This window comes from Rhinoraja longicauda, chromosome 40 (genome assembly GCF_053455715.1).
Source record: "Rhinoraja longicauda isolate Sanriku21f chromosome 40, sRhiLon1.1, whole genome shotgun sequence".
Taxonomy (NCBI): domain Eukaryota; kingdom Metazoa; phylum Chordata; class Chondrichthyes; order Rajiformes; family Arhynchobatidae; genus Rhinoraja; species Rhinoraja longicauda.
In genome coordinates, this window is record NC_135992.1 from 4182732 (window position 1) to 4236445 (window position 53714).

At 48.1% G+C, this 53714-nt stretch overlaps 2 protein-coding genes across 3 annotated transcripts; one reads left to right on the plus strand and one right to left on the minus strand.

Moving 5' to 3' along the window:
* Positions 1 to 4717: 4717 nt before the first annotated feature.
* Positions 4718 to 38050, minus strand: naga (N-acetylgalactosaminidase, alpha). Of its 2 annotated transcripts, none has more exons than XM_078430335.1 (9): positions 37973 to 38050; positions 33062 to 33240; positions 30924 to 31098; positions 24383 to 24560; positions 20641 to 20735; positions 18102 to 18263; positions 13420 to 13617; positions 8395 to 8538; positions 4718 to 5560 (listed from the first exon to the last, which is right to left on the minus strand). In XM_078430335.1, the coding sequence occupies exons 2-9, from the start codon at positions 33214 to 33216 to the stop codon at positions 5402 to 5404; spliced, it is 1266 nt and encodes a 421-aa protein (XP_078286461.1). In that variant the 5' UTR covers positions 33217 to 33240; positions 37973 to 38050; the 3' UTR covers positions 4718 to 5401. The 2 variants fall into 2 exon arrangements, with proteins under 2 accessions (XP_078286461.1, XP_078286460.1); XM_078430334.1 differs by having other exon boundaries at positions 33062 to 33285; positions 37973 to 38038.
* Positions 38051 to 42724: 4674 nt separating this feature from the next.
* smdt1a (single-pass membrane protein with aspartate-rich tail 1a) lies at positions 42725 to 53451 on the plus strand. The gene is made up of 3 exons (XM_078430642.1): positions 42725 to 42924; positions 48187 to 48330; positions 51412 to 53451. The coding sequence occupies exons 1-2, from the start codon at positions 42763 to 42765 to the stop codon at positions 48322 to 48324; spliced, it is 300 nt and encodes a 99-aa protein (XP_078286768.1). The 5' UTR covers positions 42725 to 42762; the 3' UTR covers positions 48325 to 48330; positions 51412 to 53451.
* Positions 53452 to 53714: the final 263 nt, after the last annotated feature.

Genomic DNA, 53714 nt, shown 5'->3' on the forward strand with positions numbered 1-53714 from the left:
GAGAGAGACACAAAATGCTTGCTGGTGTAACTCAGCGAGGACAGGCAGCATCTCCAGAGAGAAGGACCATAGACAATAGGTGCAGGAGGAGGCCATTCGGCCCTTCGAGCCAGCACCGCCATTCAATGTGATCATGGCTGATCATTCTCAATCAGTACCCCGTTCCTGCCTTCCTCCCCATACCCGTATCGGGTTGAGACTCTTCTTCAGGCTGGAAAGCTGCCCAAGTGAAATATAAAGGTGCTGTTCCTCTAATTTGTGCTGGGCCTCACTGACAATGGAGGACAGAAAGGTCAGTGTGGGAAAGTGAGGGGGAAGTTAAAGTGTTTTGTTGTTCTCGTTAGGAGCCTCGTTGCTACAGTTATAGGTTGACTCTGGCGAAGGTGTACACAAGAAGATAAAGTAGGAGCAGACCCCTCAGCCCCTCTGCCATCCAGTGGGATGGGGCTCCAATGTCAGGAGCCACGACCGCCCCGACGTGGCAACGTCAACAGCCTGACCGTGGGAGAAGACGGCAGGGGAAGAGAAAAGACATTCTGGCCTTCCATCACAGTGAGGAGGGGACTGGAGGAGACTTTTTTTTTGTTTTATGTTGGTTGTGATTGTGCGTGTTATTGCTTATTTTTTTATTGCTTATTGGTCCTATTGTTGGACTGTGGGTAATTTTTCATTTCACTGCGCATTTATGTGTATGTGACAAATAAATTGACTATCAATGCAGATCTTTGCTGCCCTCTGCTCCTCTCCTGTACAATTCCCATAACTCCACAACTGTCTCTAAAAACATAATTCATCTTTTTAATTAATTCTACTGAGTTCCCCCACTAGCTGCAGGATGATGTTTAGACTTTGGAGATACAGTGCAGAAACAGCCCACCACAATCAGCGATGTCCCTGTGTACACCAACACTTGTCATACGCACTAGGGCCAATTTTTACATTTACACCTAGCCAAATTAACCTACAAACCTGCACGTCTTTGGAGTGTGGGAGGAAACCGGAGCACCCGGAGAAAAACCCACCCGGTCACGGGGGAGAACATACAAACTCCATACAGACAGCACCCTTAGTGAGGATCGAACCTGGGCTTCTGGCGCTGTAAGGCAGCAACTCTACCGCTGTGCCGACATTCTTATGGACCAATGTTTTAAACCACTACCTCTTGATCTTCTGTCTGAAGAAGGGTCTCGACCCGAAACGTCACCCATTCCTTCTCTCCCAAGATGCTGCCTGACCTGCTAAGTTACTCCAGCATTTTGTGATACCTTCGATTTGTACCAGCAACTGCAGTTATTTTCCTACACCTTTTGATCTTCCGATCACACCCACTCATTCACCTGCACGATTCTCCTGCTAGTGGCAACATTACAGTCTGGTTTGGGAACAGCTCTGCCCAGGACAGGATGGCCCTGCAGAGAGTAGTGCGTTCGGCAGAACGCAACCATGGGAACTACACTCGCCCCCCTGCAGGACCTATACATCAGGAGGTGCAGATCCAGAGCAAGCAAGATCATGAGGGACCCCTGCCACCCCAGTAACGGACTGTTCCAGATGCTACGATCAGGCAAACGCCTCCGCTGTCACGCTGTGAAAACGGAGAGGATGAGACGGAGCTTCTTCCCACAGGCCATCAGGACTGTCAACTTTTATAACCCCAGAGACTACATTTTTGTCGACACTAATAGTAACTTATTAACTTTATTTATATGCTGTAACTGTAATTCTTTTTGTGCACAACCCGCAGGCATTGCCACTTTCATTTCACTGCACATCGTGTATGTGTATGTGACAAATAAATTTGACTTGACTTGACAGTCATACAACACAGAAGCAGGCTTTCTCATGCTGATCAATATGCCCCATCTACACGAGTCCCACCTGCCTGCATTTGTCCCACATCCTTCTGAACTAAACAGAATGACATTTAAAAGGCATTTGGACAGGTGCATGGGTAGCAGAAGAGATACAGCATGGAAATATAGGCCCTTCGACCCACCAAATCCACCTGTTCACACTAGTTCTATGTTTCCCACTTAGTCATTCACTCCCTTTACAGGAGCCCAATTAATCTACAATCCTGCACGTCTTTGTCGGAGGAAACCAACACGGTTACAGAGAGAACGTGCAAGCTTTTTTTGTTGCGTGCTAACCAGCCAGCAAAAACACGAAACACTATTACAATCAAGTCGCCCACAGTGTACAGATACAGGGTAAAGATAGTCCAATGGTCTCCAATGAGGTAGCTCTCTAGTTAGTGATAGGATGGTACAGTTGCCTTACAACAGCTGGGAAGAAATTGTTCCTGAATCTGGAGGTGTGCATTTTCAAACTTCGGTACCTCTTCTCTGATGGAAGAGGGAGTGACCAGGGTGAGACTGGTGCTGGTGACTTTGCTGAGGCAGGGTGGAGTGTAGATGGAGTCAATTGAAGGGAATTGGTTTCAATGAATTTGCATTGGTTTCATGTTACCAGGCATGTTGGCCCAAAGGGGCTGCTTTCCTGCTGTACATCTTACTGACAACTTCATTTTGCCTCACTTAGACAATAGACAATAGGTGCAGGAGTAGGCCATTCGGCCCTTCGAGCCAGTGTGATCATGGCTGATCATTCTCAATCAGTACCGCATTCCTGCCTTCTCCCTATACCCCCTGACTCCGCTATCCTTAAGAGCTCTATCTAGCTCTCTCTTGAATGCATTCAGAGAATTGGCCTCCACTGCCTTCTGAGGCAGAGAATTCCACAGTTTCACAACTCTCTGACTGAAAAAGTTTTTCCTCATCTCCGTTCTAAATGGTCTACCCCTTATTCTTAAACTGTGGACCCTTGTTCTGGTCTCCCCCAACATTGGAAACATGTTTCCTGCCTCTAACGTGTCCAACCCTTTAATAATCTTATACGTTTCGATAAGATCCCCTCTCATCCTTCTAATTCCAGTGTATACAAGCCTAGTCGCTCCAGTCTTTCAACATATGACAGTCCCGCCATTCCGGGAACTAACCTAGTAAACCTACGCTGCACGCCCTCAATAGCAAGAAGTTAAGAAATGTCATTTAAAAACATCACAGCGACAGAACATGGTAACATTTTATTGAAAAATACAAATTCACAGAAGCAACAAGTTGATTTAAAAACAATAAGTTCATTTTTGCTATTCAAAGGAAACTAACCCTTTGGCACCCGATCCACCACCATTTAATCTTTCAACACCATCACAATCTGGCTGCAATGGTATAGGATGATTCACAATTAATCCCAGGGCCTTGCGCAGTAATGAGAAGATCAAATTTAACAAGCCCCAACTGGAGGTTGTGTGGAAATTTGGGATTTAAAAAAAATGTAGACACAAAATGCAAGCGGGCAAGCGGGTCAGGCAGCATCTCCGGAGAGAAGGAATGGGTGACATTTCGGGTTGAGACCCTTCTTCAGACTGAAGGGTCTCGACCCGAAACGTCACCCATTCCTTCTCTCCCAAGATGCTGCCTGACCTGCTGAGTTACCCCAGCATTTTGTGAATAAATACCTTCGATTTATACCCGCATCTGCAGTTATTTTCTTATAATAGGTGATACTTCTGGTCGGAATCCTTCTTCAGTCTGAAGAAAGGTTCTGACCCGAAACGTCACCCATTCTTTTTCTCCAGAGTTGCTGCCTGGCCAGCTGGGTTACTGCAACATTTTGTGTCTATCTTTGGTATAAACCAGCATCTGCAGTTCCTTCCTATGCATTTACAATAATTTGATAAAGGAATATTAAGATGCTCGAGGGATAACAAAACCTAATTGTTCAACCATTACAATCTGATAAACACTCATTGAAATGGCAGTGAAAGTTGACTTGTTGGTAACTTGCGAAAGGACTAATGGACACAAAATGCTGGAGTAACTCAGGCCCAACAGTCCACCACCATGAGCGATCACCCTGTACACAGAGTAACTCAGAGAAGGAATGGGTGCTTCTCTCCAGAGATGCTGCCTGTCCCGCTAAGTTAATCCAGCATTTTGTGTGTATCTTTGGTGTAAGCCAGCATCTGCAGTTCCTTCCCAGACAAATAATGGAATTGGAAAACATGTGCAGAATCCATGTGCGGTTAACAAATAGTCTACTCTCTCATAACAGCACAAGTACAAGGGGCCCATTGCCCACATTCTGTGTTGTCAGCTTCAAGGATAGACACGGTTCAATAACAGCAATCATGTTCCCTCAAACTTACAACCATGTGAAGGGGAAAACACCCAATGTGCTATCACGCCATCATCTCGCGCGCCTTTTTTAATCTGTACTTTTCTCTGCAGCTGTAACACTAATCTCTGCACTCTGTTTATTTTTCACTTTGCCTCACCTGTTGTACTTGTGTTGATTGTACCCATTTACGGTATGACTATGGAGGAACCTCAGCGGGTCAGACAGCATCTCAGGAGAAAAGGAATAGGTGACGTTTCAGGTTGAGACCCTTCATCTGACTGACTCACAGTCTGAAAAGGGTCTCGAACCTGAAACGTCGCCTATTCCTTTTCTCTAGAGATGCTGTCTGACCAGTTGATTACTCCAGCTTATAAGAAAATAACTGCAGATGCTGGTACAAATCGAAGGTATTTATTCACAAAATGCTGGAGTAACTCAGCAGGTCAGGCAGCATCTCGGGAGAGAAGGAATGGGTGACATTTCGGGTCGAGACCCTTCTTCAGACGAAGAAGGGTCTCGACCCGAAATGTCACCCATTCCTTCTCTCCCGAGATGCTGCCTGACCTGCTGAGTTACTCCAGCATTTTGTGAATGATTACTCCAGCTTTTTGTGTCTATCTTCGGTTAAAAGCAGCATCTGAAGTTCCTTCCTATACATGAGTATGGAGGAATTGGGGTTGGTCCAACTGATGGGCTGAATGGCCTCCCTATTGAGTTGAACACTTGTACCCGAGCGTCTGAACATTCGCTGTTCTGCAGCGACCAAGAGATCTAGAGCAGAACTTCCAAATTGACCGCTTAGCCTTTTGACTACCAAAAGCAGCATAATCACAGGAAGACTGAATTAAACATAACCCATCAAAATAGCGACCCCTTCAAAAAAGCCCAACCATAGGGATGAAATGTACTCAATTTGCAAATCAAATGTGCATTCAAAGAGTTAATGCACCAAACTGGAATTGAAGACCAGATACCTCCATAGCGATTAAACTTCTGTTACCATGGTGATAGAGGCTCCTTCATCGCAACAGGCTTTGGGCCTTCTGTTGCCATGGTGATAGAATCTCCTTCACAGCAACAGGCTTTGGGCCTTCTGATGCCATGGCGATAGAGGCTCCTTCACAGCAACAGGCTTTGGGCCTTCAGTTGCCATGGTGATAGAGGCTCCTTCACAGCAACAGGCTTTGGGCCTTCTGTTGCCATGGTGATAGAGGCTCCTTCACAGCAACACTGGGTAGGCTTTGGACCTGCTGTCCAGCTGCTGCTGGTCTCCTGGATACACGTAGAGCATAACCACTCCGCTTGGGTTGACGGTGACAGTGAACTTGGAGTCAAACTCCAGGCCGTGGAAGCCCCGGCCCGAATAAACATCCAACGCCTGAACACGGAGGAAACAAAACCAGAGAGGTCAGGGCCACACAGACTGGATCATTAGTTTAGACAGACACTAAATGCTGGAGTAACTCAGGCAGGCAGGACAGGCAGCATGTCTGGAGAGAAGGAATGGGTGACATTTCAGGTTGAGACCCTTCTTTAGGCCGAAGGTCAGGGGAGAAGGAGACACAGAGATAAGGAAGGGTAACGTGCGAAAACGAGACATCAAAGGAGACGAAGAAAAAGGATATGTAGAATTGATCATTGTTCGCAAGGGAAAAGTGACGACGAAGCATACAAAGATAAAATTTAATCAGGACAGTCAGGCTGGTCGGAGAACGAGGATGGGGGAGGGATGGAGAGAGAGAGAGAGAGGGAGAGAGAGTTCAGTTTATTTATTGTCACCAAGTGCCACTACCTGCTGAGGTTCTACCTGTCCCCGGTGTTGCGAAGGATGGGCCTGGCGCAGATGCCACGCAATGTGCCAGTCAGCTGGACTTTGCCGCACCATCTGTCGCTCGTGGAAAGGTTCTTCCGGACCAACACCTTTGAACACAAGTCCATCGGGCAGTGGTCAGCACGGAACGTCCTGCAGGCACTGCAGGGGAATGACTCCATGGATCCTGTGGCGTGGAGCAGACTGCCCAGCTTGTCTGGCAAAATGCCTCATCGCCAGAAGTCACCAACAAGCACCAAGACCTGGCTTGGTTGGCAGTGAGGGGAGCCCTCCCAGTCAGATCCCTCCTGCACCGCCGGAACCTCACTACCAGCGCACGCTGCCCTCGGGACAGCTGCTATGGAGAGGAGATGGTGGCCCACCTCTTCGCAGAGTGTGGATTTGCAAAGAGAGTCTGGAGACGTCAGCAAGACTCCCTGGCACTATTAATTCCAAACAGCTCCGTCACAGAGGAAGGACTCTGCAATTTACGGACTGTTCCCAGGGACGCATTCAGAGACTGACATCAAGTGCTGCTGGAAGGTCATCGACTCGGTGAAAGACGCTCTTTGGTCTGCCCGAGCTTTGTTGACCTCCCAGCGGAGCGAGCTGTCCGTCGGGGAATGTTGACGACTGGCCCACTGCAGACTGCAGGAGTACGTGCTGAGGGTCGCATTGAAGCTCGGTGCAGCCAACGCCAAGGCCCTGTGGGGGAGGACCACAGTCTAGGGTCCTTCCGCTGCTGGACATGGGGGGCAGAGAGTGGTGGAGACGCCCCTCAAAATAAGGGAGGGGATTCCACGCCAGTGGGCCACATGAATGGCAAGGGTGGGGGGTAATTCGGTGTATTGAATGTACGTATTGAATGTCTGTATAGCCTCCGAGAAAGTCGGATGGAGTTTTTGGAAGGGACATGTTTTGTATATATTTATTTCTTGAATAAAGTATAGTTTGATTTTTTTAAAATCTCCCCTATTTGTGATAAATGTCAATTTCAAGAAGCCAATTTAACTCACACTTTTGTGACTTGTACAAATATGCAACATTTTTGGATCGATATTTAAAAAATCATTCCCAAAGTTATCGATAACCAACTGGATTTAGATCCAAAATTAATAATTTTAGGATTATCAGAACACATTACAAACTTTACGCTAAGTCAGAGACGCTTTCTTGACTACAGTTTAATAACTGCAAAAAAATTAATACTTAAATTTTGGAAAAAAACAGTAACCCCCACAATTAAAATGTGGATTACGGAAATGACCGAGACCTTGCATTTGGAAAAAATAAGGTTTGCCTTAATTGACAAACCAGATCTATTTTTAAAAATATGGTCTCCATTTAGACAATAGACAATAGGTGCAGGAGTAGGCCATTCAGCCCTTCGAGCCAGCACGGCCATTCAATGCGATCATGGCTGATCACTCTCAATCAGTACCCCGTTCCTGCCTTCTCCCCATACCCCCTCACTCCGCTATCCTTAAGAGCTCTATCCAGCTCTCTCTTGAAAGCATCCAATGAACTGGCCTCCACTGCCTTCTGAGGCAGAGAATTCCACACCTTCACAACTCTCTGACTGAAAAAGTTCTTCCTCATCTCCGTTCTAAATGGCCTACCCCTTATTCTTAAACTGTGGCCCCTTGTTCTGGACTCCCCCAACATTGGGAACATGTTTCCTGCCTCTAATGTGTCCAATCCCCTAATTATCTTATATGTTTCAATAAGATCCCCCCTCATCCTTCTAAATTCCAGTGTATACAAGCCTAATTGCTCCAGCCTTTCAACATACGACAGTCCCGCCATTCCGGGAATTAACCTAGTGAACCTACGCTGCACGCCCTCATTTATCATATCATATCATATCATATCATATCATATCATATCATATCATATCATATATATACAGCCGGAAACAGGCCTTTTCGGCCCTCCAAGTCCGTGCCGCCCAGCGATCCCCGTACATTAACACTATCCTACACCCACTAGGGACAATTTTTACATTTACCCAGCCAATTAACCTACATACCTGTACGTCTTTGGAGTTATTGAATTTTTAAAAAAGTAAATGGGTTTGTCACAAACTAAAATTTAAAACTAAAGTTAAAACTTGAGTTTAGGGTTGGATGGACAACTATACTCATTAACTCCCGGATCTATCCCCATAATCTTTATGTTTGTAATTCTCTTTTTTCTTTGCTTTCTCTCTATTAGTTTATAGTCTTTTTTTTCCAGTCTCTTTTCATCTTTATTTTTTCTTAAAAAATTTAAAAATTGAAGCTATGTAAGAATTCTATAACCAGTTTGTCGTTTATTATTATTTGTACATATGCTTTAAAAAAAAAATATTTTTTTAAAATTAAAAATAAATTAAAAATCTTACAGGGTGGGTCACAACTCACCGAGAACACCTTTGGAGCAGTGATCTTGAGCTGGCTCAGAGACGTGGTGTAGTGGTAAGGCATGTCAGTGCGCTGGCTGAAGAAACCCAGGGCAATGGTCGACGAAGACAGTGGCCGCATCCACACCTGAATCCCGTTCTTACCCTGCGGGCAAAAACGGTGCAAGATAAATAATATTAGCATTGCAAACACAGCCAAGCTGCAACTTGTTGAACGGGTAGAGTTGCTACCTTACAGTGCAGGTAAGGTACTGGTAAGTTGCAACTTACCTGGGTTCAATCCTGACTATGGGTGCTGTCCGTTTGGCCCATCAAGTCCCTGCTGACCCGCTATCCCCGTACACGTATTATCCCACACACACTGAGGACAATGTACATTTTTTTACCAAAGCCAATTAACCTACAAACCTTTAGGTCTTTGGAGTGTGGGAGGAAACCGGAGCACCCGGAGAAAACCCCACTGGTTCTTTTATGTACGGAATTTGTACTTTCTCAATATGACCCCATGGGTTTACTCCCGGTTTCCTCCCACACTCCAATGACGTACAGGTTTGTAGGTTAATTGGCTTCGGTACAAAATTGTAAATTGTCCTGAGTGTGTGTAAGATAATAGGGGATCGCTGGTTGGCGTAGGCCTTAGGGCCTGTTTCAGTGCTGTATCTCCAAACTGAACTAAACTAGACTGTTCCCTCAAAATAAATAACAAATGCTGCCAACCAACCTGCAACCCCGAACGTCTTTGGTATGTGGGAGGAAACCGGAGCACCCAGAGGAAACCCACGTGGTCACAGGGAGAACGTGCAAACTCCATGCAGTAAGCACCCAAGGTCAGAATCGAACCTAGGTCTCTGGCGCCATGAGGTGGCAGCTCTACCAGCTGAGGAACAGGCAAGATGGCGGCGCTGGGCAGCAGCTGCGGCTAACTGCAGTCCGTTTGTCTTTTGTGTTTTTTGTTGTTTTTTGCCTTAATTGTAGTGTTTAGATGTGATGTAGTGTTTTTTATGGTTGTGTACTATGTGTGGGGAACTGTAAAATTGTCTCTTCCGAACGGAGACCCGACCTTTTTGTTTTCTGGGTGGTGTCTCCATTCCCGCTGCGGCCTACCATCGGCCAAACACCTGGAGCTGGCGGCCTCCAGCTGGGACCACCTGGGGCTCTGGTTCGCAGAGCCCGCGGCCCGGACTCACCACCTGCGGAGCTGGCTGCCTTCGGAGGCTCCGGCCGTGGGCCGCGTGGACGTCCGAAGCTCGCAGGCCCGGCCCTGGGTGGGGGCCGACATCGGGAGCTCCGGCAGCGGCAGCGTCTTCGCCCGCCCCGGATCGCGGGGCTTGGGTCGGCCCGCCGCGGACCTTTCACCATCCGGCGCGGCCTAGAACGTGGCAACTTCAACAGCCTGACCGTGGGAGAAGACGGCAGGGGAAGAGAAAAGACATTCTGGCCTTCCATCACAGTGAGGAGGGGACTGGAGGAGACTCACTGTGATGGATGTTTCTTTTTTTTGTTTTGTGTTGGTTTGTGATTGTGTGTGTAATTGCTTCTTTTTATTGTTCTTACTGTTGGACTGTGGGTGACGGAATTTCGTCCAAAAGACTTGTTTTTTTGGATGACAATAAAGGCTATTCTGATTCTGAGCACTGTGCTACCCTTACTATCATATCATATATATACAGCCGGAAACAGGCCTTTTCGGCCCTCCAAGTCCGTGCCGCCCAGTGATCCCCATACATTAACACTATCCTACACCCACGAGGGACAATTTTTACATTTACCCAGCCAATTAACCTACAATTGGCTAAACTGATTAAAGTTGACTAAACTGGGCTTGAACTCACTGGAATTTAAGAGAATGAGAAGTAATTTTATTAAAGCATATGAAATTACAGGTGGCGCAGCGGTAGAGTTGCTGCCTCACAGCGCCAGAGGCCCGGGTTCAATCCTGACTGCGGGTGCTGTCTGTACGGAGTTTGTACGTTCTCCCCGTGACCTGCATCTGCAGTTCCTTCCTTCACATACTGTAGGGCCTCTATGGGGAAGGGTTTAAGAACTGACCGGCTGTGTAACTCCAGCAATTTTAGTTTAGAGATACAGCGCGGAAACAGGCCTTTCCGCCCACTGGGTCCGCGCCGACCAGCGATCCCCGCACATTAACACTATCCTACACACGGGGGACAATTTTTACATTTACCAAGCCAATTAACCTACAAACCTGTACGTCTTTGGAGCGTGGGAGGAAACCGAAGATCTCGATGAAAACGCACGCAGGTCAGCACCCGTAGTCTGTATTGAACCCGGGTCTCTGGTGCTGCATTCGCTGTAATGGCAGCAACTCTACCGCTGCGCCACCGTGCCGCCCTTTGTGAATTTGTGTCCTTCGGTGTAAAATAGCATCTATAGGTCCTTCCGCCACTGAATCTATGGCCAGCTCTCATTCCCCTACCTGTATGAGAGAGCGTTAGATTTAGCTCTTAGGGCTAATGAAATCAAGGGATATGAGGAGAAAGCAGGAACGAGGTACTGATTTTGGATGATCAACCATGATTGTATTGAATGGCGGTGCTGGCTCGAAGGGCCGAATGGCCTACTCCTGCACCTGTTTTCTATGTTTCTTTGCCCGGGCAACGTTTTCTCCCACGCACGCCCTGCCCTCGTTGCCAGCCTGAAGTCACCACTTGCCACGTAGGAAAAAAACTGCAGATGCTGGTTTAAATCATAGAAACATAGAAAATAGGTGCAGGAGTAGGCCATTCGGCCCTTCGAGCCTGCATCGCCATTCAATATGATCATGGCTGATCATCCAACTCAGTATCCCATACCTGCCTTCTCTCCATACCCCCTGATCCCTTTAGCCACAAGGGCCACATCTAACTCCCTCTTAAATATAGCCAATGAACTGGCCTCAACTACCTTCTGTGGCACCATTCAGATAATAGTCTGCTTTCCTGTTCTTGCCCCCAAAGTGGATAACCTCACATTTATCCACATTATACTGCATCTGCCATGCCTTTGCCCACTCACCTAACCTGTCCAAGTCACGTTGCAGCCTCCTAGCATCCTCCTCGCAGCTAACACTGCCCCCCAGCTTCATGTCATCCGCAAACTTGGAGATGTTGCATTCAATTCCCTCGTCCAAATCATTAATATATATTGTAAATAGCTGGGGTCCCAGCACTGAGCCTTGCAGTACCCCACTAGTCACTGCCTGCCATTCTGAAAAGGACCCGTTTATTCCTACTCTTTGCTTCCTGTCTGCCAGCCAGTTCTCTATCCACATCAATACTGAACCCACAATACTGTGTGCTTTAAGTTTGCATACTAATCTCTTATGTGGGACCTTGTCGAAAGCCTTCTGGAAGTCCAGATATAACACATCCACTGATTCTCCCTTATCCACTCTACTAGTTACATCCTCGAAAAATTCTATAAGATTCGTCAGACATGAATTACCTTTCATAAATCCATGCTGACTTTGTCCAATGATTTCACCACTTTCCAAATGTGCTGCTATCCCATCTTTAATAACTGACTCTAGCATTTTCCCCACTACCGATGTTAGACTAACTGGTCTGTAATTCCCCGTTTTCTCTCTCCCTCCCTTTTTGAAAAGTGGGGTTACATTAGCTACCCTCCAATCCTCAGAAACTACTCCAGAATCTAAAGAGTTTTGAAAAATTATCACTAATGCATCCACTATTTCTGGGGCTACCTCCTTAAGCACTCTGGGATGCAGCCTATCTGGCCCTGGGGATTTATCGGCCTTTAATCCATTCAATTTACCTAATACCACTTCCCGACTAACCTGGATTTCACTCAGTTCCTCCATCTCATTTGACCCTCGGTCCCCTGCTATTTCCGGCAGATTATTTATGTCTTCCTTAGTGAAGACAGAACCAAAGTAGTTATTCAATTGGTCTGCCATGTCCTTGTTCCCCATGATCAATTCACCTGTTTCTGACTGCAAGGGACCTACATTTGTTTTAACTAATCTTTTTCTCTTCACATATCTATAAAAGCTTTTGCAGTCAGTTTTTATGTTCCCTGCCAGTTTCCTTTCATAATCTGTTTTCCCTTTCCTAATTAAGCCCTTTGTCCTCCTCTGCTGGACTCTGAATTTCTCCCAGTCCTCTGGTAGGCTGCTTTTTCTTGCTAATTTGTACGCTTCATCTTTTGTTTTGATACTATCCCTAATCTCCCTTGTTAGCCACGGATGCACTACCTTCCCTGATTTATTCTTTTGCCAAACTGGGATGAACAATTGTTGTAGTTCATCCATGCGGTCTTTAAATGCCTTCCATTGCATATCCACCGTCAACCCTTTAAGAATCAATTGCCAGTCTATCTTGGCCAATTCACGTCTCATGCCCTCAAAGTTACCTTTCTTTAAGTTCAGAACCGTTGTTTCTGAATTAACTAAGTCACTCTCCATCCTAATGAACTCAACCATATTATGGTCACTCTAGCCCAAGGGGCCACGCACATCAAAACTGCTAACTAACCCTTCCTCATTACTCAATACCCAGTCTAGAATAGCCTGCTCTCTCGTTGGTTCCTCTACATGTTGGTTTAGAAAACTATCCCGTATACATTCCAAGAAATCCTCTTCCTCAGCACCTCTGCCAATTTGATTCACCCAATCTATATGTAGATTGAAGTTACCCATTATAACTGTTTTACCTTTGTTGCACGCATTTCTAATTTCCTGTTTGATGCCATCCCCAACTCTACTACTACTGTTAGGTGGCCTGTACACAACTCCCACTAGCGTTTTCTGCCCCTTAGTGTTTCGCAGCTCTACCCGTATCGATTCCACATCCTCCAAGCTAATGTCCTTCCTTTCTATTGCATTAATCAAAGGTAGACACAGAATGCTGGAGTAGCTCAGCGGGTCAGGCAGCATCTCTGGAGAGAAGGGATGGGCGACGTTTCAGGTCGAGACCCAAAATATGAGTCTGAAGAAGGGCTTCGACCCGAAACGCCGCCCATTCCTTCTCTCCCGAGACGCTGCCTGGCCCGCTGAGTCACCACTTACCTTCAGTATCATCCGGCCCTGAATGGCCAGCGGATCCTGGCTAATCCTGATCAGCAGCTTGTTCTGCAGGATGTAAGTGTCCGGGATGGAGATTGTCCGCAGGTCGTTGGACATGAAGAGGGGGGCAGCGAGAATGGCCCACAGAGCCATCTGTGACTTGGACTGCTCGTGGCTCAGCCCAAAGTTCCCAACAATTAACTGGAGAAGGGGTTAAGGAATGAGAGGATGAGAACAGTGCACTGCCACGACTTACCATCACTCTTCATTTACACTCATAGGCTCACAAATTCACCAGTTACAGCAGCAGAAATAGGCCATTCGGCCCATCAAGTCTACTCCGCCATTCAATATTTAGATTTAGAGATACAGCGCGGAAATAGGCCCTTCGGCCCCACCGAGTCCGCTCCGCCCAGCGATCCCCGAACATTAACACTATCCTACACCCACTAAGGACAATTTTTAAAAAAACATTTTACCCAGTCAATTAACCTACATACCTGTACGTCTTTGTAGTGTGGGAGGAAACCGAAGATCTCGGAGAAAACCCACACAGGTCACGGGGAGAACGTACAAACTCCGTACAGACGGCACCCGTAGCCAGGATCGAACCCGAGTCTCCGGTGCTGCATTCGCTGTAAGGCAGCAACTCTACCGCTGCGCCACCGTGCCGCTCAATCATGGCTGATCTCTGCTTCCTAATCCCATTTCCCTGCCTTCACCCCAAAACTCTTCACGCCCGTTCCAATCAAGAATTTGTCTATCTCTGCCTCAAAAATATCCACTGACCTGGCCTCCACAGCCCTCTGTGGCAATGAGTTCCACAGATTAACTACCCTCTGACTAACAAAGTTCCTCCTCACCTCCTTTCTGAAAGAGCGCCCTATAATTCTGAGGCTATCCAGTGCTGCCAAACGCAGAGTCACAAAACGTGGAAACAGATCCTTCGGCCCTACTTGCCCACACTGACTTACATGTCACATCTATACTAGTCCCAGCTGCCTGCGTTTGGTCCGTATCCCTCTAAACCTGTCCTATCCATGTACCTGTCTAATCTACATACTCAAACTCTCGTTTGTTATCTTGTTTGTGACTGAACTTCAGCCAAAACGGCACACGATAGCGCGACAATTTTAGGCCCACCTTCCTCACCGTTGTCACTTTAGTCATAATGCAAGTAGTTTTATTGAAATCGGTCTTATATTTTTAAGGTTATTCACATTTTAAAGTTTAAAAGGAGGGGAGGTGGAGGGGAGGAGAGAGGAGGGAGGGGGGAGTGGGGGAGAAGGGAGAGGGGGGGGGGGGTTGAGGAGAGAGGGGAGGGGAGGAGGACAGGATGCTGCACCAATGCAAGAGAGGTTTGGGCCCAACTTGGTCTAGTTGTTTCTTAAACATTGCGATGGTACCTGCTTCAACTACCTCCACTGGCAGCTTGTTCCATACACCCACCACCCCTTGTGTGAAAAAGTTACCCCTCATGTTCCTATTAAATCTTTCCCCCTCACCTTAAACCTAAGTCCTCTGATTCTCGATTCCCCTACTCTGGGCAAGAGACTGTGCGTTTACCCGATCTATTCCTCTCATGATCTTGAACACCTCTCCAAGATCACCCCTCATCCTCCTGCGTTCCAACAAATACAGCCCCAGCCTGCTTAACCTCTCCTGGTAGCTCAGGCCCCCTGAGTCCTGGCAACATGTACAAACGTAAAGCACACGGTATTGGGGGTTCAGTGTTGAGGTGGATAGAGAATTGGTTGGCGGACAGGAAGCAAAGAGTAGGAATAAACGGGTCCTTTTCGGAATGGCAGGCAGTGACTAGTGGGGCACCGCAAGGCTCAGTGCTGGGACCCGTTATTTACAATATATATTAATGATTTGGACGAGGGAATTGAATACAACATGTCTACGTTTGCGGATGACACGAAGCTGGGTGGCAGTGTTAGCTGCGAGGAGGATGCTAGGAGGCTGCAGAGTGACTTGGATAGATTAGGAGAGTGGGCAAATGCATGGCAGATGCAATATAATGTGGATAAATGTGAGGTTATCCACTTTGGCGGCAAGAACAGGAAAGCAGAGTATTACCTGAATGGTGGCCAATTAGGAAAAGGGGAGATGCAACGTGACCTGGGTGTCATGGTGCACCAGTCATTGAAAGCAAGCGTGCAGGTGCAGCAGGCAGTGAAGAAAGCGAATGGTATGTTAGCATTCATAGCAAGAGGATTTGAGTATAGGAGCAGGGAGGTTCTGCTGCAGTTGTACAGGGCCTTGGTGAGACCACACCTGGAGTATTGTGTACAGTTTTGGTCTCCTAATCTGAGGAAGGACATTCTGGCCTTGGAGGGAGTACAGAGAATGTTCACCAGATTGATCCCTGGGATGGCAGGACTTTCATATGAAGAAAGACTGGGCTTATACTCGCTGGAATTTAGAAGACTGAGGGGGGATCTTATTGAAACATATAAAATTCTTAAGGGGTTGGACAGGCTAGATGCGGGAAGATTGTTCCCGATGTTGGGGATGTCCAGAACCAGGGGTCACAGCTTAAGGATAAGGAGGAAGTCTTTTAGGACCGAGATGAGAAAACATTTCTTCACACAGAGAGTGGTGAATCTGTGGAATTCTCTGCCACAGAAGGTAGTTGAGGCCAGTTCATTGGCTATATTTAAGAGGGAGTTAGATGTGGCCCTTGTGGCGAAAGGGATCAGGGGGTATGGAGAGAAGGCAGGTACAGGTTACTGAGCTGGCTGATCAGCCATGATCATATTGAATGGCGGTGCAGGCTCGAAGGGTCGAATGGCCTACTCCTGCACCTATTTTCTATGTTTCTATGTTTCTATAACATCCTCGTAAAACCTCTCTGCACCCTTTCCAGCTTGACAACATCTTTCCTCTAACACAGTGCCCAGTACTGAACACAACACTCTAAATGTGGCCTCACCAACATCTTATACAACTGCCACATGACCTCCCAACTTCTGTACTCAGTAAAATTGTCACCAAAACATGCTTCATGGGTGTATTTTCAAAGAAAGTTTAATACTGAAGTGGGTCATTCTATTGTGCAAAATATGACTTGTGTTTTTCGAAAACTCAAAGGAGGAGAGAAGTACATAGAACATAGAAACGTACAGCACAGGAACCGGCCATTCAGCCCATGATGTTTGTGTTGTACATGATGCCAGTTAAACTGATCTCATCTGCCTGCACAAGATCCATATCCCTCTATTCCCTGCATTTCCATGTGCCTATGTAAAAGCATTTAAGCGCCACTATCGTATCTGCCTCCACAACCACACCTGCCAGTGAGTTTCAGGTCCCCCCCACCACCACTCTGTGTAAAACAACTTCCCCCACACATCCCCAATTAAACTCTCCCCCTCTCATCTTACAGCTATGTCCTCTAGTGCTAACATATCCACTGTGGGGGGAAAAGGTTCTGACTGTCTACCCTATCTATGCCAATAGAGAGGTAGAGAGGATTAAAGTAGAGGGATTTGTGCTCTGAGACGGAGTTTAGTTCTCGGCAGAAAAATGCAGTGTTACCAACTACAGGGTATAAACAGTCATGGTGGCAGAGTTAGACAATAGATAATAGGTCCAGAAGGAGGCCATTCGGCCCTTCAAGCCAGCACCGCCATTCAATGTGATCATGGCTGATCATTCTCAATCAGTCCCCGTTCCTGTCTTCTCCCCATATCCCCTGACTCCGCTATCCTTAAGAGCTCTATCTAGTTCTCTCTTGAATGCATTCAGAGACTTGGCCTCCACTGCCTTCTGAGGCAGAGAATTCCACAGATTCACAACTCTCTGACTGAGTTGCTGCCTTACAGCCCCAGAGACGCCAGGTTCGATCCCGACAAGGGGTGCCGTCGGTGTGGAGTTTGTACGTTCTCCCCGTGGGTTTTCCGGTTTCCTCCCACACTCTAAAGACCTCCAGGAATGTAGGTCAATCGTCTTGGTAAAATTGTCCCCGGTGTGTGGGATAGTGTGAGTGTACGGGGTGATCGCTGGTCGGCACGGACTCGGTGGGCCGAAGGGCCTGTTTCTGCATTGTACCTCTACAGTCTAAAGAATGGAAATGGTGTGGTGTCCACTGCTCCTGCAGCAGTTAACCTGAAGGACAGAAGACACGGAGGAGGTGGGGTTGGAGGAGCAGGTGTGGGGGGAGGGGGAGGGAGCAGGTGTGGGGGTGGAGGAGCAGGTATGAGGGGGTGGTGGAGCAGGTGTGTGGGGATGGGGGAGGTGTGGGGGGGTTGGTGGTGGGGGAGCAGGTGTGTGGGGGTGGGGGTGAGGGAGCAGGATTAGTTTAGAGCTTACAGCGCAGAAACAGGCCCTTTCGGCCCACCGGGTCCGCACCGCCCAGCGATCCCCGCACACTAACACTATCCTACACCCACTGGGGACAATTTTTACATTTGCCCCGCCAATTAACCGACAAACCTGCACGTCTTTGGAGTGTGGGAGGAAACAGGAGATCTCGGAGGAAACCCACGCAGGTCACGCAGGAGAACGTACAAACTCCGTACAGACGGCGCCCGTAGTCGGGAAGGAACCCGGGTCTCCGGCGCTGCATTCGCTGCAAGGCAGCAACTCTACCGCTGCGTCACCGTGACCGCCCACCGTGTTGGGGGGGAGGGGGAGGGAATAGGTGTGCGGGGGTGGGGAAGAGGGAGGGGGTAGGGTACCGTGTCTGGATCGTTCCACCTCCCTGGGCCGGCTGCCGGCTGCAGCACGTCTTGGTGAGCCCCGTACCAGTTGATGATTCCCCGGACACTCTGCCACGAGTCGCTGATATCGTCGTAGTTCCTCCACAGGTTGCAGATGTCCCCCAGCAGAGTGTAGTTCACCTGCAGACAATCCACGGGCACAAGGAGTCAGAGTTTAGTTTACATGGAGTCTGGTCCGTGTGACAGAGAAACAGAGTATTGAGTACAGAATTGCAACTGCACGAGATGCAACACCTGTCCCTTTACCTCCCCCCTCAACTCCATCCAAGGACCCAAACAGTCTTTCCAGGTGAGACAGAGGTTCACCTGCACCTCCTCCAACCTCATCTATTGCATCCGCTGCTCTAGATGTCAACTTCTGTACATCGGCGAAACCAAGCGCAGGCTCGGCGATCGTTTCGCTCAACACCTTCGCTCAGTCCGCCTTAACCAACCTGATCTCCCGGTGGCTGAGCACTTCAACTCCCCCTCCCACTCCCAGTCTGACCTTTCTGTCATGGGCCTCCTCCAGTGCCATAGTGAGGCCCACCGGAAATTGGAGGAACACCACCTCACATTTCGCCTGGGCAGCTTGCAGCCCAGCGGTATGAACATTGACTTCTCCAACTTTAGATAGTTCCTCTGTCCCTCTCTTCCCCTCCCCCTTCCCAGTTCTCCCTCTATCTTCCTGTCTCCATCTATATCCTTCCTTTGTCCCGCCCCTCTGACATCGGTCTGAAGAAGGGTCTCGACCCGAAAGGTCACCCATTCCTTCTCTCCAGAGATGCTGCCTGACCCGCTGCGTTACTCCAGCATTTTGTGACACCTTTGATTTGTACCAGCATCTGCAGTTATTTTCCTACACAACTACTCAAGACCTCATCTCCAGTCGAGAACTTCCTCAGCACACCACCAGAAGCTTCATATTTAACAACTTAAAAAGAGGGGATTTGCCCATCAAGTCTCTCCTAGCTTAGTTCAGTTTAGAGATACAGCACGGAAACGGGCCCTTCGGCCCACCGGGTCCGCGCCGACCAGCGATCCCCGCGCATTAACACCACCCTACACACACGGGGGACAATTTTTACATTTTATCCCAAGCCAATTAACCTATGTCTTTGTGGGAGTGTGGGAGGAAACCGAAGATCTCAGAGAAAACCCATGCAGGTCAGGGGGAGAACGCACAAACTCCGTACAGGCGGCACCCGTAGTCGGGATCAAACCCGGCTCTCTGGCGTTGTAAGGCAGCAACTCCACCGTAGTTCTCGGAGCAATCTGATTCCTCCACTTATTTACCTGCCCGCTTATTCTCTTACACATGTCCAGTAGTGCTCAACTCTCTGGCTCACCAAACAATAGGGTTGCCAACTTTTTCACTCCCAAATAAGGGACTAAAGGTGACGTCACCGCCCCGCGCCCCACATGACCTCACCCAGCCAGAGGCCACGTGCTCCCACTCCACCAATGGCGGCCGCCCGGGCCGGGAGGTGGGTTGCTATGCAACAATAGACAATAGGTGCAGGAGTAGGCCATTCGGCCCCTCGAGCCAGCACCACCATTCAATGTGATCATGGCTGATCATTCTCAATCAGTACCCCGTTCCTGCGTTCTCCCCATACCCCGTTAGGCGGCACCTGGACCTACAGCGGCGCCCGGGCCTACAGCGGCACTCGGGCCTACAGTGTCCGGGCCTACAGTGTCCGGGCCTACAGTGTCTGGGGCTACAGTGTCCGGGCCTACAGAGCCCCCCGGGCCTTATACGGGACAAGGGAGGTCCCATATGGGACAAATCAATTTAGCCCAATACACGGGATGTCCTGGCTAATACGGGACAGTTGGCAACCCTACTTACCAACCACCAAATCCCAACTAATCCAACTGCCAGCACATCTTTGGGAAGTGGAAGGAAACCCCGGAGTACTCATGGGAACCCACACGGCCGTAAGGGGGACGTGCAATCTCCATATAAACACCCAACATCTGTGCTGGGATTATGCAGCGGTAGAGTTGTTGCTTCACAGCACCAGTGACTCGGCTTCGATCCTGACCTCAGGTGCTGTCTGCGCAGAGTTTGCACATTCTCCCTGTGACCCCGTGGGTTTTCTCCGGGTGCCCCAGGTTTCCTCCTACATTCCAAAGCCTGCAGGTTTCGTAGGTTAATTGGCTTTCTACTGAAGCTTACAAAACATCACCTATCCTTTTTTCCCTCCAGAGTTGCTGCCTGACCCACCGAGCTACTCCAGCATTTTGTGTCTAACTTGGCATCATGTTCGACACCGACGTTGTGGACCATTGTGGATAAGGTCAGACGGAATAGGAGTAGAATTAGGCCATTCGGCCCATCAAGTCTACTCCGCCAATCAATCATGGCTGATCTATCTGTCCTTCCTAACCCCATTCTCCTGCCTTCTCCCCGTAATCGCTGGTGCTGCACTGTTCAATGGTCCGATATTTCTAAAGCCACTAATTTCCAAATCGCTCCTCTTGCTCAGCCTACATGAGCCCGGTGTGAAGTTACCTGAGGCGGTAATCCTCCTTCGTACGCTGGCCAGCTACAGGAGAAAGCAATCGGACGCCCTGTGGCATTCAGTGCCTTCGACATCAGTGGATAACCTGTGTGGAAAACAAAGTGACAGCATTAAAAATCATTCTCCATTCTCCTCAACGATTCTCAACGGGACAGCACAGTGAACTTCTTTTGCGCAGCCCACAAACAGGCGGTCACGGTGGCGCAGCGGTAGAGTTGCTGCCTTACAGCGAATGCAGCGCTGGAGACCCGGGTTCCATCCCGACTACGGGTGCTGTCTGTACGGAGTTTGTACGTTCTTTAGACTCATATTTCGGGACTGACCCGAAACGTCGCCCATTCCTTCTCTCCAGAGATGCTGCCTGACCCACTGAGCCACTCCAGCATTCTGTGTCAACCTTCGATTTAAACAAGCATCTGCAGTTTTTTTTCCTATGTGCAAGTGGTGACTGGCAACGGGGGCAGGGCGTGCGTGGGAGAATAAGTTGCCCGGGCATAGAAACATAGAAAACAGGTGCAGGAGTAGGCCATTCGGCCCTTCCAGCCAGCACCGCCATTCAATATGATCATGGTTGACCATTTAGAACTGAGATGAGGAAAAACGATTTCAGTCAGAGAGTTGTGAATCTGTGGAATTCTCTGCCTCAGAAGGTAGTGGAGGCCAATTCACTGAATGCATTCAAGAGAGAGCTAGATAGAGCTCTTAAGGATAGCGGAGTCAGGGGTTATGGGGAGAAGGCAGGAACGGGGTACTGATTGAGAATGATCAGCCATGAATGGCGGTGCTGGCTCGAAGGGCCGAATGGCGTCCTCCTGCACCTATTGTCTATTGTCTATTGATCATCCAAAATCAGTACCCCGTTCCTGCTTTCTCCTCATATCCCTTGATTTCATTAGCCCTAAGAGATAAATCTAACGCTCTCTCATACAGGTAGGGGAATGAGAGTTGGCCATAGATTCAGTGGTGTAGGAAGCAGCTATAGAAGGACACATATTCACAAAGGGCGGCACGGTGGTAAAGTTGCTGCCATTACAGCGAATACAGCACCAGAGACCCAGGTTCGATACAGACTACGGGGTGCCGTCTGTACGGAGTTTGTACGTTCTCCCCGTGACCTGCGTGGGTTTTCTCCCGAGATCTTCGGTTTCCTCCCACACTCCAAAGACGTGCAGGTTTGTTGGTTAATTGGCTTGGTAAATGTAAAAATTGTCCCTAGTGGGTGTAGGATAGCGTTAATGTGCGGGGATCGCTGGTCGGCGCGGACCTGGTGGGCCGAAGGGCCTGTTTCCGCGCTGTATCTCTAAACTAAACGCAGATACGCCATATTTTGGCGCAGTTTACAAAATGAAAGTTCGGTCTACATGCTGGCATTACTGGAGCGCCCGCCCCCGATCCAGGCGATCCAGGTGTGTACGTGGGGGGCGCTTCCTGCAGCGCCCCCTGCAGGCACAGGAGGCAACATCCTGAGTTTAACCAGGACATATCTACATAGAGGGAGGGAGTTCCTTCAGATAATGTACCCACCCCTACCCTCCGCTGACCCCCAACTCCCGACACACGTAGCAACCGTGTAGGTAACTGTAATTGAATCATGTTTCTGTCCGGCTTCCTTCATCATCGTTACTTTTTTGCGTAACTTTCATTCATTTGTTCTACATTTCTCTACATCAATGTGTGCAGTTTTGGTCTCCAAATTTGAGGAAGGATATTCTTGCTATTGAGGGCGTGCAGCGTAGGTTTACTAGGTTAATTCCCGGAATGGCGGGACTGTCATATGTTGAAAGACTGGAGCGACTAGGCTAGAATTTAGAAGGATGAGAGGAGATCTTATCGAAACGTATAAGATTATTAAGGGGTTGGACACATTAGAGGCAGGAAAAATGTTCCCAATGTTGGGGGAGTCCAGAACAAGGGGCCACAGTTTAAGAATAAGGGGTAGGCCATTTAGAATGGAGACGAGGAAAAACTTTTTCAGTCGGAGTTGTGAATCTGTGGAATTCTCTGCCTCAGAAGGCAGTGGAGGCCAGTTCTCTGAATGCATTCAAGAGAGAGCTAGATAGAGCTCTTAAGGATAGCAGAGTCAGGGGGTATGGGGAGAAGGCAGGAACGGGGTACTGATTGAGAATGATCAGCCATGATCACATTGAATGGCTGTGCTGGCCCGAAGGGCCGAATGGCCTCCTCCTGCACCTATTGTCTATTGTCTATAACATCCTGAGTTTAACCAGGACATATCTACATAGAGGGATCCACCCCTACCCTCTCCTGACCCCAAACATTTCTCTACATCACCCTCCATATCTCTCATTTCCCATTCCCCTGACTCTCCAATCTGAAGAAGGGTCTTGACCCAAAACGTCACCGATTTCTTTTAGTTTAGTTTAGTTTAATTTAGTTTAGTTTAGAGATACAGTGCGTAAACAGGTTCTTCGTCCCACCAGGTCCGCGCCGACCAGCGATCCCCGCACATTAATAACACTATCCTACACACACTAGGGGCAATTTTTACATTAACCAATTCAATTAACCTACAAACCTGCACGTCTTTGGAGTGTGGGAGGAAACCGAACATCTCAGCGAAAACCCACGCAGGTCACGGGGAGAACGTACAAACTCCGTACAGACAGCACCCTTAGTTGGGATCGAACCCGGGCCTCCGGCGCTGCATTCGCTGTGAGGCAGCAACTCTACCGCTGCGCCACCGTGACTGCCCTTTTCTCCAGAGATGCTGTCTGACCCGCTGAGTTACTCCAGCTTTTTGTGTCTATCTTCATTAACCAGCACCTCTGCAGCACCTGCACATGCTGGTGTGTCCTGGCCTACCCACATGGGAGCAACAGCCAAGAAAGCACACGTCTCCTTCCTCAGAAGGCTTGGGAAGTTCAGCATGGCCCCAACAAATCTCACCGACTTCGACAGATGCGCTGTAGAAAGCATTTTATCGGGATGCATCCCACCATGGTTTGGGAACATTGTGTAGGAAGGAACTGCAGATGCTGGTTTACGACAAAGAGAGACACAAAATGCTGGAGTAACTCAGCGGGTCAGGCGGCATCTCTGAAGAAAAAGAATAGGTGACGTTTCAGGCTGAAGAAGGCTTTCGACCCGTGCGTCTTTGTGTGGAAGTGTGGGAGGAAAACGGATCTGCCGGAAAAAAACCTACCCAGTCACAGGGAGAACATGCAAACTCCGTACAGACAGGACCCGTGGGTTTTATCCGGGTGCTCCGGTTTCCTCCCACACTCCAAAGACGTGCAGGTTTGCAGGTTAATTGGCTTTGGTAAAGTTGTAAATTGTCCCTAGTGTGTGTAGGATGGTGTTAATGTGTGTGGGGGTCGCGGTTTCAGCAGGAAGGGCCTGTTTCTGCGCTGTATCTCTAAACTAAACTGGGGTGGCTCAGCGGTAGAGTTGCTGCCTTACAGCGAATGCAGCGCCAGAGACCTGGGTTCGATCCCGACTAGGGGTGCTGTCTTGCACGTTCTCTCCGTGACCCGCGTGCGTTTTCTCCGAGATCTTCGGTTTACTCCCGCACTCCATAGACGTGCAGGTTTGTAGGTTAATTGGCTTGGTAAATGTTTTCAAAAAATTGTCCCTAGTGGGTGTAGGATGGTGTTAATGTGCGGGGATCGCTGGTCGGCGCGGATGGGCCGGTGGGCTGAAAGGGCCTGTTTCCGCGCTGTATCTCTAAACTAAACTAAACTACACAAACGGATGAGCTCCTGTCCTCCTCACCCTTGGCCTTCTCGGAAGAGTTTGAGTAGCAGCCGTCGAACTTCAGCATGTCCACCCCCCACGAGGCGAAGGTTTGGGCATCCGTGTCGATCAAGTCCAGCGTGGTGCCGGGATAGCCCCCGCAGGTATACGTGCCCAGGTCTCCGTAAATGCCGAGCTTCAAACCCTTGGAGTGGACCTGTAACAGAAGACACCATTTTGATTTATTTTGATCAAACGCTGCGCAGGTATCGGACATCGAAAATAAAAGCAGAAAGCGTTGGAAATGCTCAACAGGTCTTCAGCCCGACCGCTGGAGGACAAAGAAGGGAAGAGATTGAACTTTCTTTCGCCTTCCATCACAGTGAGGAATGTGGAGGAGTCGCTGTGGTGGATGATCATGTTAAAATGTATTTTGTGTGTCCTGTTGCTTTTTATTGGTGTGACTGTATGGCAAATGAAGTTCCTCGTATGTTGTAAAACACACTGGGCTAATAAAGTATGAAAATGATTATGATTATAAATTCTTAAGGGGTTGGACAGGCTAGATGCGGGAAGATTGTTCCCGATGTTGGGGGAGTCCAGAGCCAGGGGTCACAGCTTAAGGATAAGGGGGAAGTCTTTTAGGACCGAGATGAGAAAACATTTCTTCACACAGAGAGTGGTGAGTCTGTGGAATTCTCTGCCACAGAAGGTAGTTGAGGCCAGTTCATTGGCTATATTTAAGAGGGAGTTAGATGTGGCCCTTTTTGCTAAAAGGATCAGGGGGTACGGAGAGAAGGCAGGTACGGGCTACTGAGCTGGATGATCAGCCATGATCATATTGAATGGCGGTGCAGGCTCGAAGGGCCGAATGGCCTACTCCTGCACCTATTTTCTATGTTTCTATGTTTCTATGATGATGATGATGATTTCAATGAAGGCTGGCAGAAGCTCGAGGGCAACACCTCATCTTCCAACTACAGACACTAAATGCTGGAGTAACTCAGCGGGTCAGGCAGCATCTCTGGAGAAAAAGGAATCGGTTCAGTTTCAGTTTAATTTATTGTCACGTGTACCGAGGTACAGTGAAAAGCCTGTTGCTGCATGCCCAGCAGTCAGCGGAAAGACAATACCCGGTTACAATCGAGCCATCTATCATATCATATCATATATATACAGCCGGAAACAGGCCTTTTCGGCCCACCAAGTCCGTGCCGCCCAGCGATCCCCGTACATTAACATTATCCTACACCCACTAGGGACAATTTTTACATTTACCCAGCCAATTAACCTACATACCTGTATGTCTTTGGAGTGTGGGAGGAAACCGAAGATCTCGGAGAAAACCCACGCAGGTCACGGGGAGAACGTACAAACTCCTTACAGTGCAGCACCCGTAGTCAGGATCGAACCTGAGTCTCCGGCGCTGCATTCGCTGTAAAGCAGCAACTCTACCGCTGCGCTACAGTGTAGAGATTTTCGAGTGTGGAACGATTGTGATTGCAGATCTGCTTAAGTGGCTCGCACGCAGTTTAGTTTAGTTTAGAGATACAGCGCGGAAACAGGCCCTTCGGCCCACCGAGTCCACGCCGACCAGCGATCCCTGCATATTAACACTGTCCTACACACACTAGGGACAATTTTTGACATTTACCAAGCCAATTTACCTACAAACCTGTACGTTTAGTTTTAGTTTAGTTTAGAGAGACAGCGCGGAAACAGGCCCTTCGGCCCATTGAGTCTGCACCGACCAGCGATCCCTGCACTTTAACACCATCCTACACATACTAGGGGCAATTTACACATACATCAAGCCAATTAACCTACATACCTGTACGTCTTTGGAGTGTGGGAGGAAACCGAAGATCTCAGAGAAAACCTATGCGGAGTTTGGGGAGAATGTACAAACTCCGTACAGACAGCACCTGCAGTCGGGATCGAACCCGGGTCTCCGGCGCTGCAAGCGCTGTAAAGCAGCAACTCTACCGCTGCGCCACCGTGCCGCAAAGTGGCCTGGGTTGGACGCCATCTTGGAAGCAAAATTTGTGATGTTTCTGGTCAGGACACTTCTTCAACTAGTCAGGTAATGAGCTTCCAAACTCTCACTAAATATCCCCCCTTTATCCAGTGGCCAAATGGTTAACATTTGCTTTTATCTGGAATGCATTGACTGTAGCATTTTCAGTTGCCCCTTACAAAGTGGAGTCAATATCAGGAGGAGCGTTTGTTTAAGACCCATGGGGGAAGTGACAGGTGAGTAAGTGGGGAGAGGTTTGTCTTGGAGTCTTAGAGAGATATAGATCACAGAAACAGGCCTTTTACTGTATCATATATCATATCATATCATATATATATACAGCCGGAAACAGGCCTTTTCGGCCCTCCAAGTCCGTGCCGCCCAGCGATCCCCGTACATTAACACTATCCTACACCCACTAGGGACAATTTTTACATTTACCCAGCCAATTAACCTACATACCTGTACGTCTTTGGAGTGTGGGAGGAAACCGAAGATCTCGGAGAAAACCCATGCAGGTCACGGGGAGAACGTACAAACTCCTTACAGTGCAGCACCCGTAGTCAGGATCGAACCTGAGTCTCCGGCGCTGCATTCGCTGTAAAGCAGCAACTCTACCGCTGCGCTACCGTGCCGCCCTGTACTGACCATGCAATTATACTTATCTTACCCTAAGTTAATCTTCCTCCCACATTCCCATCAGTCATAAGGTCATAAGGACTAGGAGTAGAATTAGGCCATTTGGCCCATCAAGTCTACTCTATAAATGCAAAATAAAAATCTAGCCAGAGACAGTGGCCCTGATGCTGCTCGATGGTTGCGATGATCCTCAGGGGAGAAAATCTATCATCTTTATCCACACTTTACATGACGCCAGGCGTCATTTGGCCATGTTATCCAGGGATGCTGCCTGACCCGCTGAAATACTCCAGCATTGTGCGCCTTTCCTTGGTAAGCCAGCATCTGCAGTTGCTTGTTTCAACATAAACCAGCCATTGACTGCACGTTCATTTAAAAAAACATAAATGAACAGGGTGAAACATAGACATAGAAAACATAGAAAATAGGTGCAGGAGTAGGCCATTCGGCCCTTCGAGTCTGCACCGCCATTCAATATGATCATGGCTGATCATCCAACTCAGTATCACGTACCTGCCTTCTCTCCATACCCCCTGATCCCTTTAGCCACAAGGGCCACATCTAACTCCCTCTTAAATATAGCCAATGAACTGGCCTCAACTACCTTCTGTGGCAGAGAATTCCACAGACTCACCACTCTGTGTGAAAAAAACTTTCTCATCTCGGTCCTAAAAGACTTCCCCCTTATCCTTAAACTGTGACCCCTTGTTCTGGACTTCCCCAACATCGGGAACAATCTTCCCGCATCTAGCCTGTCCAACCCCTTAAGAATTTTGTAAGTTTCTATAAGATCCCCCCTCGATCTTCTAAATTCCAGCGAGCACAAGCCGAGTCTATCCAGTCTTTCTCAAAAGAGAAATTGCTTTTCATGGTAGGAGTCAGAAAGCAGAGGGATAAGATAATGAGCAAATGTAAAGTTTAAATAATAAGAAGAGAAACGGGCATTGAGCTGCAGAAGTGAAACAGAATTATTTAATACAATGAAATAATACAAATTATAAACATACATATTTGGTTGTGATCAAAAGTGTACTTCCTAAACTGGTAGGTGCAGATTCACAAGTAACTTTCGAAAGAGTGAAAGAGTATTGGATAAATACCAATATTTGTGTATAATTGTGTCTAAAATCATGAAAGGAATACATCGGGTAGATGCACAGAATGTCTTTCCCAGAGTAGGGGAATCGAGGACCAGAGGACGGTGAAGGGGAAAATAATTCACAGGAATCTGAGGGGTAACTTTTTCACACAATGGGTGCGTGGAACAAGCTGCCAGAGGAGGTAGTTGAGGCTGGGACTATCCCAGGTACAAGGATAGGACAGGTTTGGAGGGATATGGACCAAGCGCAGGCAGGTGGGACTAGTGTGGGCAAGTTGGGCCAAAGGGCCTGTTTCCACACTGTATCACTCTATGACTCTATGACTACCAAAAATTATGACTACCAAGATTGAGGGGGGATCTTATAGAAACTTACAAAATAGTCAGAGAGTTGTGAATCTGTGGAATTCTCTGCCTCAGAGGGCAGTGGAGGCCAATTCTCTGAATACATTCAAGAGAGAGCTAGATAGAGCTCTTAAGGATAGCGGAGTCAGGGGGTATGGGGAGAAAGCAGGAACCTGGTACTGATTGAGAATGATCAGCCATGATCACATTGAATGGCGGTGCTGGCTCGAAGGGCCGAATGGCCTACTCCTGCACCTATTGTCTATTGTCTATTGTCTATAAAAAAGAGAGGAAAATGTACAGGGAAAGAGCAAGGAAATGAGATTGATGCTTCATTTTCTCAAAAGGTCAGTACGACAATGTAGACACAAGGAATTGCAGGTGCTGGTTTACAAAAAAAAAGGGGGGGCACTGTGGGGCAGCTGGTAGAACCACTGCCTCACAGTGCCCGAGACCCGGGTTCGATCCTGACCTCAGATGCTGTCTACGTGAGGTCCACTCCAGACCATCGTCGTGGTCGCCTTTCGTCGACCCTTTCAATTCAGGAGAAATTAAGGAAGCACAACAAAAGTTGACGTACCCAGTTGCTGTATGGCCGAAATGCAGGAACAGATACAAGAGACAGCCTGACTTCTGCAGAAAGCCCTGCAGAAGTAGGGCTCCAGTGAGACCACATCTGGAGTATTGTGTGCAGTTTTGGTCTCCCAAATTTGAGGAAGGACATCCTTGCCTTTGAGATAGTGCAGCGTAGGTCCACGAGGATAGTTCCCCGGGATGGCGGGACTGTCGTATGAGGAAAGATTGGAAAGACTGGGCTTGTATTCACAGGAATTTAGAAGGATGAGTGGGAATCTTATAGAAACGTATAAAATTATAACAGGACTGGACAGGCTAGATGCAGGAAAAAATGTTCCCAATGTTGGGGGAGTCCAGAACCAAGGGGGCACACAGTCTAAGAATAAAGGGGAGGTCATTTCAAACTGAGATGAGAAAAAACTTGTTCACCCAGAGAGTTGTGAATTTGTGGAATTCTCTGCCACAGAGGGCAGTGGAGGCCAATTCACTGGATGAATGTAAAAAAAGTTGGATAGAGTTCCAGGGGCTAGCGGAATCAAGGGATATGGGGAGAAGGCAGGCATAGGTTACTGATTGTGGGTGATCAGCCATGATCACAATGGGTCGAAGGGCTAGCACCTATTTTCTATGTTTCTAAGAAAGCAAAACCCTTTTATCCAGAAAGAAATCCCATGATTCTGTAGGACCGAACTGCAGATGCTGGTTTAAACCGAAGATAGACACAAAATGCTGGAGTAATTCAGCGGGACAGGCAGCATCTCTGGAGAGAAGGAATGGGTGACGTCACGGGTTGAGATGGGTTGTCGTCAGATTCCACATCTTATGATCCCCATCACATCCTGAATCAGAGACATAAAATGCGGGAGTAACTCGGCGGGACAGGCTGCATCTCTGCAGAAGGGGAATGGGTGACGTTTCTGGTCGAGACCGGGAGCATCCAGAGGAAGCCCACACGGTCAAAGGGAGAACGTGCAAACCCCACATAGACAGCATCGGAGGTCCAGGATCGATCCCGGGTCTCGGGTGCTGTGAGGCGGCGGTTCTACCACCCTCTTTGTTTTTATTTTGTAAACCAGGGCCTGCAATTCCTTCTGTCTACATCGACAGAACGGAAAGACCTCGTGCTGACCTTTTGAGAAAATGAGGCATCAATCTCACTTCCTTGCTCTTTCCCTGTACATTTTCCTTCCCTTTTTAGTTGAGACCCGAAACGTCGCCCATTCCTTCTCTCCGGAGATGCTGCCTGTCCCGCTGAGTTACTCCAACATTTTGTGTCTATCTTCGATTTAAACCAGCATCTGCAGTTCTTTCCTGCACATGTCCTGAGACATCCGCCACACAGGCCAAGCACCTTCCAGCCACCACACAGTCTCTCTTGCAACACACCACCCCGCCACTGTGACTACCAACACCCTCTCAGGGTTGGACTGGTGCTAGGGTTGCCAACTGTCCCGTATTTGCTAGAACATCCCGTATATTGAGCTAAATTGGTTTGTCCCGTAAGGGACTGCCCTTGTCCCGTATTAGGCCCGGGGGGGCGCTGTAGGCCCAGACACTGTAGGCCCAGACGCGCTATGGGCCCGGACACTGAAGGCTAACAGAGTGTGTTCGGGGAGCGGGGCCTAGTGCGCTCGCCGAACGGAGGTTGCATAGCAACCCGCCTCCCGGCCCGGGCGGCCGCCATTGGTGGAGCGGGAGCACTTGCCCGCTGGATGGGTGAGGTCATGTGGGGAGCGGGCGGTGATGTCACCTTTTGTCCCTTTTTTGGGAGTGAGAAAGTTGGCAACAGTAACTGGTACAGTCATTGCCACTGATAGTGCGGGAGCATCAGGATAGAAAGGCGGAGAACGGGGAAAGAGGGGGGGGTGGGGGGGGGTGGTTGGGGGGTTTACGTCCAGACTCACGTATTGAGCCAAAGCTTTAATTCCACCGGGGAATCGTTTTTGATCGGCCACCAGCCGCCCCTGAGAATCCCTCTCCTTTGCGGCCCAGCAATCATCTATGTTGACGTACTGATACCCGAGCTCCTTCCAGCCGTCCTCTGCCAACCGGTCGGCCATGTCCATGAATAGGCGCTCACTGTTTGCAAAGGGAAAAGGGTTAAGAATCTCAGTGCAAGGTCCCAGGAGAACGTGAGATACAAGGAAGCCCTGGTGAAACGTACAAAATTATAAAATTATAAAAGGACTGGACAAGCTGGATGCAGGAAAAATGTTTCCAATGTGGGGGGAGTCCAGAACCGGGGGCCACACAGTCTATGTATAAAGGGGAGGCCATTTAGAACTGAGGTGAGAAAAAAAAAATTCACCCAGAGAGTTGTGAATTTGTGGAATTCTCTGCCACAGAAGGCAGTGGAGGCCAATTCACTGGATGAATTTAAAAGAGAATTAGATAGAGCACTAGGGGCTAGCGGAATCAAGGGATATGGGGAGAAGGCAGGCACGGGTTACTGATTGTGGATGATCAGCCAGGGTCGCGATGAATGGCGGTGCTGGCTCGAAGGGCCGAAAGGCCTCCTCCTGCACCTATTGTCTATTGGGACAGTTATAACCAGGACTCACGATGTCAAATATTAGGGCTCCACCATCCAGGACTGGGATGGGCAAATGTTCCTTACTCAGAGGATGGTGAATCTTTGAAACTTTACCCAAGAAGGGTTTAGTTTAACTTAGAGATAAAGCGTGGAAACAGGCCCTTCAGCCCACCGAGTCCACGCCGACCAGCGATCACCCATACATTAATTCTATTCTATACGTGAGGGGGAATTTAGAGAAGCCAATTAACCAACAAATCTACACATCTTTGGAGAGTGGAAGGAAACCAGAGCATCTGGAGAAAACCCACGTGGTCACAGGGAGAATGTACAAACTCCCAACAGACACTCCATCCATGGTGTACAGATACATGATGAGGGAATAACATTTAGTGCAAGATGAAACCAGTAAAGTCCAATCATAGATAGCCCGTGGGTCACCAATGAGGTAGATATTATTTCAGCACTTCTCTCTGGTTGTGGTAGGATGGTTCGGTTGCCTGATGACAGCTGGGAAGAAACTGTCCCTGAATCTGGAGGTGTGCGTTTTCACACTTTGATACCTTTTGCCCGACGGGAGAGGGGAGAAGAGGGAGTGGCCAGGGTGCGACTCGTCTTTGACTATGCTGCTGGCTATGTGTGCGTGTGTGTGTGTGTGTGTGTATATATGTACATATGCGTATATCTATCTGTACAGATGCTTCGACTTACGATATTTCAACTTTACGATGGTGTAAAAGCGATACACATTCAGTAGAAACCGCACTCCGAATTTTGAATTTTGATCTTTTACGGGGTAGATTGGGTGTATTAAACGCACTTTCGATTTACGATATTTTCAATTTACGATGGGTTTATTGGAATGTAACCCCATTGTAAGTCAAGGAGCAACTGTACATCTATGCTGATATATATATATATATATATATATATGCATTTACACACACACACACATGTATATACATACATCTGTGTGTGTGTGTGTGTGTGTGTGTGTGTGTGTAAATGTATAAGTGTGTATAAATATATATATATATATATATATATATGTATATATATTTCACAAAATGCTGGAGTAACTCAGCGGGTCGGGCAGCATCTCTGGAGAGAAGGAATGGGTGACGTTTCGGGTCGAGACCCTTCTTCAGACTGATGTCAGGGGGGCGGGACAAAGGGACCCTTTACATACACATATATACATACATACATATATACGAGTGTATATATACACACACTGAACTGTCTTTTGTTGTTTATTATATTGCTTACAGTGTACCGTGTTCACATATTCTGTTGTGCTGCTGCAAGTAAGAATGTCATTGTTCTATCTGGGACACACGACAATAACCCATTCTTGACTCTTGGCCTTGCCGAGGTATAAATGGAGTTAGGGAAGGGAGGTTGCATAGTGTGATGGTCTGTGCTGCGTCCACAATTCGCATTCACAGTGGGAGGGGGAGGGAGGGAAGGAGGGGGGGGGTTGTGGGGGAGGGGGGGTTTCGACCTCACCTGATGCAGTTTTCAGGGTCCGCGGAGCAGTCAGTGTTGCAGCGGAAGCGCTCCCAGGCCAGCCAGCCCATCGGGGGGGTCCTCATCAGGCCATTGTCCAGGGACAGCACGCACGAGGCAAGGAGCAGCACAAAGGGCACAAGCAGGAGCTCCATCGCTCAGAGACAGACGCCCACAGCCTTCGGCAAGCGGACGGGCGGCAGAAACGTGTGTGAAGGGAGGAACTGCAGATTCAAACCAAAGATAGGCACAAAATGCTGGAGTAACTCAGGCAGCGTCTCTGGAGAGAGGGAATGGGTGACAGAAACACTGAGAGGGGAAGAGACTGATACCGCACTGAGAGAGGCAGTGGGCCAGTCTGAGGAAGGGTCTTGACCCGAAACGTCACCCATTCCTTCTCTCCCGAGATGCTGCCTGACCTGCTGAGTTACTCCAGCATTTTGTGAATAAATCGATTTGTACCAGCATCTGCAGTTATCTTCTTATATGGCCATGTTCCTCAACTGGCTCGAGCAAAGACCGATCCAAATCAGTCCCATGTCACTCTAAATCATGGCCCATCAGCTGCCCAATTCCCTTTTGAAAGTTTTGCATTATGTCATGATAGGTGCAAAATTAGGCCATTCGGCCCATCAAGTCTACTCCGCCATTCAATCATGGCTGATCTACCACTCTACAAACCCCATTCTCCTGCCTCCTCCCCATAAACTCTGACACCCGTACTAATCAGGATTCTATCTATCTCTGCCTTAAATATATCCACTGACTTGGCCTCCGCAGCCTTCTGTGGCAAAGAATTCCACAGATTCACCAACCTCTGACTAAAGAAATTCCTCCTCATCTCCTTCCTAGAAGAACGTCCTTTAATTCTGGATCTGGATGTTGTGAGTTTGAAACCTGCTTCTGTGAACCTTTCCCCATGATCCAAGGCAGCACAACCATTATGATTTTTGTTTTAAATTTTAGATTTAGAAATACAGCCAGGAAACAGGCCCTTCGGCCCAGCGGGTCCGCGCCGCCCAGCGATCCCCGCACATTAACACTATCCTACGCACACTAGGGACAATTTTTACATTTACCCAGTCAATTAACCTACATACCTGTACGTCTTTGGAGTGTGGGAGGAAACCGAAGATCTCGGAGAAAACCCTCGCAGGTCACGGGGAGAACGTACAAACTCCGTACAGACGGCGCCCGTAGTCAGGATCGAACCTGGGTCTCCGACGCTGCATTCGCTGTAAGGCGGCAACTCTACCGCTGCGCCACCGTGCCGCCCCATGGCTGATCTATCTCTCCCTCCTAACCCCATTCTCCGGCCTTCTCCCCATAAACCCTGAAACCTGTTCTATTGATCCTATTGAATCTTTTTCGACTGTTCTTATAGTCACCCCACTCCAGAGAACAATTCACTGCATTAAACGTTTCTCACCCCACCCTTGGTTCATCTGCCTTTTGTCCAAAATCTGTCCCCTCTCTTTTCGAACTCTCCTGCCCGTGAAACAGTTTGTCCCGAGCCAGACAGCATGGAAACAAGCCCATCTCATCCATGCCCCATTTAATCTAGTCCCATTTGTCCATGTTTGGCCAAAATCTCCCTAAACCTTTCATATCCTTCATCAGTCAGAGTATTGAGTCTAGAAGTTGGGAGGTCATGTTGCTCCCTTTGCTGTTAATCCTTCCTAGATCCCCATCATTGCCACCACTCACTCAGATCCACCATAGTTCCCCTCCTGTCCTATCCTGCTGCCCATATATCCCCCCCCCCCCCGTCCCCCATCACTCACCTCCTGCCCACAAACCCTCCGTCTCTATCTCCCCATCACAGCTCTTCCATCTTTCCCGTTTGTCCCTCTCCCGCCAGCCCATTGCTGACAATCCCTCCATCTCTCTCTCTCCCATTGCCAATGCACCGGTCGTTCATCATCGACCCCTTACTGACCACAATCCTTCCCTACTTTTCCCCATTTCTTCGTCCTAATCCCACTGTCCACTCTTCCCATTCTCAACACTCCATTCATTCCTCCCTCTCTCTCTCTCTATAGGAAGGAACTGCAGATGCTGGTTCAAACCGAAGGTAGACACAAAATTCCGGAGTAACTCAGCGGGGACAGGCATCATCTCTGGATAGAAGGAATGAGGGACGTTTCAGGTCTAGTTTGAAGAAGGGGCTCGACCCGAAACATCACTCATTCCTTCTCCCCAGAGATGCTGCCTGTCCCGCTGAGTTACTCCAGTATTTGGTCTCTTTCTGTTTGTTCCCATTCCTTCCCTGTCCTTCCTCTTTTCCAATCCACCCTCCGTTTTCTTCCCTCCTTCTTCTTTATCCCTTTATTCCTCTTCCCTCCCCTTCCCCTTCACTCTCTACCCCTCCCCTCTCTCCCCTTCACTCCACCCCTCACTCTCTACCCCTCCTCTCTCTCCTCTTCACGCTACCCTTCCCTCCACTCGCCTTCACTCTCCTCCCCTCTCTCCACCCCTCCCTACTTTCCCCTTTACTCTCCACCCCTCTCTTCCCTTCTCCCCTTCCCTCTCTCCCCTTCACTCTCCACCCCTCCCTCCCCTTCACTCTCTGCCCCTCCCTACTTTCCCCTTCACTCTCTCCACTCCTCTCTACCCCTCTCTACCCCTCCCTACTCTCCCCTTCACTCTCTCCACCCCTCTCTACCCCTTCACTCTCCACCCCTCCCTCCCCTTCTCTCTCTGCCCCTCTATCCCCTTCTCTCTCCACCCCTCTCTCCCCCTCTCTCTCCACCCCTACTCTCCCCTCACTCTCTACCCCTCCCTACTCTCCCCTTCTCTCTCTGCCCCTCTATCCCCTTCTCTCTCTGCCCCTCTATCCCCTTCTCTCTCTGCCCCTCTCTCCCCTTCACTCTCCACCCCTCTCTCCCCTTCACACTCTCCACCCCTTCTCTCCCCTTCTCTCTCTGCCCCTCTCTCCCCTTCTCTCTCCACCCCTCTCCCCTCACTCTCTACCTCTGTCTCCCCCCCACTCTCCACCCCTCTCCCCTTCACTCTCTCCACCCCTACTCTCCCCTTCACTCTCCACCCTCTCTCCCCTTCACTCTCTACCCCTCTCCCCTTCACTCTCTACCCCTCTCTTCCCTTCACTCACCACCCCTCTCTCCCCTTCAATCTCCACCCCTCTCTCTCCTTCACTCTCTCCACATCTCCCTACTCTCCCTTTCACTCCCTCCACCCCTCCCTCCCTCCCCTTCACTCTCCATCCCTCCCTCCCCTTCACTCTCCACCCCTACTCCCCTTCACACTCTCCACCCCTCCCTACTCTCCCCCTCACTCTCTATCTCTCCCTCTCTCCCCTTCACTCTCCACCCGTCTCTCCCCCTCACTCTCTGCCCCTCCCTACTCTCCCCTTCACTCTCCACCCCTCCCTACTCTCCCCCTCACTCTCTGCCCCTCCCTACTCTCCCCTTCACTCTCCACCCCTCTCTCCCCCTCTCTCCCCTTCACTCTCTCCACCCCTCTATCCCTTCACTCTCTACCCCTCCCTACTCTCCCCCTCACTCTCTGCCCCTCCCTACTCTCCCCTTCACTCTCCACCCCTCTCTCCCCCTCACTCTCTCCACCCCTCTATCCCTTCACTCTCTACCCCTCCCTACTCTCCACCTCACTCTCTACCCCTCTCCACTTCACTCTCCACCCCTCCCTACTCTCCCCTTCACTCTCCACCCCTCTCTCCCCCTCTCTCCCCTTCACTCTCTCCACCCCTCTATCCCTTCACTCTCTACCCCTCCCTACTCTCCACCTCACTCTCTACCCCTCTCTCCACTTCACTCTCTACCCCTCCCTACTTTCCCCTTTACCCCTCCCTTCTCACCCCCTCACTCTCCACCCCTCTCTCCCCTTCAATCTCTCCACCCCTCCCTACTCTCCACCTCACTCTCCACCCCTCCCTACTTTCCCCTTTACCCCTCCCTTCTCACCCCCTCACTCTCCACCCCTCTCCCTTCACTCTCTACCCCTCCCTACTTTCCCCTTTACCCCTCCCTTCTCACCCCCTCACTCTCCACCCCTCTCTCCCTTCACTCTCTACCCCTCCCTACTTTCCCCTTTACCCCTCCCTTCTCACCCCCTCACTCTCCACCCCTCTCTCCCCTTCAATCTCTCCACCCCTCCCTACTCTCCACCTCACTCTCCACCCCTCCCTACTTTCCCCTTTACCCCTCCCTTCTCACCCCCTCACTCTCTACCCCTCTCTCCACTTCACTCTCCACCCCTCCCTACTCTCCCCCTCTCTCTCTGCCCCTCCCTACTCTCCCCTTCACTCTCCACCCCTCTCTCCCCCTCACTCTCCACCCCTCTATCCCTTCACTCTCTACCCCTCCCTACTCTCCACCTCACTCTCTACCCCTCCCTACTCTCCACCTCACTCTCTACCCCTCTCTCCACTTCACTCTCCACCCCTCCCTACTCTCCCCTTCACTCTCCACCCCTCTCTCCCCCTCACTCTCTCCACCCCTCTATCTCTTCACTCTCCACCCCTCTATCTCTTCACTCTCCACCCCTCCCTACTCTCCCCCTCACTCTCTACCCCTCCCTACTTTCCCCTTTACCCCTCCCTTCTCACCCCCTCACTCTCCACCCCTCTCTCCCCTTCTCTCTCCCCTTCTCTCTCTACCCCTCTCCATCCTCTATCCCTTCTCTCTCTACCCCTCTATCCCCTTCTCTCTCTACCCCTCTATCCCCTTCTCTCTCTACCCCTCTCTCCCCTTCTCTCTCCCCTTCTCTCTCTACCCCTCTCTCCCCTTCTCTCTCCCCTTCTCTCTCTACCCCTCTCTCCCCTTCTCTCTCCCCTTCTCTCTCTACCCCTCTCTCCCCTTCTCTCTCTACCCCTCTCCATCCTCTATCCCTTCTCTCTCTACCCCTCTCTCCCCTTCTCTCTCTGCAACTTACTTGTTGCCAACAGTTGTTGTCGAGTTTCAGCCCAGCAGTTGCAAGCAGTGGAAGCTCCAACGTCAGGTGACTCTAGTGTCAGCTGACTGCTGCCCCTCAACCCTTTCCTGGTCCTTCCTCAACCTCAACCAAACCACAGCTCCTCAGACACTGCCACCTGCAGCCAGTCCCTTACAAGAGACACCAGAAACTGCAGATGCTGTGGATGCTGAAGCAACTCCAGTGTGAAGGAGATAGACACAAAAAGCTGGAGCAACTCAGCAGGTCAGGCAGCATCTTTCTGCTCCAGAGTTGCTGCCTGATCCGCTGAGTTACTCCAGCTTTTTGTGTCTATCTTCGGTTTAAACCAGCATCTGCAGTTCCTTAACCACTGAATTTCGTCCAATATTGGTTGACAAATAAAGCTATCTTGAATCTTGAATTCCACATTTCCTTATCATCACATGCTTTGATCTGTCTTTTCACACATCCTTCCATATCTCTGGTATTTATTCACAAAATGCTGGAGTAACTCAGCAGGTCAGGTAGCATCTCGGGAGAGAAGGAATGGGTGACGTTTCGGGTCGAGACCCTTCTTCAGACTGACTTGTTCTGACTCAGTCTGAAGAAGGGTCTCGACCCGAAATGTCACCCATTCCTTCTCTCCCGAGATGCTGCCTGACCCGCTGAGTTACTCCAGCATTTTGTGAATAAATACCTTCGATTTGTACCAGCTTCTGCAGTTATTTTCTTATACTCCATATCTCTGGACTCCCTCTCCCCTGACCCTCAGCCTGAAGAAGGTTCTCGACCCAAAACTTCACCCATCCCGTCTCTCCCTCGACGCTGTTTATCCAGCTGAGTTCCTCCAGCGTTTTATGTCTAACTTCTTTTACTAGAATGTTGCCTGGATTAGAGGGTATTAGCTATTAAAGGATGGGACAAACTTAGATTGTTTTTTTTACAGGAGGTTGCCAGAGGTTGAGAGGAGACTTGATAAAGATATATAAAATTATGAGAGGCATAAATGTGGTTGACAGAACCTTTTTCCCAGGATGGAATTGTCGATGACTTAAAGGACACAACTTTAAGGTGAGAGGGCAACACACGATGCTTCAGAAAAGCCACCAGCATTCACAAAGACTCCTCACACCCCTGCAACTGTCTGTTCAAACTTCTACCATCGGGCAGACGCTACAAGGCCTTCTACGCCCGCACCTCCAGACTCAGGAACAGCTTCATCCCCAGGGCCATAGCTGCCATGAACCGGTCCTGCTGAGCCGGATGGTCACATCGCACAGATCTACTTGCACTTTATTCTGTTTTAAAACTGTTTCTAATTTGTTTCATTGGGTTGTTTAAATTAATACTGATTAGCTAATTAATTTATTGCATCGTATGGGAGGCGCATTCCCAATCTCGTTATACCCCTGTACAATGACAATAAAGATATATTGTATTGTAAATGTGCAGGGCAAGTTTTTTTAAATGCAGAGAGTGATGGAGCCCCGACATGGCAACTCCAACAGCCTGACCGTGGGAGAAGACGGCAGGGAAGAGAAAAAGACCTTCTGGCCTTCCATCACAGTGAGGAGGGACTGGATAGGAATCACTGGGATGGATGTTTCTTTTGTTTGGTGTTAGGTTATGATTGTATGTGTTATTGCATTTTTATTGATTATTCTTATTGGTCTTATTGTTGAACTGCGGGTAATTTTTCATTTCACTGCACATTTATGTGTATGTGACAAATAAATGACTATTGACTATTGACTATTGACCTGTGCTAGAGTAACTCAGCAAGGGATGGTGATGGGTAACATAGTATAGTGGTATTTAAATGGCTTTCCGATGGATATGTAGGGAATGGAGAGCTGTTGATTACATGAAGGCAGAGCAGATTAGATTAATTTGGCATCATGTTCAGCACAAACATTGTGGGTTGAAGATTGTACTGTTTGATGTATTACCGCACAGGGATGCCACTCTGCCCACTGATTCCATGTATAGCCTTATGATACAGCCCATTCACCCCAATCTCCCATTCGTTTCCTCAAGTGTCTTTCTAATTTGGAAACATTATTGGAATGGTTTCAGCACCTTCAAACCTTCAAAGGCAGTGAACATCAGATCATAACCACACAGAAAGTTTTCTCTCAAATTACCCCTGAACCTTTTGTTCTTCATTTTGAATCAGGTCCTCGAAACACCTGCTAATCGTCTATTTTCCTCTATTTGCCTAATATCCTCCATTGAATCTCCCCTCACCGTTCTTTCCTCTCCTGCTTCTCTAATCTAACATTTCAGTTTAGTTTACTTTATTGCCACGTATACCGAGGTACAGTGAAAAGCTATTATTGCGTGCTAACCCCAATCAGCGGAAAGACAATGCATAATTACAATCGAACCATCCACAGTGTGCAGATACATGATAAAGGGAAATAACATGAATAACGTTTAGTGTAAGATAAAATCCAGTTATGCTTGATCAAAGATAGCCCGAGGGTCTCCAATGAGGTAGAGTTCAGCACTGCTCTCTAGTTGTGGCAGGATGATTGAGTTGCCTAATAACTGCTGGGAAGAAACTGTCCCTGAATCTGGAGGTGTGCGTTTTCACACTTTGATACCTTTTGCCCGATGGGAGAGGGGAGAAGAGGGAGTTGCCAGGGTGCGACTCATCTTTGACTATGCTGCTGGGTGTGTGTGCGTGTGTGTATGAGTGTGTGAGTGTTTGTGTGTGTGTGTGTGTGTGTGTATATGTACATATCTCTATATCTATCTGTACAGATGCTTCGACTTATGATATCTCGACTTTACGATGGTGCAAAAGCGATATACATTCAGTAGAAACCGTACTTTGAATTTTGATCTTTTACTGGGTAGATTGGGTGTATTAAATGCAATTTCGACTTACGATATTTTCAATTTACGATGGGTTTATTGGAATGTAACCCCTTCGTAAGCCGAGGAGCATCTGTATATCTATGCTGATATATATATATATACATTTACACACACTCACACATATATATACATCTGTGTGTGTGTGTACCTTTTTCCCAAAGGGAGAGGGGAGAAGAGGGAGTGGCCGGGGTGCGACTCATCCTTGATTATGCTGCTGGTCTTGCCGAGGCAGCGTGAGGTATAAATGGAGTCGATGGAAGGGTGTTTGGTTTGTGTGACCATTCCTGGACTATTAACGAACCATCTCAAAGGAATTGACAGCTAATGAAATACTTTTAGTATCATTGGAGAGATGGACTCTCTTTACTGGGCGGCACGGTAGCGCAGCGGTAGAGTTGCTGCTTTACAGCGAATGCAGCGCCGGAGACTCAGGTTCGATCCTGACTACGGGTGCTGCACTGTAAGGAGTTTGTACGTTCTCCCCGTGACCTGCGTGGGTTTTCTCCGAGATCTTCGGTTTCCTCCCACACTCCAAAGACGTACAGGTATGTAGGTTAATTGGCTGGGTAAATGTAAAAATTGTCCCTAGTGGGTGTAGGATAGTGTTAATATACGGGGATCGCTGGGCGGCACGGACTTGGTGGGCCGAAAAGGCCTGTTTCCAGCTGTATATATATGATATGATATGATATGATACTAGGGTCCAAGTGCAATGCATCTGTAGGGACTAGGGATGTAATGCTGATGCTTTATAAGACACTGGTCAGACCACATTTGGAGTATAGTGAGTAAATTCAGCCCCATATCTCAGCCCTAAATTCCAGCCCCTTGAGCTGGCGCTGGAGATGGTCAGGAGGAGGTTTACGGGAATGATCCTTGGAATGAGTGGGTTAGCATATGATGATTGTTTGACAGTGTTGGGTCTCTATTCGCTGGAGTTTAGAAGGATGGGGGAGGGGGCTCATTGAAACGTAACGCCACGGTGTTTAGATATTACTGGAATTAAGATTAGCATAGAAATGTGCCGTTACGGTGAAGGATCAGCCATGACCCTCTGTGAATGTGGAGAGGATGTTTCCACTGGTGGAAGAATCAGAATCAGAATAACCTTTATTGTCATCCAAAAAAACAAGTCTTTTGGACGAAGTTCCGTTACGCACAGTCCAACAATAAGAGCAATAAAAATAAGCAATAACACACACAATCACAAACCAACACAAAACAAAAAAAAGAAACATCCATCACAGTGAGTCTCCTCCAGTCCCCTCCTCACTGTGATGGAAGGCCAGAATGTCCTTTCTCTTCCCCTGCCGTCTTCTCCCGCGGTCAGGCTGTTGAAGTTTCCACGTCGGGGCGGTCGGGGCTCCCGACATTGAAGCCCCGCCGGGCGGAGAAAATCCCGCGGCTTGTTCCAGGCCATGCCGGACGGTGAAAGGTCCGTAGCGGGCCGACCCAAGCCCCGCGATTCGGGGCGAATAGTCTAGGACCAGAGGCCATTGATTCAGAATAAAAGAATGCAGCTTTAGAACAGAGATGAGGAGCGATTTCTTTCGTCAGTGGGTGGTGAATCAGTGGAATTCATTGCCACAGACTGCTGGAAATCGAAGTTAATGGATATGTTTAAGGCAGAGACTGAGAGATTCTTGATTAGTACGGGTGTCAAGGGTTGTGGGGAGAAGGTAGGAGAGTGGAGTTGAGAGGGAAAGATAGAACAGCCACGATTGAATGGCGGAGTAGACTTGATGGGCCGAATGGCCTAATTCTGCTCCTGGGATGAATGAACTTGAGTAGTGTGATTGCTATGTTGATCCTGGCGCCATGGCAACCGATTGCCATGGGGACCCGGGTCAGAGGTTAGGAGCGCTCTGACGTCAGCGGCGGGCAGCGTCCTCCTTCCTTCCACAAACATGGCTGCGCTTGGGCGGTCTCTGCTCGGACTCAGAAACACCCTGCAGGTTGGGGTGGTTAGAGGCTTCCTGAATCCCCAGAGCAAGCCTGGGAGGCAACTCGACTCGGTCCGGAACATGTTCGTGACGAAATCGGGAACCATTTTACCCAAACCTGAAAAGGTAAGTCCCAAGCGTCGCGTCTCGGGGGGGGGGGGGGCGGTAACCGGAAATGGCCCGTTGCCGTCCAGCGGCGCCAATCAGCGAGCGGCGAGCCCTAATTGACATGTGACTTGGCCAATCACGAGCAAGGTGGGCGGGCATGGAATCAAAGTTGGAGGGTTGCAGATGCTGAAATCCTGATATAAAATCGGAAATGTTCGGCTGTCTGATGAATGATCTTCCACCCCAAAACGTTTTAGCAGGTCCCCCCTTTCACAAATGCTGCCTGTCCAACTGAGTGTTTCCAGCATGCTCTCTTTTTAATCCCAGTATTCAGCTATTCACCTCCTAATCGAAGGTATTTATTCACAAAATGCTGGAGTAACTCAGCAGGTCAGGCAGCATCTCAGGAGAGAAGGAATGGGTGACGTTTCGGGTCGAGATCCTTCTTCAGACTCTCTTTTTTTTTTTCCTAATCAGATGTACAGCACTTTGGTCAACGTGGGTTGTTTTTAAATGTGCTATACAAATAAAATTGACTTGACTTGACTTCCTAAGACTATTCAGTGAGATCTTAGCTGATTTGACCTTGGCCTCCTCTCCAGTTTCCAATCTGAGACACAGTGCTGGAGGAAGGCAGCGGGTCAGGCAGCACCTGTGGGGAAAATGGACGAATAAAAACGGGTTGTTCTCTCTATAGAAACAACTTGACCCACTCAGTTCCTCCTGCACTTTGTTTTTTGCTCCAATCTAAAATCACATGTTTTTAAAAGATGGAAATGCTCATCCCAGTTTTTTAAAATCTTTGAACAGATGCTACCTGACCTGCTGAGTGTTTCCAACATTTTGTATTTTGTAAGGAGGTGGTATGTTTTGCTACCCTACAGCTCCAATGACCCAGGTTGGGTTCTGACTTCTGCTGTGTCTGGAGTTTGCACATTTCTCCTTGTGACCCTGTGGTTTTTCCCTGGGTGCTCAGGTTTCTGCTCACATCCTAGTAAGGTTAACAATGTGTACTCTTCCCCAAGCTTATGTTGGGCCTCAGTATAACAGTGCAGGGAGAGACTGTGTGAATATACTAATGGTCTTTTGTAAAACAGGTCATGAGATACTGATGTTGCTTTCAATTATTTCAAAAAGAAGCTTTATTCATAATTTAAAAAATATTTGTATATATTTTTTTATTATGAATAAATTTTATTTTTAATATAATTGAAAATAACACAAACTGCTGGAGTAACTCAGCAGGTCAGGCAGAATCTCTGGAGAATATGGAAAGATGGCAACTATGTCTGAAGAAGGGGCTTGACCCGAAACGTCACCTACCCACGTTCTGCAGAGATGCTGCCTGCTGCGTTACTCCAGCATTATGTGTCCTTTTCCAGTACCCCGTTCCTGCCATTATGCCCATACCCCCTGACTCCTCTATCCTTAAGAGCTCTATCTAGCTCTCTCTTGAATGCATTCAGAGACTTGGCCTCCACTGCCTTCTGAGGCAGTGAATTCCACAGATTTACAGATTTACAACTCTCTGACTGAAAAGGTTTTTCCTCATCTCCGTTCTAAATGGCCTACCCCTTATTCTTAAACTGTGGGCCCCTGGTTCTGGACTCCCCCAACATTGGGAACATGTTTCCTGCCTCTAACGTGTCATGGGATTAGGGGTAATATATTAGCATGGGTAGAAGATTGGCTTTCAAACAGGAAGCAGAGAGTTGGGATAAATGGATCATACTCGGGATGGCAATCGGTGACTAGTGGGGTTCTGCAGGGGTCAATGCTGGGACCCCAGCTGTTTACAATTTATATCAATGACTTAGAGGAGGGGACCAAGTGTAATATATCCAAGTTCGCAGATGACACAAAAATGGGAGGAAAAGCAGGGAGTGCGGAGGATAGAAAAAGCCTGCAAAAGGATATAGATAAGCTAGGAGAGTGGGCAGCAACTTGGCAGATGAAATTTAATACTGATAAATGTGAAGTTATGCATTTTGGAAAAAAAAAATCACAAGGCAAGTTATTTTCTAAGTGGGGAGGAGCTGCGTGGTAATGCAATGCAAAGGGACCTGGGAGTACTAGTACAGGAATCACAAAAAGTTAGTATGCAGGTGCAGCAAGTGATTAGGAAGGCCAATGGAGTCTTAGCCTTTATTGCCAGGGGGATAGAGTATAAAAGTAGGGAGGTGTTGCTGCAGCTGTATACAGTATTGGTAAGACCGCTTTTGGAATACTGTGTGCAGTTTTGGTGTCCTTATTTAAGAAAGGATGTACTTGCTCTGGAGGCAGTGCAGAGAAGGTTTACACGGTTAATTCCAGGGATGAGGAGGTTGACATATGAGGAAAGGTTAAGTAGGTTGGGACTTTTCTCATTGGAGTTCAGAAGAATGAGAGGCGATCTTATTGAAACGTATAAGATCGTGAGGGGCCTTGATGGGGTGGATGCGCTAAAGATGTTTCCAATGATCGGGGAGACCAGAACTAGGGGGCATAGTCTTACAATAAGAGGGGGCTCTTTTAAAACTGAGATGAGGTGAAACTTCTTCACTCAGAGGGTGGTTAGTCTGTGGAATTCGCAGCCTCAGGGAGCTGTGGAAGCAGGAACGTTAAATAAATTAAAAATGGAAATAGATTGTTTTTTAATAGACAAGGGAATTAGGGGTTACGGGGAGCAGGCAGGGAAGTGGACATGAGCTATTGTTAGTATAGTAAGACCTGAGTAATCTCCTGGACAAGTTTCGATCGCCTACTTGGGGTCGGAGAGGAATTTCCCGGATTTTTTCCCCAAATTGGCCTGGGTTTTTAATCCGGTTTTTCGCCTCTCCCAGGAGATCACACAGTTCTTTTGGGTGGGAAGAAGGGCGATAGTGGGAAGGAGGTTGGGGTAGGATTAGCCATGATCGTATTGAATGGCGGAGCGGGCTCGAGGGGCCGGTTGGCCTACTCCTGCTCCTATTTTCTTGTGTTCTTGTGTGTCCAACCCCTTATTAATCTTATATGTTTCGATAAGATCCCCTCTCATCCTTCTAAATTCCAGTGTATACACGCCTAGCCGCTCCAGTATTTCAATATACGACAGTCCCGCCATTCCGGGAATTAACCTAGTAAACCTACGCTGCACACCCTCAATAGCAAGAATACCCTTCCTCAAATTTGGAGACCAAAACTGCACACAGTACTCCAGGTGCGTTCTCACTAGGGCCCTGTACAACTGTAGAAGGACCTTTCTTTGTCCCGCCCCCCTGACATCAGTCTGAAGAAGGGTCTCGACCCGAAACGTCACCCATTCCTTCTCTCCTGAGATGTTGCCTGACCCACTGAGTTACTCCAGCATTTTGTGTCTACCTTCGATTTAAACCAGCATCTACAGTTTTTTTCCTACACTAAAAAATTGAAACACTGGAAGTAATTATTCAGGTTGAGAAACATCTGCAAGGTTAGATACTACCTGACCAGCAGAGTATTTTGCAAGAAATTACAGATAGTTGTGGATGTAGGCCAGTCCTAAACACACCAGACTCCCCACCATTGACTCTAGTATATTTCCCGCTGAGTTACTCCAGCATTTTGTGTCTACCTGGTATATTTCTCTTTGCTTTACCTTTTGTACTTGTTCTTGAATGTATTCATGCATAGTATTATTTGATTTGATTGGATAGCACACAACCAAAAGCTTCCTCGCTGTACCTCGGTACATACGACGATAATAAACCTAGAACCTAAAGTCATCTACACTTCACACGGCCTTGGAAAAGCAGCCAATATAATCAAGGACCTTTTCCACGCCAGTCTTTGCTCCTTCTCAACGCTCCCATTGGGGAGACGATACAAAAGCTGGAAAATATGTACCACCAAACTTGGGAACAGTTTCTTCCCCTCTGCTCTCAGAACTTCTAAACGGTCCTCCCATAAGCTAGGGTGCAGTCCTAATTTTATCACCCCACCTCATTGTGTACATGGCCTTTTTTTTCTCTGTATCTGTTATGTTACAACGTTGAGAAACTATATTCTGCACTTTGGTATATTTCTCTTCACTCTATCTTGTATGTGTTTGGCTTAACTGTGCGTATAAGAAAATAACTGCAGATGCTGGTACAAATCGAAGGTATTTATTCACAAAATGCTGGAGTAACTCAGCAGGTCAGGCAGCATCTGAGGAGAGAAGGAATGGGTGATGTTTCGGGTCGAGACCCTTCTTCAGACTGATGTCGGGGGGGGCGGGACAAAGAAAGGATATGTGGAGACAGGAAGACAGTGGGATAACTGGGAAGGGGGATAACTGTCCCGCCCCCCTGACATCAATCTGAAGAAGGGTCTCGACCCGAAACGTCACCCATTCCTTCTCTCCTGAGATGCTGCCTGACCTGCTGAGTTACTCCAGCATTTTGTGAATAAATACCTTGGCTTAGCTGTACAGTCATCTTGCGTTTTATGTGTGTTTGGTTTATGTGTTTTTGGAAGAACATGCTTGTTTAATTTAATACCCTAGCCTAAATTACGTGCCTATATTTTTGAAATAACGCGCTCAAATTTATGTCTGGCAGTGTAGTCACATGCGATGCCCGGCAAGGTAAAAGTATGTTTAATTTACCCGTTTTTGAGAGAAGCGCACGGCTTTTCAAAGAATATAACGTGAGGTGCCTAGATTTATTGTCTGATAGTCAATAGTCATTTATTTGTCACATACACATAAATGTGCAGTGAAATGAAAAATTACCCGCAGTTCAACAATAAGACCAATAAGAATAATCAATAAAAATGCAATAACACATACAATCATAAACCAACACCAAACAAAAGAAACATCCATCACAGTGAGTCTCCTCCAGTCACCTCCTCACTGTGATGGAAGGCCGGAATGTCTTTTTCTCTTCCCTGCCGTCTTCTCCCGCGGTCAGGCTGTTGGAGTTGCCACTTCGGGGCGGTCGGGGCTCCCGACATTGAAGCCCCCGCCGGACAATTTGATTGGAAAAGCATGCAAACAAAAAGGTTTTCACTGTACCTTGGTAAATGTATAACAATAATAAACCGAAGCACATTTCCAGCACCCCCTTCAAGCCGGTGGAGTGAAAGCCTGCACCCTGGGAGGGAGAGAGCTCCAGCCACAGAGCTGCCAGCTGAGCCCTGGCTGACACCTGCACACTGTGTGGACATTTTGTGGGACAGGGATAGATAGGCTATGCTGCTTTGGGCTGCTAATGCTAACGCCTGTGTAACAATGCTAACAATATGAAGTATGAAAAATTGGAAGAGGATTCGCGTAAAGTTTCATTTTCTTCCCTGCAGACTTCCTTCGGTCTGATGAAAGTCTTCATTGTGGTCATCCCTTTCCTGTACATGGGCACGTTGATCAGCAAGAGCTTTGCCTCGCTGCTGGAGGAGCACGACATCTTTGTCCCAACTGATGACGACGATGATGATTAGCACTGGGTAAAGGAACCGGTCGGCATGTTTGTCACGTGTGATGATGGGGCAAATATCAGGCCTCAGACTCTGACGAGCAACGTACTCTAGGCCCCTCCCGAAGAAGGGTCTTGACCCAAAACATCACTTGTTCCTTTTTTCCAGAGATGCTGCCTGACCCACTGAGTTACTCCTGCTTTTTGTGCCTGTCTTCAGTTTAAACCAGCATCTGCAGTTCCTCGCTATCCGTACTCTCGAAGTCCCACTGATCTCCAGATTACCAAACACTTTTTAAAAAAGATTTTTTTAGATTTAGAGATACAGCGCAGAAACAGGCCCTTCAGCCCACCGGGTCCACGCTGCCCAGCGATCCCCGCACATTAACACTATCCTACATCCACTAGGGACAATTTTTACATTTGCCCAGCCAATTAACCTACATACCTGTACATCTTTGGAGTAACGACTTTAATTCCCCTTCCTATTCCCACACTGACCTTTCTGTCCAAGGCCTCCTCCATTGTCAGAGGTGAGGCTAACCTCAAATTGGATGAGCAGCGCCTCATATTTCACTCCAGCTGCTTCTGTGCAGGTCCTTGAGATATCCTTATTGGTTGTACAAATGTCCACACCATGGCCTCTCCTGGTTGCATTCGTGACAGGGATCTGCCGTGGGCCATGGCGTCTGTGCCCGCAGAGAGTGAGGGTTGACTGATCGCTCTGAGCTGCGGAGCTGTGTATTCGCTGTCCATGTGGACCAGAGCTCTCACTGGAGATAGACATAAAATGCTGAGCGGGACAGGCAGCATCTCTGGAGAGAGGGAATGGGTGACGTTTCGGGTCAAGACCCTTCTTCTGACTGAAAGTCAGGGTGATGATATAGATGGTGATGCAGAGAGATATAGAACAAATGAATGAAAGTTATGCAAAAAGATTACGATAATAAAGGAAACAGGCCATTGTTAGCGTTTGCTAGGTAAGAACGGGAACCTGGTGCGACTTAGGTGGGGGAGGGATGGAGAGAGAGGGAGTGCAAGGGTTATTTGAAGTTAGAGAAATCAATATTCATACCACTGGATTGTAAGCTGCCCAAGCGAAATATGAGGAGGTGTTCCTCCAATTTGCGTTTGGCCTCACTGACAATGGAGGGGGCCCAGGACAGAAAGGTCAGTGTGGGAATGGGTAGGAGAATTAAAGTGTTCGGCAACCGGAAGCTCAGGTAGGTCCAGGTGGACTGAGCGAATGTGTTCAGCGAAACGATCACCTAGTCTACGTTTGGTCTCGCAGTATTGCTGTCCACTGTAGCTGTCGTGAGGGAGCCAGCAATGTGGAAAGGCAAACTGTTATTTCCCATCTCGGCTAATGGAAGCTAGTTCCTCAATGGGCAGCACTCTTGCCTCTAACTCAGTAGGTCGTGGGTTCGAATCCCAGTCCAAGTTCTTCCATTCTTTAAGCCCAGTGCTGACAAGTGCCGCTCTAACCTTTAAACCAAGGCTCTTCCTGACCGTGATGTAAAAGATTTCATGACCTATATGAAGAAAAGTCTTTCCCTGAAGCCCCAGATAATATTTATCCAGCATCACAGGGAATTAAAAATCAGGTTATTATTTCATTGGTCATAGAGTCATACAGCATGGAAACAGGCCCTTTGGCCCTGCTTGGCCAAGGTGGCCATATCCCTCGAAACCTTCCCTATCCATGTTCAGGTCCAAATATCTTTTAAATGTTGCTATTGTTTCTGCCTCAACTACCTCCTCTGGCAGCTTATTCCATCTACCAACCACCCTCTGTTAGTTAGAGTTTGCTGTGTGGATAGACAATAGACAATAGGTGCAGGAGGAGGCCATTCGGCCCTTCGAGCCATTCAATGTGATCATGGCTGAACATTCTCAATCAGTACCCCGTTCCTGCCTTCTCCCCATACCCCCTGACTCCGCTATCCTTAAGAGCTCTATCCAGCTCTCTCTTGAATGCATTCAGAGAATTGGCCTCCACTGCCTTCTGAGGCAGAGAATTCCACACATTCACAACTCTCTGACTGAAAAAGTTTTTCCTCATATTAGTTCTAAATGGCCTACCCCTTATTCTTAAACTGTGGCCCCTTGTTCTAGACTCCCCCAACATTGGGAACATGTTTCCTGCCTCTAACGTGTCCAACCCCTTAATAATCTTATACGTTTCGATAAGATCTCCTCTCATCCTTCTAAATTCCAGTGTATACAAGCCTAGTCGCTCCAGTCTTTCAACATATGACAGTCCCGCCATTCTGGATAGTCAATGCACTGAAGTAGGTGTGGTGCAAAACAGAATTATTCTCCATTTTGGAGGGTGTGTGATGTTATTTGGAATGAAGAAGGGTTCTTGACCCGAAAAGTCACCCATTCCTTCTCTCCTGAGATGCTGCCTGACCTGCTGAGTTACTCCGGCATTTTGTGAATAAATACCTTTGATTTGTACCAGCAAATGCAGTTATTTTCTTACATTGTTTAGAGTGGGGATAGAGTAACAAAGGACAGTCTGAATAAGGTCGTCAAATCTCCCTCCCCAAGTGGCATTGGTGAACAAGTTGGATTTTTACAATCCATCATCTTTTAACTGTTGTCAGTTTCTTGTTAAACCAGCTTCCAATTCTAAACCTGCTCCTGAACTCTCGATCATTCTTCTAGATTCTTTGTTTGTTTGTATCCATGCATGTGAACATTTATATTTTATAATTTTATCACTGTGTTTGGTCACTACCAACAGTCAGTGGTATAAAGTATTCTGCAGTTATAGATAGTCATAGTGATACAGAGTGGAAACAGGCCCTTTGGCCCAACTTGCCCATACCGACCAACATGTCCCATCTACCTAATTCCACCTGCCTGCGTTTGGCCCATATCCCTCCAAACCTGTCCTATCCATGTACCTGTCTAATTGTTTCTTAAACTTTGCAACGACCTCCTCTCGCAGCTTGTTCCATACACCCACCACCCTTTGATGTTCAGTATTAGTGCACAACCCCCTCTCCAGTGGGTATAACTGTGCGGGTGGGGGGGGGGGGAAATAAATGTTTAGCAGAAAGAGATGCTGAAATGGTATCATCCCTTCTCTCTTTATGTCTTTCAGGTTTCTGCTCTGTTCGCAAGTTGGTCTCATTTGATCGGAAAACCATAGGAGTAATGAACTGTACATATTAATCCTGATTGAAGAGACGACACCTCTGAAGAGGGAAACAATCAAAAGCATGGCCATATTTTGCATGTGTTGCACATACAGTGTGTGTGGGATGGGGTTGGGTTTATAGGGTGTAGAGGGACACTCGGCAGTCATCAGAGTTAGTCACTCTCCTAAGAAAACGTTTACTATTTTAGTTAGATTAGCACTTAGTTACGACAAAGGCTTCTGATGTGTGAATCGCATTTGTTTTAAATCTGATTTTCCCCGCTTCCAACAAAACAAATCCAGACTTCAGAACAAATGTCCCGTAGTAACGATGCTGACACTTTTGCTTCAGAATTGGGATTGAATGGCACAGGTGTGCTGTGGATGCCTTTGAATTGCAGTCCCTCTATAAATGGGGGCATGCTGATGCCAACAAAATGTGCCCTGGCGTGTGTGTTGGTGGATGCATTCGAGAATGGTCAGATTAAGCAACTCAATAGTCGGTCACATTTTATAATCTGCAGTTTGGAATCGTCAACACAGCCTTTCATGGTTTGGAACAGTGGAGCTTGCACTTTTTATGATATAGGGAAAGTATAATATATATAGGAAAATGGAACCGTTTCTTCCTTGGAAGAAGGAATTCACAGGAATTTCATAGGAATTTAATTGCTATGTCAGTGTCTGGGGAGAAGGTGGTAAAAAAACATGGAGTTAAACTTCAGAAGCGTCAAGCGGAGTGCAATGTGATCAGCAGCAAATCATCTGCACTGGAAATAAGCAGTTCTTTCCAACATTGCAGCCAGTAATATGGAGAGATCAATGTTCAGGCAAATTGGACGAGCTTGCTGTTGGCTGATTGTGTTCACTTGGCCTTTCCCAGTGGTGGGAAATTGTAAGGTGTGGAATGGATCGAATATGTCTCCAGAGAATGTACACATCAGGTGTAGGTGCTTGCTCTTTGGCTCCATGTTTTGTCCATGATGTGTGGGATTAATAGCTCCAGTTAAGTGGGCTTTGGCTTAAAAATTTGCCGGTGTGTTTTGATGGACTGTGCTTCTGTCATCCACAATAAAAGTGGTTGAATCTGACCTGACAAATTGTGTCTTTATGTGTAGGAAAAAACTGCAGATGCTGGTTTAAATCGAAGATAGACACAAAATGCTGGAGTAACTCAGCGGGACAGGCAGCATCTCTGGAGAGAAGGAATGGGTGACGTTTGGGGTCGAGACCCTTCGTCAGACTGAAGTCTCCGAAACGCCACCCATTCCTTCTCTCCAGAGATGCTGCCCGTCCCGCTGAGTTACTCCAGCATTTTGTGCCTAACTCGTGTTTTTAGACTGCTTTACTTCTGCACAAGCTGCATGTTGAGAAATTATTTAGCAGATTTGTACATTGTGGCCTGACGTTTGCAAGTCTCGCAACCCTAAGGCATTGATGTAAATGCAGGCTATGTGGCCTGGATACTGATTGTATTGAGTGATACATTCTCTCCAACACAATGGTTTTTTGCTGTACTTTTAAAAAATATGTAGTTTCCCCGTCCATCCATTTCTCTTAATTTCCATGTTTATTTCCCACCACCAGCCCCATGTCTGATTGTGAGATCTTCCTGATCAGGCAGTGCATTCATCCATAGACTCGCTCGGAAACTTCGCTTCCCATTATTACCAAGGGCTTTCTCTCGTTCTTTCCCTCCTCTAATTTTGGCCGTGGGTCTACTGATGCTTTATTTTGCATCCGGTCGAAGGTGACGGAGGAAGGCCCTGCAGGAGCCCGGGGCTCGCCTGGATCGGGAGCCGCTCCAGTAGACCGAGCGCGCGGGCAGACCGGACTGTGTAAATGGCACCAAAACATGGCGGCGCCCACCTGTGTAAATATGCAAAAAGAATTTCACTGTGTAGTTGCATATGTGACAAATAAAGATCCATTGAACCATTTACGTGGAAAGTAAAATCTTGTACAATACCAAGAACTGGCTGAGAGCTGCTGCCTCACAGCCCCAGAGACCCGGATTCGGCCCTGACCCCGGATGCTCTCTGCATGGTGTTTGCACTTCTCCCTGGGACCACGTAGGTTTCCTCCAAGTGCTCTGGTTTTCTGCCACATCACAGAGACGGATAATTGTCGGTTGTCGGATGATTAGCCTCTCTGTAAATTGTGGGAGTAGATGGGAAAGTGGACTAACATAGAACTAATGTGAGGGGGTGATTGATGGACAGCGTGCACTTGGTGGGCCACAAAGCTTCTGTGTCTCTACAGCTAAA

What these genes read in the sequence shown, in the direction of transcription:
- naga (XM_078430335.1), bottom strand. Translation starts at nt 33,216, where the DNA reads ATGGAGCTCCTGCTTGTGCCCTTTGTGCTGCTCCTTGCCTCGTGCGTG. An exon ending in TTAAAGCTTTGGCTCAATAC is followed by an intron (nt 24,561 to 30,923) that starts GTGAGTCTGGAC and finishes CTTCTGTTACAG; the next exon opens with GTCCACTCCAAGGGTTTGAA. An exon ending in AAGGAGGATTACCGCCTCAG is followed by an intron (nt 18,264 to 20,640) that starts GTAACTTCACAC and finishes GATTGTCTGCAG; the next exon opens with GTGAACTACACTCTGCTGGG.
- smdt1a (XM_078430642.1), top strand. Translation starts at nt 42,763, where the DNA reads ATGGCTGCGCTTGGGCGGTCTCTGCTCGGACTCAGAAACACCCTGCAG. An exon ending in TTTTACCCAAACCTGAAAAG is followed by an intron (nt 42,925 to 48,186) that starts GTAAGTCCCAAG and finishes TCTTCCCTGCAG; the next exon opens with ACTTCCTTCGGTCTGATGAA.